The following is a 72,089-nucleotide window of genomic DNA, read 5'->3' as shown; positions in this document are numbered from 1 at the left end:
TTTCTTGTGCTGAAGCATTAATTAACTTTCTAACGGACTTTAAACTTGGTCCCATAAATTGAAAGATTGGGAAAAAAAAAAGTTCAAAATATTGAAAAAAGCAAAAAGGAAAAAGAATATTCTATTCCCTGAAGGGCAACCGGGCAAGTTTCATATCGTATCATAGACCAAAGACAATGACAAAACAGTTGCCTTATCAAGAATCTCCAAGGCATCCTTTTTCTTATCTTATCTTATCAGCCAAAACAAAAATTCTTCTATATTTTTTTGGTGAATCTTTTTCTTCAAGCAAAGTACATTCGCTATCTACACAACTTCGAGAATAGTTTTCCCTTTCATCTACCATTTCATAGTTATCCAGTCAGTAATCCACGAAAATCAATCTGAAACCTTCTTATTGAATCATCCTTTAGCCAACTACTCAGAGCAAAACTTTCTTTCTTCATCATTCATGTGTTCCTCGATTGTAGATTATGTAACATTCTGCGAAATATTTGATACTTTTTACTACTTGTACACTTGCAGAATCCCCTGTATATTGGTACCTGACAATGGATCTAATCCATTAAAAATCAGACAACATTCAAGATAAAAGGATAAAAAAAAAAAAAAATTAACCAAGCAATGTCCTAAAAATTAGACCTCAAGGACTAGGCTCCATAACAAGGCACATGATTTAAAAATCATGGAGACAAATTGGTTGAAAGACCAAGGTTAGCTGTCTTTCAACCAAAACTCAGCAGCCTCACAGCTCTGAAACATGGCACATAATCCTTTTGAGTCCACTGTTCTAAGACTAAAATTACCATCAATCTTTTCCTGGTGAACTCACATGTTATTAAGGCTACCATCTACTAGTAAGAGGCCAGAGCTCTTCAATTCCAACTTTCATGTTAGAGCCAGATAATTTCCTCCTTGAGCTACCCTCGTTGACCTCAACATCCACAGAAAACATTGCACACACAGGCCGGTGGTCTGAAAAACGGGACTCCCCACGTATGTAAGAAAGCTGTTGAATTCCAGTCCCATGCCACAGTATTCTATCACACCTGTAATTAATAACAGTTAAAACTTAATTCTATAACTTGTGCAGTTGAGAAATATATATAAGGTTTGAACTTTATGCATACCAAGCCGGAGTTCTCCTTTTGTTTTTAGTTTTTATACAGTCCCCAGCATAAGTATCTGAATTGTAAGAGTATTTGTATGTAGGTGCAAAGTAAATTTTTCCCTCTTGCCATCCCTTGAATACTCGACCAGCATCCTTTTCAATCTTGAGCTGTCATACAAGAAATCACATAACTTGATACGAATATATAACAAAATCAGAGTTAGAAAAGCCAATAAAATGCTCTTCCAAGAAAATGAACTTCAGACGTTTTCAATAAATAGAAATCACCATATCCATGAGAAACAGATAAAATGAACCAAGGATGCCACATCAAACCCAAATAACCAACAAAATATTTAACCATTTCTACGAGGAAGTTGAAGAAACCACACCTGATCTTTGTCAAACAGAGCATCCCAGTCATTCTGCTCTAGTAGCTTTCGGGTGTCCAAGTAGCTCAATGCTATCCGGTAGTTCAAATCCCCCAACCATATGACCCGACTGGGACCATTTTAACAGGAAAACACGTGGTGTATTAGTGAAATCAATAAAAAAGCTATTAATATATTACTGAAATAAGAATTTCACAGATACTTTTCAATCATCTTTTAATAAATTTAAATATGCTCACTCATGGTCAAGAATTTTCTCAGGCACACTACTGCCAGGCGTTCTGCAGATCTTTGGGAATTGTGTGTTTTTAAGTATCTCAATGACATCTAAATTTCTCCTAAGCTCATCACCCTCTTTCTCTCCAGATGCTAAATGACTGCATACAAAACAAAAGCTTGTCCGATGGAAAGACATGCTAACAGAAATACAACCCTGCAACCAGACAACAAACAGGAAAATGACTTGATTGATGTGGTACTCAGAAGACAATTTCTTGTTTCTGTTTCTTAAAATTTGATGCATTTGTTGAACATAAAGTCAAGAATGCATGGCAAGATGAATGTATGTAAAAGAAAATGCATGATTGTATCAATGATATATCAAAACTACCTTGTTTCCAAGGTAGCCCATGATTCCACGACTGATACTAGTAATCCTCAAGTGGCCTACATGCTGCACTAACTCTTTCCTCATCCAAACTGTGACAAATATTCCCACCATTTGCTTACTTGCAACAAGGCTGAATTTCATCTGGGTGGTACTGGAGGGGGTGGAAATGCCTGTCATTTCTAAATTGCTGGGCCCATCTTCATCCTCTTCAGAAGAAAAATCATCTTCACTTACAGTTACATTATTTGATTGTTGGCAAGGAAAACAAAATTCTTTATTGTACTTCCTTTCAAGTTCAAGTTCAGGGGTGCAGTTGCACATCTTCAGCCTCCTTTTACTCTCAGTCCGGAAATTTTTACTGATCTTTTTAAGAGAAGGTTTTTGGAAGAAGAGTGAGTTACTGAAAGATGGAGCAGATCTTATTCTTCTAGAAGACACACTATGTGATTTGTTCAATGATTTGTTAATTAATGTTAACCATCTCCCAGCGGGTTCATTATCCTCTATAACTAGCACATTACCAGCATTCAATGGGACAATTTCCTGAAAACTGAAAAATCCAAACAACAATCAAAATAGAGAAGAAATCTGTATGCATATTCAAATTTCATAACTAACATGATAAAAATGAAAATATGCAAAAATATGATGGTGATTTTGAAGCAGATTTTCCCTGATTGGGACAAAAATAAAATTTCAAAATTTTTTTTGCGTATAACCAACATGTGCTTAGAAACAAGTTAAAACCCAAGGCATGGATTAGCAACTATAATTACAACACTTTGATCACAAATTAATAATGTTGATCACTTCATACGATTCATATTCCATGCTATGGTTGAGAATACAAATATGAACATGAGAATTCAGCTATAGAAACCATTTGAACCAGAAATTCAACTTCTGTAGAACACTAGAACTTCTTCATTTAGCGAAAAGAAAATCATTTTGAGGAAGTAACGAGAGAGAGAGAGAGAGAGAGAGAGGGCATACCCTAAAATATATATATCTGACTGACCGTCAACCTGAAGAAAATCATCTAGATTGAGGCCACTGTGAGGAGTTTTTCCTCCAACATTCCATGTTGCTACAAAAACTCTTAACACAGAAACAAACAAGAAGATTAGTTCCTATACTCTAATAGAAATACTTAAACAAATGTAATTGAATGGTCCAAACTGAGTAGAAAATAGAACTGCTATGTTTACCGGAAGGACTGGACATTACAACCACTTGTCATTGGTACACTGTTGAAGAACAAAGACTCAACTGCTGAATTAGGCTGTGCTTCTGCAAGTAGAAACAAGCAGAAAATTTTCCGAAAGAAAAACTAGTAAATTAACAAAACACTCTTGGAATTTATGCCAGGGACATCATGCCAGTGAAAATTTCTTAACACTTCTCAACTCAACCATCTAGTTTCCATTGATATCAAGAATCTATTCTCGCGTAAGAAACAGAAGGGAAAGAGAAGTTATACCATTCTTGCTTCTTTTCTTACATAGATAAAAACATGAATATATTCTCAATTTTTTATAACAAATTGCCAATATGCTCAAATCCATTTTCTCCTTGTCATTATCTGTCACCTTTTTATCCCCTGAAATGCTTTTCGACAAATTATTATCTTTGAATTCAACTAACCAAAGAATGGGAAAGAGAGAGAGAGAGAGAGCATTCTTCCAATCAATAAGCTGAATGGAATGGTATTTAGACAACAAGATGGAAAAATAATATTGTATGAATCTCCTCTCACAAACGGATTCTTTTCACACTGAATAGGAAACCAAAAGAATGTTGATATCCGTAAGCAGTCTTATCAAAGCGCAGAATCTAAAAGCACTCACCAGCAATATCATCAAATGTACCTCTTCTATCCATTTGGCTTCCATTGTTTTCCCCCATTGAGAATACTTTCTTGAATATGGACTGAAATCACAGCAATTTGATCAGAACAGTAAACATAAGATCACTTTAAAAAGATCAAAATTAACACACAAGTTTTATTCATTGAGCCTTTTTCTTTCTCTCTTGATTACTACTACCTATAGTCATATCTGAGACCAGAGCAATTTCATCAATAGTGTTAACCATCAATCACCAACCTTAAGAAACACAGTCACATTCATCAAAATCCCAATTTTTTTTTCCTTCAAATTAAATAAAGATTCAAGCAAAATGACAGACAATGAACGTAACAAACACTCAAAGGTAATTAAAAATAATAACCATACCAAAAAAGAAAAAGAAAAAGAAAAGGCAAAGAATCCTACATTCATGAAGCAGAAGATCTAATAACATAAATAGAAGTGGCAGGCCATGAATACAATTTGACAACCCATATGGGTATTTATTTCTCATGAAAGTCAACTATTTACCAATAACATTCATTAAGAAAAAAAAAAAAAAAACCTGAGTAATGAATATTCGAAGTTCTAGAACTGAGGAAACTGAGTGTGTGTGGTCACAACTCAACAAACTTTTGCTTTTCCGAGAAACTGTAAGTGATTATTGGACTTGACAATGAGTTTATTTGTGCTCTCTCTTTGGGAATGCCCAGAAAGAATGAAAGAATTAACCAATAGACAGTATAAATTTTGACGTGCAAAAGGGTAAATGAAAAAATAAATAAATAAATGTGTGTTTTTTATTTTATTTTATGTTTGTTTTATTATTGTTTTATTGAGAAACTAAAAAAGGGTCAAAAGTGGGCATCAAATCTAAAATGTCCCTTCAAACACTTTCCCCCTGTTGTTTCCTTGTCATAGGGAATGGTGGTGACTTTTGATTTGGGGTTCGTCAGATTGATTTTGTTGTTTTTTCTTTTTTTTCTTTTTTTTCTTTTTTAATTTTCATTTTTAGAAATTTAGTTTTGGGTTTTTTTAATATTATTTTGGAGAATTTTCATTGGGGGACGAGAAGTTTGAATGGGAAAAAGTGTGGAAGAGAAGAAAGTGGATGCCCACGTGTGGCTGGCCTGCAAAAAGTTGAAGCCAAAATCGTGGAAATTAGTACTTGTTTAATCGTGGTTTCCTGTCAGTGTGGCAAAGTCCATTTGTCAAAAGCCATTCATTAATTCATTATCCATTGTTAAATGTTTGGATAACATTTTACATCTTGTTTCATAATTTTGTTTGATAGTTTGGAGACCATCAAATGATCAGAACGGTACATAAATTGTGGGATACAAATAAGAGCATCAAATCTTTACTTTTATAACAAGGAAGAATATCCACCGTCCACCTATTTTTTACACATTTTTTAAAAATACACAATTCTTTCATTTTTTGGTTGGAATCCACCTAAAGTTACATTTTTTTTCACTTTTTCACTTCCGTTTGAAATCCGTTAAGAAAACTAACAGAAACTTAAAAAAATGACAATTTTACCCCCAAAATGAAAATTACAATTTCACCTTAAAAATTACAAAAAATAATTAGATTAAATCTAATTATTTTCCCTATCGGTCAATAAATAAATTAATTCCACAACCATCAAATGCAGGTTTTTTTTAAATATGTCTGTAATTAGAATGCTAAATTATAACAGTAGTATTAAAAATAGCACAATCTCACAAATCATCAATTGAATTTAAGATAAGTAGAGTTTTATTATTAATTGAGTTATAATCTCTAGTAATTAAGATTTTTTTGTACTTCATTAAAGTACCAATAATGATATTCATCATTAAATCTTATTATTTTTTATATTTCTTAAGGTGAAATTGTAATTTTCGTTTTAGGGGTAAAATGGTCATTTTTTTAAGTTTCCGTTAGTTTTTTTAACGGATTCCAAACGGAAGTGGAAAAGTGAAAAAAAATATAACTTTAGGTGGATTCCAGCCAAAAAATGAAGGAATTGTGTATTTTTTAAAAAGTTGTAAAAAATAGGTGGACGGTGGATATTTTCCCTTATAATAATGACATGATGAAAGAAGAAGTTGGGGCCAGGACATGAATTTATTAATTACATTTACATATTACAAAATTCCAGTATTTGTAGTCAAAGACTCAAAGAGCGTTAGACCCCCTGGCAATGAGCAAGAAATCAAGTACTCAAAACATCAAAGCAATTGATTGCTCACAGAAAGCAGCAAAATTGAAGGACTCAAAAGTCTTTTGAGTCTTGGGTTCTCAATAGACCAAAAAAGTCTGGTCCATACTATTCTTGGAAAGTGGATATTGCCTTAAAAGTTGGAAGACTGGCTGCTTTTTCCACAGCCAAAGCCCCAATGAAACTCAAAAACTCAAAAAAGAACAAAACATTTGGTCTCACAGACAACCTGTTTGGAATTTCTATTTTTGTGCTTCAAAGCCCCACTACTCTTTTTTGAGTTTTGTAAAAGCAAATTCCTCTTATGTGTTATTCTCTTGTCTCCAATCAGGACCACATTATGAGAGAGAAGAACCCACCTCTTAGAAACTTTTAAGCATTTTACAAATGGCAACCGATGCCTTATGGGTAGCAGGCAACTTTCGTCTTTAATCATTTCACAGTATCTGCAAGACTGCAAGAGCTTGTGTAGGACCTCATTTAAAAATTGTCAAGGGTTCGTGTAAGTGTCTCCACAATTATACTTTTGTGCAAAAGTGCTTTTCAATTGATATGCAAATAAGGGGTTCTGGGGATTTGCTTCATCCCTTGTGGTCTTTTGTTTCCAAAAGAGTATGCAGTATGCACACAGCAAAATATATTAAAAAATTTTCAGTTCAATCTTAAAAACTAACCCACTTTGTACAAAAGATTGAGCCTTGCAAAAGTTTGTTTACAACATCTACCAAAACTCTAAAAATGCCTGCTTCAAAAGTTGCTCTTAATTCGCCCATGAATATTGCGAGGAATTCCCGAAGTCACTATAAGGTTATAGTGATTCTTGTTTTTTACCAATGACAAGATCAATTGTTCAAGACTCATCTGATTATCTTTTACACTTGGATCTTTCAAAGTCAGTACAGTAACTTTAGTCCCGTGGCCCTAAATCATAGATCGAATTCATGTTCATTTTTGTTTTGATAATACTAACATCAGGCAGCACAAAAATCTAAACATAAGTGAATAATCTGCATCTAACATACAGAATTTTTGAAGTAAAATCTAAGCGGAGAAATAGAGATACAGGGATGGCAATTACAGGTGGTTTGTAGAAACATGGGGAAAGAACTTGCTCATCAGGACTGCATAGCCAACACGGAAACAGAATCAGGGTCACGACCATGCACCCTCAAGCGATATATGCAAGTATGGGAAGAACTTCCATGGTTGGATGTAAAGTCCAGCCTGACAGTGTCAACAACGCCGGAGCCTGGCAAGTCCAAGACATTGAAGGTCTGAGCATTGCTTTTATCGAGGTCGTAAGCAAACTCAGTCAACAGAAACATCTTTTCAGCACCAACTGCTAAATCACTGTCATCCCCCTGAAGCCATCCAGAGACTCGGCAGTCCTTGGGAGCACTAGATCTGTCGTAAGCAACGCTCTGGTCACATAACAAACAAAAGATTTAGTAACTTCAGTTAGTTTTATAATTTTTTTGCAACTGTTTTAGTTAGTTTTATAATTTTATTGCAAATGTAAAACTGAGAAAGACAGTACATTGGTCTTGGATTAGTACCAAAACTCACATGCAATACTAAAAATCTAGAAGGATGATGAATAATAAAGCTCATTCCAGGCTTCCAGCAGATGGAATAGCAAAAGCAGGCAATTGCTCCAATCCATGATTACCACAACTTAAATCCACAAATTTATAACATGAACAATACAAAGGAGATAAAAGCTTCTACAATGGCAGGCCAACCAAAGAAAGCAGCAAAATTAAAAGCATCTTCTCACCAAAACTGTGTTTGTCAAAATGTTAAAAAAGAAAATGTAAGTAGAAGCAATGGCACTGCCAAAGAATTAGGGGAAAAATAGGAGAAGAACCAGAAACTAGAGCAAGTATGGTGTCGATGGATCCTTTAGTCTTCACCAATTCCCTAATCCTTGTTCCAGGAAAGGCCAACAAGCATGCGCACAAACTGAAAAAATACTGGCAACGCAATCACAATTTCAATCCTACACACTTTTTGTCAACTATGTTAACCACAAACAAATATACCAACAGCAGCAATAGCAGAAGTGACTACTTGTGGCAGGAAAATGAGAAGAAAATCTAAAAATATACACTAGTGCACAAATGCAGTACCTAACAGTCTCCAAATTCATCTCTCACTCTCCAAACTTGAAGTGGGTTCGATTAAACCAACTTCAAATTTTGCCATCAGATGATAATTTTTCATTTTTTTTAACCCATAGAATTGCTTACTGAGCTATTCACTCCAAATTTCTTTCCCAGTTTCCCCATAAGAAACACATAGGAAAAGTAAAGTAAGAACCAAAAAACTAACAAAACATCCTTGATATCAGAACAATTATCTCTAAGCAAAACTGTAATTGTAAGATGAGGAGAACAACATAGTATACTCCAACTACAAGGCACTTGTTGACATGATTTGATCAACATATTACAACCGTGCAGAGGGAGAGGGTAAAAAAAAAAATTCTAAAATAGGGGGTAGAAGTCAAAATCCTGTCAACTTCCTGGCGGTGGTCTGCCAGTATTACCCCATTTATCTTTGGATTAATGTTTATAATAACTTAGATATGATACTTGAGGATTGCTCCCTACTTAACAAAATTTCAAAAAAATTACAACATTCAAAGAAGTAACTAAAATACAGATGAAATTATCTGGAGCTAAAGCTTAAGAAACAAAATCGTTAGCTTCTTAACAAGACCTACATGGTCCATATCCAATCCATCCCAATCTTCACCAACATATAATTATTATTTCAACTTCCTATATAGCATTCAGCCTCAACAATTTAGTTCGTTCAGCAAAAACTAATTTTATATGTGTGTGTGTGTGTAAAAGAAACTGTAAATTGTATTAATGATGAAAAATTGTTACAAGGAGTGGACCAGCTGTCCACTAAGAAAGCAAGACAATGAAAACTTTTCCGTGCTATAGAAAAATATACCAATCACCCCTATACAATACTAGACCTGCCTAGGCACCTATCTCAAAACACTATCCCAGCTTAGGTAAATGAAGAAAAACTAATTATATTAAATAATGGCATATAGCTTTTACTACTTCATAATAAGAAAATCAGAAGAGATGAAACCTGAACGTTTACCGAGGATAAACTATCTGTAAAACTAATGCTTTACATCACATTAAAAAGCACTAAACCACAGTTTCATAACTGGTATCAGAAATGAAGAGGACCATTTTACATACAACAAGCCATTGACTCACTAGCCACAAGTACGTAATATAGATTCCTGCTTGTAAATTGTAATACAACTAGGACTGACAAAATACCATTTCCACTATCACTTTGTCTAGCCCACAAATTGACCATTAAAACTACTAACTTCTTAGGGAGCATCTATTATCAGTTTACAAAACAGTCCATTGTTCTGCAACAGCAAAGCCAGCAAAATGTGTCGTCATTCCAACATACAAATTTTGGAATTCAAGAAATGTGTCTCTTCTGTAGATGTACTTATGAAACTGTCTGAAGCGAGTTTGCAGCATAACACAAGATAGTTTGGAAATCCATAGGTCAAACAAACAAATTATTATTTATTAGGCCTTCTAAATCCGCATGTTTGGCTTAAAAAAAAAACAAAATTCTGAATTCGCTAAGAGAGAAACTGAGACCTTAAAACAAAATATCCAATTTCTTATTGTCATTTTGCATAACATTACCATTTTACGAAACATCAATGAATGGGCTCCTTCAATGAATGAACTTTGAAGCACAGTTGAAAGTAGCAAAATATATATTTAAATCTAATATCATGCGGCTAGGTTCAGAAATACTACATAGAGAACAAACAGTAAGATTAAGATTGGCAAACAAATGCCCAAATCCAAAGGATCAAAAATATAAATAAGTGTCACTCTAGGGTATCCAACTTACATACATCAGTACTATAAGCTTGAAACACTCGTGACCTGCAAACCCATTACAAGCTCCCACAATGATCATTAACAATAGAGAAGCAAAAAAGTTAAGCGTAGCAGAAACCTTGGTTTTCAAGCTCGGCAGTAAAAATTTTCTTTTTAGTATGAAACTCAAAAGTGTAATAACGGAGAAAAATCAAAATAGAGAGTAGACCATTTGTCCACTAAGTAAGCGAAAAAGATAAGCCTTTAAAGCTATACAAAAAGTATACCTGACCACTCCTATACAATGGTATTCCAACTTAAAAATTTAAAACACAAGAACAAACAGCTAGAAATTCAGGCTTGAGCAAAAATCAAAAGAGGACTTAAAAGTAGCTTATGCTAGGTTGAATTGCCTATCAAGTACAGATCAAGCTTAAACTCCAACCAAATGACTATTTACTCCAATGGAGATTAACTGAGTTTTTCAACATATCAACTTCCATCAATACTAAATTTTCTATAGTGCTAGAAGTTTTGAAGTTTACGCCCACACCGGAAGCAACTGTATATAAACACACTAAATTGTTGAATCAGAACAATTATGCCATTACCGGCTCTTATGTACTATGCATCGAATGTTTGTCAAACTTTCTCCACATATACAAGCAACTTACACCCCAGGTTGTCAACAGAAAAAAGCAACTATTGAATTGATGCATGCTGTATTAACCAAGATTATCAAGATTCCTTCTGTAATGCATCACAAGATGAGTTTAAGAACCAAATACAGCTGCTAGAAAAGTCAGATTATCAATTTAAGTCTACATTAGAAAAGAAAATCCTTTCAATAAAAATCTGTTATTGTTGAAATACTACTATATTCAAACAGACAAATAACATACACACAAACATAAAGATACCAAGTTGGTCCAAAATCAACCCCCCCCCCCCCCCCCCCCCAAAAAAAAAAAAACTACTCACATACACATTATATTCCAAGTTCTATTCCAACACAGCTTTCATATAACGTATAACAATAAGTAAACACAGCTAGAAACCAATTGTTTGAACAGAAAGGAGTACTAACAGCAGTTTTCACATGCTGGTAGGTAAAAAAATTCCACATTCTTCTTCGAAGTCTTTATAACCCTAGCCTCTTTCTCTTCTTCGTACAAAAGTCATAATGGCACATAAAATTTGGTTGTTAGGCTATAACTGGCTTCAGGACATGAGAATGGAATTTGGGATGAGATAATGAATTCATAACTCTATTCCTTCAATGTTGCATTAAACTTATAAGGAAGAGTTAAATCCTTCATCCGAAGTCCAAACCAGTGATAAGTCACCAAAACTAGAGAGTGACAAGCTAACCTAGCAAGAATATTACACTCAAAGGATCTTAATTTTGAAGGAAGAACAAAAAATAAGCTACTTACTGATAAATCTAACCTGGAAAGAAAAATATCACTTAGATTAACCAGGAAAACTAGATTCTTTACATAACATAAACACATTATTTTTTTAAAAACCCTAAAAATAGCTTCAAATGCCCAATACACAGTACCTTTTAGTGTAAACCTTACATCCTCTAGGCCCAACTTAATATTTGAAAACAGATTGACTTTAATTGAGAACAAACCTAAATATACGGGAAGCAAAACTTATAACGGCTCTACTAAGACCATTTGCAGTAAGTCTGTATGTTGAAATTATTCACATGGGAAAACTTCAAATTCAGTATCTAATATCATTGCATTGATAAACACAGGCATCTAATAAACAATTTTTTATAATCAAAAAAGAAAATTATCAAACATATAGAAAATGAGAACACAAATTAAATAGACAGTGAAATCAATAACCTTGGAATGCAGATAAATAGATCATTTGGTTGTATGAATTACCTTTGCAACATGCTCCAAAGTGATAGCCTCCGGAATAATAGCCGTCCTCAGCTTAATCTGAACAAAGCCACTACTTCCTTTCAAAGGAAAACACTGGCCAGGCTCCCCAAAACTTGGTTTTAGCATCTTATCAGCATAACTATGTACCCCATTTCTACTACCGAGCGATAACCAATTAGACCCCTTCCCAGCCAAATAAGCATCTGAATGCTTGATAACGAAAGCCCCACTGGTCGCCAATGCATAGTCCACTCTCCCAAGTCCATCGGCCGCATGCTTCTCAATTTCCTTCTCGACAATCTCCCTCGCATAAACCCTTATATCATCCAAACTCACATCATTTTCACTCAATTCCCCACTCTTCTGTTTCTTAAACTCTTCAAAAAACTTTTCAAATTCCTCTTTCGACAACCAATCCACTGCTTTCAATTCACTCAACGTCCTCTCCAATCCTTCACTTTTCTCCTCCAATTTCTTCAACTCACGCTCCAAAATTACACTTTTATCATCAATGCTTTTACTCACTTCCCTTCTCAATCCTCCCATTTCACTCTCAACTTTTCTGTCAAGCACTTCAACTTGAAGCTGCATCATTTTCGTCGTAGTCTTCAAAAAATTCTCAACTTCCGTAATTCGCCTCTCAAACTCCGAAAACCCCAATTCTGCCCCAGCCGAATCCCCAGATTTCAAATACACTCTCCTAATCATCTGCCCTAACCCCAACACAGCCACCAAAAGCAAGAAATTCTTTGTAAAAATACTCACCACAGTCGCCCACCGCGGCTTCTCCGGCTTCGGCGAGGACTTCCGGCTCCGACGAGGCGACACCGTAGAATTAGCCAACCCGCTCTTCTTGACTTGCACCAAGGTGTCTTTATCAACGACCGCTTCGCCGCGAATCGAGTGGCGACTCAGATCTTTGCTTTGAGCGGCGGTGGGCTTGTCGTCGCCGACGCCATTGAGCTGAGGATCGACGGAGACCAACTCTATGTTGTTGTTGTTGGATTTCTTGTCGTTGATCACCACCGGCCGCCGACGAGCCGCGGTGTTGGCCGTGATCGAGACCGCGGAAGCGGACATTCTTTAATTGGAGGAATCTTGAAACCCAAAAATTTCAATTGGAAATGAGAATTGGAGGGAATAATATTAAATTTGTTTACGAACAAAATGGGGGTTAAAAAAAAAGATTGCAGATCTCGAAAACTGACAAAAAAAAAAAAGTAAAAAGAGTGATTCTCAACCGACACGACGTTTGCGTTTTGAGAGCGCTTATGTGATTTTGAATCTCGTTTAATTTTTATTTTTTTTTGGGTTGTCCTTTTCAGCCGCGTGAATTACCTTCCACGCGACACATGGAACACTATGACACTCATGATTTGGGCCTAATAAATTTTCTATTTGTTGTTGAGGCTTTCATAAACTTTGGAGTTCTTAGGTTGCGTTGGCGTGCGGCATCGTCTTGGGTTAGATTATAATGTATTGTATTGAAAGGGCAATAAATTTAATATTATTTCAACTCATCGTTTGAAAAATAAAACAACTACAATAGCACCAAGGAAATCCTCGTCATGGACTTTACAGAACTGTATTAATATCTGCAGTTACAAAGCAACTGAAAAACTACAATAGCTGCCCACTAGCCACCAACGATAGTTTGCTAAAGTATGATGTATTAATTGGTAATTGGAATGGGTCGGGATAGAAATGAACTGGAATCGAACTGGATTAAAATTGAAATAGAGAATATAAATTAGAATAAATTATTTACTTTAATGGTAGGAATCAGAATTGCAATGAATATTGCTATTAATGTGTTCATTTTATTATAGAATCGGAATAAATTGTTTTAATTTATTACAATAACCTTAGTGTATCATTACCATTATTTTTATTTTTTATTATAATTATTATGATTGTTATTATTATTCAAGAAAATTATTCCCCGTCTATTCTTCATCTTCAAATCCACAAGTGAAAGACACTAACAACGTATGCGATGATTGAGGACGCGATCCAACATACTATCTTACGAAATCTAGGTCTTGATTGTTGTGATTGTCAATTATTTTTTGTATTTTGTGTCTTTGATTATCTAAAAAGAGGATAAAGTTGCAATAAAGCAATTTAAGTGGCATATTTTAGGGAGTTCCAGGAATGGGAGTCTATTCCCAATTCCTTTGGGAGTCAAAGTCCCATTCTCAATTTGGTGGGGAGGGTTTGCCAAAATGGATCTCGTTCCTTTCTTTATTTTAGCAAGGAAATATGGGTTTGATTCTGACTACGAATTCTGATTCCTAATTTAATAAATAAACACACCATAAGTCGTCAGCCGTAATTTAAGCATTTATATATTATAAATAACAAAAGTAATTAAATAATTGAATAAAAATTAAAAATTAAAAAAATATTGCAAGATCAGCCTAAACCCAAGAGGAGTTGGTGGGTCTCTAAAATTTACCTAAATCTAGTAAATTGATGAGTCTTATGCAGATCCTTATATGCACTAACCATGATGCAAATAAATTTATACAATCCATAGCCCCTCATGCTTAGTTTATTCGCTAGAGTGAGAGTGGAGGGTATTGATTTCTTCTACTTCAGTGTTTATTTGTTGGAGTAAAAGTGAGAAGTATAAATTCTTTCCACTTCAATATTTAATTACTCATTTAAAGAGGAGAATGGGAGTCCACTCCATAAGTTCTACTCATTTTATGGGTTAGGAGTGAGATTCTCAATCTTATGGGGGGAGGTGGGAGTAGAAATTCACTCTCACCTCTTTCTTTTCTACCATTGCTTTACTAAATGAAATATAATTATATTTATTAAAATAATATTATTGTATTCATAGAGGATTAATAATATTACTATATACTATCTTTTTTTTTTCAAAATATAATATTATTATATTTATTTAATTTTAATAGTATATATTTATTTAATAATAATTAATAATAAGCGGAGTGCATATTTTGCGTATATTAGGTTAGCATAAAAGTATTATTTTTTTAGATTAAATTATTATTTTTTGTTTTTTAATTATAATTCACTGAAAAAATTGAAAATTCAACACCAATTAAAGAGTAAAATTATCTAAATAAATAAAATCTGCTCCCTTAGAACTTTATATCTAATCATGCAGTAGAATTGGATTCTACTTTTATTTTTTTATTTCTTTCTTCCTCCTTCCTCTCGTATTCCCTTGTTTCTTCCCTTCAAGCACCGCCTAAAAAAGCGGGCATATGTGATGAGTTGGAGTGCGACCAAGTTAAAGGTGATGTGATCCGTTGACAATGACTGTGTAAATGCAATTCACTGCAATTGTAATAAATGTGGGCTCCAAAGATTTTGAGTTAGGAGATAAGTAGGGGTCCAAGATAAGACAAGACAAGACAGAAAAATGGTAACAATCTCAAGAGAGAGAAAATTCATAAACAAACGTCGTTTATCGCTCTTGTTCGTAGGGTTTTATAAGAAATTTTCTAAAAATTTAAAATAATAATTATGTTTTATTTGGGCCAAGACGAAAATAAGTAAGATCAAAGTATAGCAAAAAAAAAAGTGCTAAATAAACATATTATATGGAGAATATATGTGGTGCAACTGTAGTACCATGTCATAGTTGTATTCAGTTATTGAATAATAGTGAACCCCACTCATTCAAGTGCATCCAATGATTGAATACAACTGTGTCACAGTACCACAGTTGTACCATAATCGGACCCTAATACATGTGCTATGATGATTAATAAAATACTGTAATAGTATTTTAGAAATTGATTTTTTTTAAATATTGACATATTACAATTAAAACTCTACTGATATTTATAACTAAATAATAATTAGGACTCTCTTTTATAATTCTAATACGACACAACTCGAACAATGATTTTTTTATTAAATATTAATATATTACAATAAGAACTCTACTAATATTTACAATCAGTATTTTTTTTTATAATTCTAATAAGGTACAATCTGAATAATGACCCTCACTTAATATTAGAAAAAAATCTACTCTACTCTTAAAATAAGGAGCTAAATAAATCTCTATTAAAAGGAGAATCGAGTCCCAACAATGCTATGAACCCATTGACATCGATCCTAATGTTTTAGAATGTATTTATCAAAAAAATAATCATCACGTGCTAAGAAATTAATCTCTATAATTTTCAAGCAACTGCTAAGTTACATTATGTAACAGTTAAATCATACAAAAAAAAATCATTTTAAATTTTCGTAATGTGCAGTTAGTTGTGTTACTTGTTCGTCAAGGTATTTTGAAATTTTCGCGTCAAAAAGGTGTGTTTGAAAAAAATAATTTTGGACTAAGTGAGTCAAAAGTAGATATAAAATTACCCGAAACAGTTTTTTGGGGCGTGCGGGGGACAAATCCTTGATGTTGACTAATTGCAGATAAGAAGAGACATGGTCGCTCAACTCATCGAGTGCACGATTTTCAAAACATACAGTTAGAAGATCAACTACATCAGGGGAGGGAGCAATAGAAATTAATTTCCCTTCTTAATTTTTACTTTTTAACCTCTGTTTGGGGTTTTTTTTTGGGTTATTTTTCGCCTGACCCAATATGTTTCAACAAATTTTGGCTCTAACCCTAATATTTTAACAACTATCACCGCACACCCTAATTAGTAAATTTTGCCGTTAACTTTGACAGAATTATCAGTTATTTAAGTAAAAGACTTGTTTGCCCTTATTTACAATGATGTTACTGAAATATGAAGGTGTGGCTGAGAAGTATGTGTCCGCTACAAGTTTTTCTTCTTTACTTGAAGCAAGTGAAAAGAAAATTTCGTTGGATTATTTGATTGGATTTGGGCAAGTGTCCGTTGCAGTTATTGCACTTCCCCAAAGGACTGTGCAGCACTTGAAGGAGATGGAATTTTTGGTTATTTCAGTAATTTTAAAAAAAAAATTCCTTACTCATTTGTAGTCAACCCCACAAAGCCCACCAATAAATAGTCAATGCAATTTTAAATTTTAAAAGAGTAATCCGCTGAAAAAGGTATCTCTCTCTAGTATACTTATATCCTCATGCTCATCAATAAATAGTCATAAATTAAGAATAAAATTATACATCCTAAATTTTTTATTCTAAAAATTATCATGACATTTATTAATTATTTGGTGAGATAATACAATCAATTCATTTGAATCTTGTAAACAATTACTCAATAAATATCATATTATTTAAGATGAAATTCAAGTTAAAAAAAATTAAGATATCTATTATTACTTATAAGTTATTGATTTTATCGATGGTATATTATAATAAATTATTGTGAATCGGTCATTGATTCCTATTAGAAATGTTTACCACTGCCTCACTATTAAAAAATAAAGAGTTGTGAATAACCAACCAGGTGAAAAATGGTTAAAAATGTGATTTGATTCATATGAAGAGGCAGTAGCAACAGAATGAGAAACATATGCAGAAGAGATGGACAAATGAGAGAGACAGAGACAAATGGAAATTGAAGAAACGTCTAGAGAAATGGGAAAATGACAAAAGAATTGTCAGGTAGGATTACTAGAGTTTTGGCCATTTGGGGTCCATGACAAAGGCCCTCGTCCTCCCCCGGCCTGCCTCCCACACAAGCTCTCAACTTATTCTATTGCTTTTATTTTTTATTATTTTAAATTAATTTTTTTTATACGTTTGTCAACTTTATAAAATCACATAAACCTATAAATAGAAAAATAGCAGTCATATCCTAACATTTAGGGAAATGATTATGAAGACCCAAAGTTTTACTAAGAAAATAGAAATACCAAGACCTTTTTTTTGCTGTAGTGTCTTAACTAAAAAAATTGACTATAATGTTTTATAATAAATAGAAATATAATATTAAAATAAATATAATAATTTATTTTAATGTTTTACAATTTATTAACATATTTTATTATATTTGAAGTAAATTTTACAATAAAAAAAAATGTAATATGAAAATAAAAATGATTTTGAATATTATACAAAATGATTTTAATTTTATTAGTACGTGAGATATATTTGATTGATTGTAAAATCTATTTTACTCAAAGATTTATTTAAAATCTATATAATAAATACAAATATATTATTGAAATAAATATACAGTTTCAAAATAATTTTAGATACTAAAAATATTTTATTATTATTTTTTACTAATAGATTAAATTATTTATATTATATTTGTATTTATCAAAAAAATTTAAGTCAATTGTTGTTTTACTTACTAAATTCGAAAAGTATTATGGTAAAAAATGAGTCTTTATATCCCTTGTTTAAAACTTAAGTGCATATGATAATTTCTACAGATAGGTATATGATAATACTAATACGATTATAAAATATGTACAATTGTTGATTTGCTATTTTTTTTTCTAAATTACTCTCACAGCAAACATTGTCTGTCAAGAAAGTCGCAAGTGGGATCAATGCGCTGTACGCCATATAGTTATTGGTTGCTGTTATTATTATTATTATAGTATACTCATTTAGTATGAAATAGCCAATATTATTAGAGAATTTAAGACTTTTCCTTTTAATTTTTATTCAGAGGTTATATTGACATTATCAAGTTGGGATTTTTTCATCTAAAAATTTTAAAATATACTCTTTCATGCGTATTTATATTTGTAATAATATATTTATAATTGATCTTGATTGTGGATGTCTATATTTAAAGAGAAATTAAGTTGTTTTAAGGAAACAAAAATGAATAATTGTTTTCCTTTTTGATCTTATAGAGTATATTAAAGTTCGTATTTCTTAATTTTATTTTCTAGTGATGTCTCCATTTCGAAATTATGAGTATGGATGGGTATGATTATGTTTGATTCTTTTTTTTTTTTTTGTTGCTGAATTGAGTTGAGTCGAATCAAATTTATTAATGGGTTTGCTTTATTTTTTTTAAATATTTGAGCCTTCAATTTTTTAATTTTCAATTTGGTTTTTTATTTAATTCACTAAATCGATTGTTCCTTTTTCTTGATTTTCAAACTTGAACCAAACGGACTCATTCAATTCTTGGTTTTTTGCTTATTCCTAGTTATGTGAACGTAGGCTAATCGAATTTACTCATACTTGAAAATAACATTAGTATTTTCTTTTAAAGAATAATTTTTTCCCAAAGTACTTGAATTAAAATGTTTCTTACAGAACCAAAATTCATTTTCTATTAAAATATTTGAAAACCCTCTATCCATAAAATATGTATTTAGTACTTTGGAAAACCTTTTATCTAAAAAATACATATTTAGATTTAAAATATTTTTTTAAAATCATAATTCGTTTGAAAATCTAAAAATATTATTAAGCATTTACACACTTTATATTAAATACTATAAATTTTTTAAAAAATACTATGTTAGATGTATATTAAACATCTTAAATTATGAATCTTAAACAGCAAAATTTCTTCAACTAATGATATAGATTTTATTTTTATATGGATCCCTACTATTAGAATCCGTTAACAAATTCAATAATTTGATTAGTGAGTTTTTGAAAAATTTGATATTATTTAAATGTGTGTAATAGTTTGATTATGGATTTTGCTAATTATTTCTAATCGAATAATAGTCACAGTATGTACTCAAATAAAATTATGAATGCTATATAACAAAGTTGGTAAAATCTATTATGTGAAAACAATAGATTTGGGTTCGAATTCCACTCAAATAGATAGGAACAAAATTAAATTGCCGTTCGACTATAATAAAGATGATAATAAAAATGTGCTCATAAAAAAATTACATTGGAGATTATGATTTTGTAAAACACTAAGGGGGACGGATGATATTGCCCCTTATTTAAAATGAAACGGAAGCGTGGGGCCAGAAAATTAAGAAAGAGGTCTTATGACAATGAAATGAGCACATCCACATTCGATCAATTTCGTTTATTTAAAAAAGAAAATAAAAATTGGCCAATTAAACACTTTCTTTATATATAAATAAATTATTAAAAAATTGGGCACATTGTTTTTTCGGTACTTGCTCTCTGTTCTCTCTGTTTCTCTCTCACTTGTCTTCTGCAGATACCCAAAAAGGGAAAAAAATAAATTAAAAAGCAAAAAAAAAACAAATTGGTGACAAATTTCATCTCAATACATTCTTTCATCCCAAAAATCTTAACTTTATTTGTTTATTTATTTATTTATATTCTAGTTTCTCACCTGACTCTCAACTCACCAAGTAAGTAAATTTTTTGTTTTGGTTCTTATTTATTGTTTAAACTTTTATTTTGTTTTCCTCATCTTGTATAGCTCACTCGTTTTATTTATTGTTATCATCATTATTATTACTCTTAAATAGTTTTTTTACTCATCAGATACATTTGGGAAAGTTTTAATTTTGATCGGTTGTGGGTTTTGATTTTGATTTGGTGGGTAATTTTCTTTTGCTTACATTTTAAGCATTGATTTGGTTTCATGCAAAATAGAAAGTAAGTTCATTATTTGATCTTAATGTTGTGTTTGTGTGATCTTTTTGCATTTGGGTTTTGAGTTTTGAGACTTTTGATCAATGGAGGCTCTACTTTCACCGTCTGCTTTTGCATGCAGGAGATTACAACTTTCTAGCTCTTATTCACATTTTGTTTTCATCGTTCTCTTTGCTAATTATTTCATTCATGTAGTCTGCTTCTGCTCAAGTTACATTTTTTCTGGTTAAATTTTAGATTTATTGAATTTTTGTTTCTGGCTCTGATTTGTTTGCTGGGTTCCTCAGGTTAAGGTCCAGTTTCTTGTCGTGCCTAGAATATTTTATTTTTTCCCCTTTTTTTTAGGTCCAAAAATAATAATAACAATATTAATTCACATTGAACGAATGTATTTTAAGCTGTGTACTTTTACGAGGTTGTTTCGAGTTCTTGTTTTAAAATTTTTGTTTAATTTCTTTTTAGTTTTGTTTTGAGTTCTGTGTTTAGATTTTGATGAAATTTAATATCTGGTATTATGAACTGCATGTTTCTGATGGCCTGACTTTGAGATGGTTATTCCAGGTTCCGAATTTGGGGCTGAGTTTGAAGATTTGGTTTAGTGAATTTAGGGCCAAATTTGGTCCTATAGATGTCATTCTAGGGGCTGGAGTTTGAGATTTTGTAATGAGCGCTTTAGATGAATGTTGATGAGGGGGATGCAGATGATGGGGTCTCAAGCTGATGGTAGTAGTAATGGTAAACAGTCTCAGTTTCAGCCATTGGCACGGCAAAATTCTATGTATAGTCTCACACTCGATGAGGTTCAAAATCAGCTGGGTGACTTGGGGAAGCCACTTAGCAGCATGAACCTTGATGAGCTTTTAAAGAATGTTTGGACGGCAGAGGTGGAAATGGAGGGCACAACATTGGCCGAGCAAACTTCCTTGCAACGTCAAGCTAGCCTGTCATTAACTAGTGCCCTGAGCAAGAAGACAGTTGACGAAGTTTGGAGAGATATTCAGCAAAGCAAGAGTAGTGGGGAAAAGAAGCCCCGGGATCGGCAAGCTACACTTGGAGAGATGACTTTGGAGGATTTCTTGGTGAAAGCGGGGGTTGTAGCTGAGGCATCTTCTGATAAAAAAATTGATGGTCCTGTTGTTGGTGTCGATCAAAATGTTGTACCACATTTTCCGCAACAAGGTCCGTGGATGCCGTACCCACATCCACAATATCAGCATTCACAACAAAGTATGATGGGAGTTTATATGCCAGGCCAGCCAATACCGCAGCCAATGAACATGGTGACTGGTGCAGTAATGGATGTTTCATTCCCGGAGAATCAGGTGGCCTTAACTTCACCCTCAATGGGAACACTATCAGATCCACAATCACTTGGAAGGAAAAGAGGCGCCTCAGAATATATGATTGAGAAGACTGTTGAGAGGAGGCAGAAGAGAATGATAAAGAACCGGGAATCTGCTGCTCGTTCACGAGCAAGGAAGCAGGTTGGCTTTGAGTTATTTTAGTTGTTAAGATACACTATTACATTTTGTTTTACTTTTAGCTGTTGGTGCATTCATTTTGTCTCATTCTCTTCTAACCTCAAAGGCTACTTTGATCAGGCTTACACAAATGAACTAGAGAACAAAGTTTCTCGTCTGGAAGAGGAAAATGAAAGGCTAAGGAAGCAGAAGGTAGGATTTCTCATTCTCTTCATGTTGTTTTGCATTGCTGTTGCAGATCTGGTGGTTTTATTATTTAAGTAAAAGCGAGAGCTGTGATTATTGCCTTTGCAATAAATGTCTCATTGATCTGTTTAATTTGTATGATTGTATCAAGTATCAAACACCCATGTGGTGAGGGTAGGATGATTCTGAAGATTGTCTATATCGTTTGTTTGGTAGAGAATTATAATATGAATGAAGCTGAAGATAATTTTTTTACACAAATTTAAAAGGCATGTTCTCTCTGTTTAGGAGGGATTGCGTAGACTGGGAATGATTGCCTGTTGTTTCTTGATCTTTCATGTTAATAGCTTCCATGGCCTGTTACTCTATTATACTTTCACTGATAGAGAAAATTGGTATTTATTTTCTCTTACCTTAGTCTTAATTTTTCTAATGTTTCTTTTCTATGCCCTTCAATTTCTCCACATCTCTAAAATAAACAGAAAGTCACTGTGTCCTTGTGAGATGATTCTTGTGAAAGAGCTTATTATGTTCATTTTCATAGTTTTCATATTGTTACACTCCTGACTTTGATACAAAATTAAATTTGTATTGATGTATGTGTGTGCTGTCAAAACTGCTACTATGCATAATTTATTTTCGTGGTTCTCAATTGAAATTTCTTAAAGTTATTATTGTACATGAAAAAAGTGGACATTCATTGTTTCTTGAAATCTGCAATTTGTTTGATAATGACTATTGTAAATTGAATTTGGCATGAATTTTCTGTCAGAATTTAGGTATGTGTATTTTGTAGCATGATAAATTATTTTAATTTCTTTGGTTTCTCATGATTAAATCAATAAGTTTAAGTGTCATATAAAAATGATTTGGGTCATCCTTCAATTCTGCTAACCTCAGTAGCTGGCTTACCTTTCTAATCCTACTCAACATATCTCACATGGGTAAGTGACTAACAGCTTCCTGCATAAAAAGATAATCACTTCCATTTGATGCTATGTTGCCTTGGTGGTTGTTTAATTTATTTTCATTTGATGTTTATCTTTGTAAATCAGTATTGTTGGAGATAAGTATTGAGCAGCCATTCGGCTTTAATTTTGCAGGACTAAGTCTATTCTCCTTTTCTTCTAAGAGTCAATGCTTGAAAAGATTATTGTTTTCGCTATTGTAACAGCTGTATTATGACCTCAACCTTGTATTTTCGTCCCAAACCTGCTCTCCTTTTGTACCTTGATCCTTCCTTTTATCTAAGCAGGATTCTGATTTTCCTGGATACTTGTTGTTGTACAAAAAGATGAAAACCAGACTGAGCAAAGAAAGTCAACCCAGTAGGAAATTCAGGGTTAGGCTCAGAATAAATAAAAAATAGATGAATAGCAATTGAGATGTGTCACATGGCCATTGCATCACACATTCTTGGTTCTTACACTCTCATTCTATGTCCCTAAGGAAGGGGCCTTTATGAGGTCTATGCAATGGGGCACGTTGGGGGGTTGGGGGTGGAATTAAGATTCTGTGTCTGTATTTGGAGCTGGTGGCTGTGGAAAGCTTGAATAACAAAATAAAAAATTGGTTGAGTGTGGCATCATGTGAGAAGTGGACCAAATTGAATAAAAATTGCATTAAATTAGTTATCTTTTCATGCTTCTTTGTACAGTGTTTGTTACATCTGCACAAGCCTTGGTTTTGGAAACTTGTGTTTTTATAGCCACCAGAAATAATGCCTATGGTGTCTTATGATTTATGTGCGATGTAGTTCTTTTTAAGTGTAGTATGTCTCTAAGTAGTATTTACACTGTCTTAAAATTAAACATGCTACCACCAGCAACTTATTAAGTATAATGATCGTTGTAGATGGAAGCTAACAAAACAAACTGGTATTATCAAATATCTTATTGTAATGAGGTAAAGTGTGGAAAAAGAAGTTTGTAGAATGGAGGGAGAGAGAGAGCCACAGCCAGTGAGTTTAACTTTGACAAACTTAGTCTTTAATACCTTGCTCATTGGTGATTGATGCAACGTCTGGGTATGGAAGTAAAAGATATTGCCCTCTAAAAAGAGTTTGTGGACCTCCGGTTCACTTTTGTAATATTTATTCCTTTTTAATTTTCTATAAAAGTTTCTCAGCTGACTATCAAAAAAAAAAAAGAAAAATTCTTCTAAAGAATTTCCATTGTGTCCCGTCGTGGCTTTCCTTGATTTGCTATCTTTTAGATGCCTTATAAATCTACCCCAAAGTTTGTTAATGTTGAAATAAGCGTATCCCATTTCTTCGTCAAAATGCATTCTCTAGAAGTGCCTCAAAACTGTGTTTTAATTTGTTTTCTCCTTAATCCATTTTTCCATTTCTGTAAGCTTCTTTATGATTATAGAACACTAATTTACAGTCCGTTAACCCATCTATGGTTTACCGATCTTCTCCATTGTTAGTTGGGTTCGACCTACTCTGTACACCAAAACTGGTTTCTTCAGAGGATTGGAGTTTAATACTCTTTTTTTCCTTTTTCGCACTTCTACCTAGGCAGCTTTAGCTTTTCTCTTTCATTTAACAATTACTTGCACAAATTCTTTGAATAATGATCCATTTGATTAAATTTTCTATTTCTACAAAATAGTCTCGCTGGCGTACATAATTAGTGTGGGTATCTACACCAACTTTTTATTACTCTCAACAAGTTTGCCGTACATTGAGTGAAACTTACTTTCCTCCTAGGTTTATTGCAAAGCCCCCAATATACCTGGACTTTAGGCAAGACCTGTTATCGCGTACATCTGTACTTCCCATAATAACTGACTCTTGCACCATCTGTGACCCATCGGAGCAGTCTGTGACTGTTTTTAGTGCATTTATACTCTATTAGTGTGATCCACACTCATCATCGATTCAAAAATCATTTCCACTGGCTTTACGTACTCATTGTGTTTTGTAAAGGGGAAATTCCTTCATGAAGTCTGTTCTGTTGGTTCAGACTTAAGAATTGTCTTTTGCTTTGCATCTCTAACTCATGGTAGCATCACTCATTTTTCTTATAAATCTTCAGTATGGACTGTGTAATGTATGATATAGTGTGTTTAATTTCACGGCTTTGGCTTGTAACCGGACATAAATATGCTGTTTGTTGTTAGCCTGGTCTGACATGTGGATTTGAATCAGTGTTTGTCATGGTAATACCATTTACTAAATTTATAAATTTAGGGTGCCTTCAGTTCCGTCAGACTTGAGAGATTTGGTGCAATTTTTATAATTTTTTGTAGCTCTTCTAGAATCCCATCTCCTTTCGGTAGTTGTTACAGTCAGTTCATTCTTTTGTGCTTCTCTTTTCCCTTTTGACAGAATTTTGCTCTTGTTCATATGAATAAAATAGCCATTATTAACATAACGTAATCTGAAGGCCGGATTTATTGTCAGCTGCTCTTTATTCTAATGTTAATGCCCCTTTGAATTTCCTCCCTTTATAAATGTAAGAAATTTTGTGTGCTTAATAATTTCATTCGTCGATTTGATACTCTTTTACATAGTCAACCATGTTATGACATGGCCATGACTAAATTGATTGATATTATTTAGTATCATATGGACTCTATAAATCAAAAGCTATATCATGGCTTGAGATATGTCTTGATTTTGGCAATCAAGAGTAGAAAATTGAAGTGTTTGATACACGTAAATTTTGTATATCCTTTCCCCTTTCGATTATTCAGTATTGAATGTTATATTTTTAACTTTTGATTCTTGTCTGCCTTGCAGGAGCTGGAGAAGATGTTCAGTGCTCCACCACCTCAGCCAAAGTATCAGCTTCGGAGAACATCATCATCCCCATTCTGACACAGTCTCTGTATCTGAAAGTTTTGTAGATATGACGATGTTTCCTTTAGTTTACTTTGAGGGTGAAAGTTAAACATGTCCTATATGAATGGATCTTTTAGAAGCAGCTGTCTATTGCTTCTGCTAATAGACTGCTTCTTGTTCCTGTGATTACTTCTCTGTGATATCAGTTGCATTAGAACTTTCATGGTACTTGTCACCATTGTCTCCTAAGATTTGCCGAAAAAACTGTGTAGTTGAGTTCTTACAAAATGTTCAGTATATAGTTTCTTTCTATCGTAATCACCAATATTACAAGTTCAATGATACAGGCTTCTTTGATGTCCAATTTTCTAAGATTCAAGTCTTAATACTTTCTGCATTTTGAACAATTTCTCGCAGAATAAACAAGAAAGAATTCTTGGAAGTTACAAATATACTGTTAATGAGAAATCCAAATCCATCCAGATTTGTAGGTCCCTCATAATTTGTTTATTTTAAACGAGGAAATAGACATAATCACATTAAAACATCAAAGTTCATTCATTAAGCAAAAGGGACCGCAAGAGTCATTCCATCAGCACAATGTTCAAATCAGTCTAGTGCAACAGCAGCTAAAATCTTTGCTGTTCAAAATTTTAACTTAAGACATTACTCTGAAGTGCTTATAAGAACATAAAAGAACAATAAGCCAAAAGACCAGGGTCAGGTATTTTTTCAAGTTTAGGATATTTCTATCTATGTCTTTACGGTATGTCTGTGATGTCCATCTCTATATCTTTCTCGCTGCAGATTTTAAAGCCATGCCTTTAGCAGAAGAACATAGAATTGCACACTCTTTCATGCAGTACAGGCAGTTCAGGAACAGGGATGCTACCAGCAGATGTCATTGCATTGTGACTGGAAGATGTGTCTGACATTTCATCGAACTTGATGAATTGCGACATCTGAGCGGCAGCCAGGTGGGCGTAGCAGATTGGTGTAACTACAAGATCATACAAAATAAAACATTCAAGAGTTTTAGGAAAATCAAGAGAAATAAATTTAATGAAGACATGCAAACAATAAGAACAAAATGAAAGGAAATCTGAATTGAATTACAATAATAACTTTTAGGAAAAGAACTCTAGTAAGAAATAGTATCTATCGTTTTCTTTTTCCTATCATTATTAGAAAGAATAAAAAAGAATAGAAAAATAAGATAGATCAGAACACCCAATTTGCAAAAGGAGATTGCCAGCCTACTGTATGCCAAACACCATAATACAGCCATAATACAGGTGCAGTGTTTATAGGGAACTTCATAAGCGAGCATCGTGCTTCTTATCCAGCGTTCTACTGCTGCAAGATCATGAGCTTGCAGCAATATTGCTGCCACTTCCTTAGAACTAAAACAAATGAAAGAAAGTAAATATACTACCTACAGATACGGCTGTGGTGCTTCTTTGGTACCTGCATAATTTAGACACCAAAAATGATTATTGAACAGAAAAACACAGTAGGTGGCAAAAAATGCACCCTTTATGGCATTGATGAAGCAAAAGAAAAGAACTATATACACTTACACATAAGATAAGGAATGAACAAGCTCCTGCAAATCATCTGCTGAAAAACCAATCTCATCGTGTAGAACATGATAGTGTGTAGGCCGCGATGTGCCCTAATTGTAAACAATAGAACGTTAATTGTAAAAGACTAAAATCCAACCGAAAATATCTACATTATTTTGTCCTACTAGTACATCATCTGGTCACAGCAGTAAGAAGTAAGCCTATAGCCTTCCAGATAGTTCTGAAAATCATGTATCCTCCTTATAATATTAGTTTTCCATTTTTCTAACCATTTATTGTTTAAATTATAGCAGAGGTTGAGAGAATGCAATACTCACAATCATCCCTGCATGAGCACACAAGTAGAAGTCATTGTTTCTTGGATGACAGACTCCTTTGTCAACAACAGTACCTGCACAAAAATAACAAAAAGGAGAAATGCCTTATGTTCAGTAAATCATTGAGAGGATATTTAACAAACAAGTTTTTTTCTAGAGTCGGCAAAGAAATTTACCAGGTGGAACATTTTCAGGACGTCCGCTCTGGAAGAACTTAGTGTGATGATTCTTTTGAGCAACAATCACAGTGAACTTAGGAGACCATTTCTCATCAAGGAATTTGGAGGCCTGAACTCATTAAAACTCTCATGATCACATATAGCAAGTATCTCTTAGAAATTAAAGCAATGAGTTTTTGTGATTACCTCAATGATTTGGTCCAATTCTATGTTCAAGACCTGGTTAAACTGCGACTCACTTACTCCATCACTGAAATAAATAGACTCAACAAATAAGCGATGAAGTACATGAACATGTTCAAGGTTAGAGTGCTGTTGTAAGATGACAAGTACTTTATATCTATATTTTTTCAGTCAATTAATGTATTCAATGAATTTTATGTCATTAATTCAAGCAAGTTTCTTAACAGCAAAAGGTATGCAAATAGAGATTAGGAATCAGCTGCTGCTATGTGGCGATCAAAACAACATATCGAGAACTTCAAATTCACAAAATCACATAATTATCTTCATCACTAAGACTTGAAAAAACTTCAATTTGTAAAAAGGTACAGCTTAATGTGTTCAATCTACACGAATGAAATTCTCTTATTTAATATAATGATTCTACCACCCTAATAATCCAATCATTAGTCAAAGGAAACCATAACTGAGCAACAGAAGTATTGGAAAGCTACCGGAAAATGATGATATTTTCAGGCTTCCTTTTCCCTGAAGTTGAATAAAAGTCAACAAATAACTCCCTGCAATCAGAAAACGCAAAAATGTATTCTGGATAAGTTGCGAAACAGAATGGAAGATGGTTATTATATTCATGATCTACGAGAAGACACAGGAAATCGAATAAACTTGAAAGCAGGTGCACGTGCAAAGATGGAAATCAGCATGTTAAATTTGTTTCTTCACCTGATGATGCCGTAGTCCTCAGTTTCAGATCCTGGCTTAAAGAGATTAGCGATCATTTCAACTTTTGGTGATTGAGTCCGTACTGAAGCTCTATAACGAGAAATTGATGGCCACTGCCTGGAACTAACCACCTTGAAAATTTCAAATGTCAAAAAAAAAAAAAAAAAATCAGATAGAAATCTAGAATTGTGGATTAGTCTCTACCCAAAGATAGTTAAGCTTTCAGAAAGGAAACCCATCATTTGAAACAGAACCAAAATAAACAATGTTCAAAGGAAATAGATTTACTGCAGCAATAGATGGCAAGTCCGAACGACCAGGAGAGCCATGTGAGACATCCATCCCTAGAATCATGGTTACTGGCTTAGAGACTAAGGGAATTGAACGAGAATGCTCGAGTGTCAACAAGGAATTCATTCCTCCAAGCTATAGAAACGGGGAAAAAATTCAACTAATGGTAAGTTCAAGGCATGAAAAAACAAATATGGAGGAAGAAAACTAGAAGTGTTCACAAAATTTAGAGGAGTTCACCTTGGCATTTATCTTCAGGAGGACATTTGTTATGTATTGGTCATTCACTTTTGTGGGTGCAATGCATTGTGTTACAATGCCAGCCTCTGAAAGATTTTTCCTTTTCCATGGACCTTAAATTTGAACAAGTTATTACAAATTAAGATATGAGGACTACCAGAATAGCAGAGAAGAAACTTAAACAAGAAGAAGGAACCCAAGTAGCCAACCATAAATGTCAGAGTTCTTCCTCTCAGGAAGAATACACAATAGCAATTGAGGTGGCCCTGGTAGCTTTTTCTTGATAATTTCGAACATTCTCTCAACTCTAATTGGTGCTGCCTCCCGTCTAAATTGATTACTCTCCTCAAAAACTTCATGTGGATTATTTATGTGCTACAAGCCAAAGAAATAAGAAATAAGCATCAAGTGAGTGTTGACAGGATTTCACAATGTAGTTTGTCAAAACACTCACCATTCCTTTCATTTCTCCGCATCTGATCAGATTATTACACAAAGAGCGTATATCACAACGAGCAGAGAAGTTTACAATAGCCCACCATTTGATCTGCATCGGTTCTACTAATTTCTGTGGAAATATGTTAAATTGGCGTTAGAAAAGGCTTGTGTCATCAATACCAAATACAGTCAAAAGAACATAGAAAAATCAATACCTTGTTGTTGAAATTCCATCTTCCACCACGAGGAAAGAAGTCTTCTCCATTTCCGACTTTCAACTGCAGCATAACATCAACAAACAGGCATATTAGGAACAACATAAATCTTTACAGTAATCGATTTCAGACATTGATAATGATGACAGAGGTAAAAGACATGGAAAAAAAGGACTTTGTACTTACTCTAGGGGCTGGTAAAGTTCGACCTTCAACTTGTGTAAATTGACTACCAATTGAAATACCGAAAGAACGAAGCATTTGGTCAGCACCATAATTGTTTCTCTTCATGGCCTGTAAGAAGAAACATGTTAAAATCAGAGAAAATAGCAGAAATGCATGAATTACCTCAATATATAGGAATGAAACCTACTTCAGTCAAAGCCCCCATCCTTTCTTGGGGCTTTTGCCTTGATTTCTCCACAAGTGAAGCCCTCTGCTGGTTGGACAATGCCTTTGTATAGCGTTGCAGTGATACCAATGTGCAAAGCTACATGGCAGAAACAGGATATAAAAATATGATACAGTCACGTCCTCATAAACAAAAAGAACCTTTAAGAACTAAATTATCACCTCAAGCGGTATATAAGATGCACGTTTTGGTTTCCCAACATTGATACATGGGAAATCAGCTGAATACTCCAACTTTATATGGCGATTATTAACAAAGTATTCATAGACAGTTATCTCAATAGCATCGCTATCCCCATTATGTCCACTCTTTTGTTTCAAAGAAAACCTGAGAGATTAGAAGTCACATTTTCAGTTGGCGAATAACAAGAGTGATTTCTTATGTAATGCAACAAACCATGGAGTGAAAGACAAGATACAGAACAGAAAAGAGAACTAACGTTTGCTGATTGCAAGGTAAGTCACTGAGTCCAGTGATTTTGTATTCAGTGTTAGAGTGATTAGTATTTATCCTCAGATTTTTCAGCACCCTCTTAGCCTGGTGTCAAATTCAAGCAAGGGTCTAAATGAAGACAAATTTTCTTGAAATATATATAAACATGGATACTGAACTATCAACTATACCTTGTTCCAATCAATCTGATGAGGCTCTCTAACATTTTGATTTGCAAGAAGGAAGTTCACCACTGGGCCAGGTTTAACTATCATTGTAGTGGATACATCTGCATACAACAAAGACAATTATCAACACAAAGACAATTGATTAATTGAACCACAGGTAAATAACATAAGTGGATTGCAAAAGCAACTAACCCATGTTTAAAGATAGACCACTCTGTGTAGCGCGGAAGCTTGAATGGAAACCCCTGCATCCCATTACCCCACCTCCTAGGTCTGCGAAATTTCTCGGATTATTGTGGAAAAAAGACTGCCGGACTAGAAGACAACCCCTGAACATGAGAAGAAAACAATAACATAATCCTGTGTTGAGTTGAGCAACATTGTTTCTTAAGCCTAGGCAATTCACAACACCAAACTAATCACTCACTGGTTCGCTGCATTCTGCCTCAGTATGATGTCCAAAACTCTCATAGCCTCTTGAAAATGCTCTGTTTCCTGACCCCGCAGTGCATTTGCAATTGCCTGCATGGGGATTTTTGCAGCATAACTAATTTCAACCCTGATTACTTTCGACCTGGATGGACGCCTCATCCTCTTCCTATCACCCTCACCAGGGCTGCCATCACCTCCCGGGCTGTCATTCCGTGCAGTTCTGCATATAACAAACCTCCGAGTCAGTAACTGGTAATTGAATAAGTCTAAAGCATATCAATGCACACATATATACCTATTCGAAGAGAGGTCTTCCACCACAATCGTGAACTCAAGCTTCTTACGTTGAAAAGAGCCAAGAGTGAACAAGCTCTTCTCCCCATCATAAGCAAAGTGTTTACCTTCAAGCTCATGACTATAGGTCTCCTGAACTTTGTCTAGAATTTTTCTCCCGATACCTTTCCCATCAACAGGATGACCATCTTCATAAAATAGAGCAACCTGTAACAATAAATCAATAACAAAACCATGTACAAGATCAATGTGTTGGCAACAGAAGCGGATGGTAAAAACCAATGACTAACTCTTGATAATGAGCACAAAGAGATTACACTGTAATGGCAGAAGTAACCCTCTGTCTGGCGCATTCTGACTTCGAAATGATTCGTTAGAAGAGTCATAGGCGTCCCTTTAGTCCCGTGATTTCGCCTTGCCATTGGAAGGCGTTTCGGGGCCGGAGCTGCCACCTTTCCGGACTGAAGAGGCACAACATTCGGAGGGATAATGGGCGGCGGCGGCGGCAAGTATTCGGATCCCTTATGACTTGGAGATCCCATTTTCAGAAAACCTGTACGGACATGACAGAATTGAAAAACACAATTAGTCATGGAAGTTTATTATCTCTTTGACAAGGAACAAAAAGCACAAAGAACCAAAGAACTTGAGATACACTCAATGGACTTGACTAAAAACGCTTTTAGAATAAAGGATACAACTTTAGCCAGAAAAACAGAATACAAAACGAGGAAAACAAGAATTTTGAAAACTCTAGTAGAAAACCAGAAACACTGAATACAAATACTTGTTTTCAGACAATACTTGGACGTAAAAATAACGAAATTAAAAAATTACAAGGACCAGAAAAACAGATCAAAATATCACACGAGACATGAAAAGTTAAAAAAAAAAGATCTAAATACTCAGCAACACATGAACAAAACAATAGCAGCAGTTTCCAAAAACAAGCGAAAACAGAGGAAAACACATGCAACGTTTCGTTCACAAACTGGCAGCACTTTTTTGGAAAAGCTCAAGAAGATATGAACGAAAACAGAGGAAACAATGGCAACCATTCTAATAAGCACTTAAAAGAAAACGCGTACAGCCACCATGGAACTTCTACTTAAAACAAGTTTTCTGAAACCACGGAGAGCGAGAGAGACTATCAGAACACAACGAGCAAGCAGGCGAAGAAAACAAAAACACACACAGAGACGAAACCGAGAACAAAAAAAAAATTACATGTAGAAAACACTCAACAACAACCAAAAACAGTGGAAAACACATGCAACGCTTTCGGTAAACACTTTGGAAAAGAAAGAAAGAAAGAAAAAAAAAACCAACAATCAAAATCCAAAAAAGAAATAAAACCCCTGGAAAGAAAAGGCAGGAAAACGCTGGTAACAGTGAATACTCTGAAAACGCTATGCGAAAACACTGGCAACAGATAAAACAGAAAGAAAGTTTGGAAAAAAAAGAAACATGTGAAAACAACATCAAGCTCATGAAAGAAAAGGAAAAAAAAAAAAAAAAACACTCAAGCGTACAAACTAACATGAGAAAGCAGCACCAAACTCTCAAAAAACAGAGAAACAAAACCCACATTGTCACTACTCACTAACAGAACAAAAAAAAAAAAAAAAGACAAAAGAAAATAGAAAAAGAGAATGCAAGTGAACGAACAAATATACCCCTTAAGATTTTCAGGTCAGATCAAAACCAAAGTGTTTTTTTTTTAATTGTTCTTTCTTTTCTTTTCTTCTTGAAGAGAGAGAGAGAGAAACAGAGAGGAAAGCGAAAGCTAAAGCCTAAAGGGAGACGAGTGGAGACGACGACTCTGACCCTTCTCTTCTTCTAATATTAGTAATGCAATTGCACGCAAACGTACGGAATTAGAGGGGTTTTATTATTTATGATTTCGCCCCTTCAATTTCTCATTATTTGCACTTTTTACGCTAATCCCGATTTTGTCTCCTTTTGTTTTTGTTTTGTGCGTCATATTCATTTGTTTAATAATTGTTATAAAATACTCTCATTACTACTAATACAAATTAATTTTTACTACCTACTTGTTAACTAACTAATACATAATTATTAACCCACTTAACAAGTAGGATTCTTGTTGTTGGTTTCATTATTTCGTGTTCAATAACGTGGGTTATCATGTTGCACTTAATTTAGATATGATTTCTTTCTAGGTTTTATAAAATTGTGTATATATATATAATCGTTGTCAGGCACAAAGCCGGTTCCAAAATATTGGGGTTTTAGGTAAAATTTTTTTATGAGACCTTCTTACTTTCACTAGCCTCAACACTCAAAGAAACATAAAATAACTAAAAATTCAATCAATTTTTAACGATATATCAACAATTAATAAGACATGAGAAATTTAAAAAAATAAAACCAGTCAATAAGATATCTTTTTTACTTCTTTTAGAACTATTATTTCAAGAAACTATTTTTTTTTTACTTCAAAAGTGAACCAATAATAATAATAATTTTCTTTATAGAGAAGAGCGCAAGAAATTTTATAATATTAAAAAACTAAATTTTTAAATAAATAAATAATTTAATCATTTTTTTAGAAAAACTAATAATAAATTAATGGTTAGACAATATTATTAATCACAATTATTTAACATTAAGATTATTAAGTATAGAATTTCTATAAAACTTCTTAATTATAAGATAATTATCAATCAAAAAGAGCCTAAAGATAGGCTTTCATCTTATAAGTAACTTAAGTAATTTAAAAAATCTATTAATTTGAGTATGCTAATGAACTAAAAACATAGTCTTCTTAATTTATGGGGGGTCTAGGTGATCACAATAGGGCCTTCCTAACATATTACATACATGACCTTAGTTGACCACCTAGTTCGCTATACTTAAAGCCATCTCTAGTCAAATGCGAGTGCCTGCACTTTTTAAAATATTGATTTGTGGTTTTACAACATTATTGAAGGCTTTTAATATATTAAAAATTAAAAGAAAAATCAATTGACAATGTTGTGAAGCCTAAATCCACATTTTCTAAAATGCAGACATTCGAAATTTAAAAATTGTTGACATCTCACTAAAGAAGAACCATATATATATTGAAATGTTCCAATGAGGATTCAAATCTATAAATATAGATAGGATATTCTTATGAGTTTGGAGATCTTGAGTTGGTAATATTAGATCAAAGGCTTCTAGTTTTTGTTTTTTCTTTTTTGCTTTGATTAAATCTATGTCATTTTTTTGTCATATTCTTTATATTCTTTAAGAGTTTGCACTTTCTATAGTTAATTAACGCTTTACTTTAAGTGGTTTGTATATTCTTGGCTTATTTATTGAGGTTGAGAGTGCAAGTCTCCCTGTATGTTAGGAGCGTGAGAGTTTTTGCTTCCCTAACTTTGGGAGCTATCTTGGGTTGGATTTTTAGACTAGGCTTCAAATATATGAAAGAAATTTAGATCTATTGAAAATGGATGTAGGCAATTAAAACCCTAAATTAATAGTTTAATTAATTTTTTAAAAACACTATTCATCGTTACTGTTTATGATTACTATTCACAGTTATTGTTTATCCGCATAAAAAATATTAATTTCTAAAAACACAATAAATTGTAGAAATTAAATGACACGGAGATTTTTACGTGGTTTGAATTAATCAATCCTATATCCACGAGGCCACGCTCAGATGAAAAATAATTCACTAAGTTGAGATGTTACAACCTATGGATTTACCAAACTTTACTTTTACTTACAGTTTATCACCATATAGTTTACTCAACCTTAAACTAAATCTGCTTCTCTTGAATAATTGCTATCCCTCTTGATCCACAAGTGATCAATAACAATTCTTCAATTCTTCAATGTCTAATAATCCAAAATCCACATAAACTCTCAACAGAGATGAAAAGAAGATAAGTAAATAAATCAATACAACATTATGCGCCAAATCTAGACTCTCTAGTGAGGAGGTCGAATTTTGCTTCTCCGTTTTATGCGCTTTGTTGTGCACGTTCAATTGTGAAATACCTCTATTTATATAGACACTAGGGTTTGATAAAAATAGCAAGTCTTAAAAGACTTGGATTCTTTTCAAATAAGAGTTTCATTCCTCTTAAAATTATGATGATTCTGAATAGGAATAAATATGATTTTCTTACCTTTCTTATCTCCCAAGAAATATCTAGAGCATTTAATAAACTTTCTGTCGAACCAACTTATTGCTCTAAATAGATCTCATGCACCAATTATAGAATCTCATCATTAATTGACTTACTAAATTAGACATCTAATTAAATTAGGAAATAAATATTTATAATAAATTGAAATCTCACTAAAAAAAGGAATTAATAAATTAATCCCTATTACAAGATATGTAATAAATAATATTTCAATTTAAGCAGACTTGCCATAAAATGTCAACTCTATAAATAATGGACTTAACATAATACATTGACACAAATCTCAACAAATTTCTGATGCATTTATCAAACTCAATTTTTAATGTATTTGGTAATATAATAACTAAACAAAAGTAGTTTTTGAGTGACATCATGATACATGGTTTACTAGAAAAGAAAAGAATATTTATTAATACTTTGTTTATTGTAATACCAACATATTGATACAAGGATGAAGATGGTGCAAACAAAAATTTCGACTTGATAGGAGAAGATTTCTATTCTCTCCTTCCGCGTCAATGAACAATTCACAAATTGAGTTAGTTAAAGTAAGAAACGGACGCTTGACTTTGTCGATTCCTCCAACATATTTTTCTAATACTAGATATAACATTAAAATTGTGAATTATAAATTTCACTTGTTTGCAATGTAAAATTTCCCATCTTTAATCCAGAGGGGCCAAAAAAAAAAATCTCATCATAATATTGAACTCAATTACAGATGACCAACGGGCCGTGCCGTGCTGGCCCAGGCCCATCAAAGGAAGCCCACGCGTGCTCGTGCTCATGCTCGTGTCGTGCCGTGCTCACTATTCATTTCGTGCCGTGCCAATCCGGCACACGTGCCGTGCCCGCACGTGCTCGTGCTTAGGAAAAATAGCCCACTAAGCTTCTTCTTTTTTTAAGAGCGTATGCCAAGTTGTCTTTTTTTTTTTCAAGCTTATGTATTTTTTTTTGGATCCATATGCCTTTATTTAAATTTAATAGAATAAAAAATTCAAAACTCAAGTTCATATTCAATAATAATAAATTAATAATAATAAGAGAATGTAATATTAGTTTCTAGGTTTGACTTTATGGTATTAGAATTCTTTTTTAGCACTTAACATAATAATAATAATATTTTTTTAAGGGTTAAATTAATTGTTAACTTGGAATTACGTAGAGTCATATATCATAGTTTATAATAATATTAATACATATTTATAAAATCATTATATGTATTATTTATTTAATAAATTATAAATATAAATCAATTATAATTTTTTTGAAACTAAGAATTAAATAAATTTAAAAAATTGAGCCAATAAAAGATATTAAAAGATTCAATTTTAAATTATTTATAAAATCATAAAATTTGACGTTTACTTTCATTAAAAAATGAAACGTGCTTATTACGCTTTCGGTAAACACTTTGGAAAAGAAAGAAAGAAAAAGAAACCAACAATCAAAATCCAAAAAAGAAATAAAACTCCTGGAAAGAAAAGGCAAGAAAACGCTGGTAACAGTGAATACTCTGAAAACGCTATGCGAAAACACTGGCAACAGATAAAACAGAAAGAAAGTTTGGAAAAAACAGAAACATGTGAAAACAACATCAAGCTCATGAAAGAAAAAGAAAAAAACAACAACACTCAAGTGTACAAACTAACGTGAGAAAGCAGCACCAAACTCTCAAAAAATAGAGAAACAAAACCCACATTGTCACTACTCACTAACAGAACAAAAAAAAAAAAGACAAAAGAAAATAGAAAAAGAGAATGCAAGTGAACGAACAAATATACCCCTTAAGATTTTCAGGTCAGATCAAAACCAAAGTTTTTATTTTTATTTTTATTGTTCTTTCTTTTCTTTTCTTCTTGAAGAGAGAGAGAGAGAGAGAAACAAAGAGGAAAGCAAAAGCTAAAACCTAAAGGGAGACGAGTGGAGACGACGACTCTGACCCTTCTCTTCTTCTAATATTAGTAATGCAATTGCAAGCAAATGTACATTAGAGACGTGCTCATGCCATGCCGTGCCGCGTGGTCTACCGAGACGTGCTCGTGCTATGCCGTGCTGTACGGACATGTGCCGTGCTAGTGCCGTGCCTCGTGCCGTCCGGCCCATTGGCCACCTTTAAACTCAAAAGAGCATTCAAAATATGGGTTTGTTCAATGTAGGCCAAGTCCATGAAAGAGAAATATGAAAAGAACAAAGGAGAAAAAATGGAAAGCATATTTGCTACTTTGGGACAATTTTTTGAAACCGTAATGACTACTGTTAACTCCAAGTTCAGAAAGGCGGTGCGGTCGTTTTCTTTCCATTTAATCTCCAATTTTCCTCTTGAAATATGAGTAAAATTAGTGGGATTGCCTCAGTTTGGAAGGGGTTAAAATCAAAGGGATGCAATAAGCCAATAACACAATTTTCCCATATAGTGAAAGGCAAGCAATAGACAATTACAAAGACCGCTTTTCTTTCTTTTCTCTTCTTTTCTTTTCTTTTTCCCCCTTTTTTTTGTCATGAAGGTAAGTTCCTCCACATTTACACATAGGTAGCGTTTACTTTTTGGATTGGATTGGGAATCCTAGGATTGGGAGTGTGGAGTGGGAGTGGGAGTAGGTTATTTACTTACACTGAAATGAAAGCATAGAATAGAGATCAGAATCCAATTTATGTGTTTACTTTGTCTTTGATTGGGAGTAAATAGTTTCAAATTACAATTTTATCCTTATTTAAAGAATTATAGTTTTTAATACAAAACTAATAAAAAATATATTTAATGAGTAATATTTATTTTATTATATTTGTAAATTTATTATAATTATTAATATTCTTAATTATGAACAATAAATTATTAATTTTAATATAAAATGAAACCTTATTTTATTTTATTTAATATAATTATATTAAATTTATTATTATATAAAATAATAATATAATATTATTTAGTACAAAATTAATATTTTCTTAGAATAAACTATTTATTATTATTAATATTAAATAAATATAGTACTATTATTTTTAAAATAAATATAATAATATTATATTTATTAATTCTCTATTAATATAATAATATTATTTTAAAATAATTTTAACTTAGAATCAATGCAAATTATTATTTAGTTAAATATAATATTATTATTCAAATAAATATAACATAATATTATTTATTTTATTTTATTAATTATAAAATATTAAATTAAATTAAAAATAAAAGGGTAAAAAAGGGAGAGGTGGGAGTGGGAGTGGGACTAGGAGAGGTGGGAGTGGGAATGGAGTCCCACTCCCACTCCTCACTCCAAAAATGAGTGGGGCCCATGGAGTGAGATTCCCAATCTCTTCCCATTTTGAGGAAGTAAACGCTGGAGTCGGAGGAATCCACACTCCTCACTCCTCACTCCCACTCCAGCAAGTAAACACAGCCTTAATCGAGTTATCTTCAAATAGTTTTCTTCAATTGATTATTTGTATTTGGATCTCGGACATGGTGGAGAACTTAAAAAAAGAAAAAAAATCAATTTGGACTTTGAATTTTTTTTTTCTAAAAAATAAAATATAACAAAGGTTCCAAATTTAACCATGCTTAATTATAAAATTGGGGATTATCATTTATCATCATCAATAGAGCTATTGAGTTGGCAGCTAAAAAGAAAAATTATATTTAAGAAAGTAAAGCCAAAAATGGACACAAGGAAGGACAGGTGCTATGAGCTGAGAAAAAGGAATTCCAAATTTCTGTTAGTTGTCATTGTCGGATGCTCGACCCAAGCGAGATAGCCGAAAATTGCAAAAACCTGCGACAAGTCGTACGTTGAATCCTGCAGCGGCTTTTCAGCTACGCCTATGCATCTGCAGCGTTTCAGAATTCAGAGAGGTCACAGTTTTTGCTCTTGATTGGTTTCGTTTTGTTTTGTCTTGTATCACAGCTTTGTCTTATGAACTGAACCCCTTCTGTTACTGGAAAAATAAGACTTATTTTTTTATTTTTTCTGTTGTTATTATAAGATTTTAACTCAAAACATATAAATATAACCTTGACATTGGTGACTAATGATACAACAGTTTGATGAATCTCTTTGTTAGGGATATAGAGCAATTACGTGCTATTGCTTATCAATGTAGCATCAATGTTATAATTATTATTTTTTTAATTATATGAGATTAATGCTTAGATTACAACTCATATTATATGAGATTTACAACTGATATTTACAATCAGACAATTAGTGAAACTAGTTTACATTAATTCTTAAATAATACTGCTAAGATTTTACCCTCTCAAATATTAGAGGGATATCTATTCCACTCACATTTCGAAAGGGAGAATATTGTCTTCACTTAATTATATATCATAATTAAGTAAGCAAATAAGCACATCAACCCTCACAATTGTGAGTGTAGGGTCCTGTCATTATAATTATTTATCATTTCAACTCTTTGATTTTGTTAGGATTTTATTGCTGTATTATGGTGAATTAATCATCATGAAAGAAAGTATTTGCGATGTTTTTGTTTTAGCTAGCCTGCGTGATTAACGAAGTATCAAGAGTTCTAATTTAAGGTGATTACTTCATAGCGAGTAAAACCAAGTAATTATGGAATCTCGGACTCTTTATAGAAGGAATCATAGAAGCAGTAGAAGTCGGAAACCCTAGCCCTGGCAGTGGTCTCATCTTAGTCTATATATTCTTAGACATCATTTGATGATTGATCTCGTCAGGATTAAGAGGTTGTTTGCTTTGTTGAAATCTTAGTCTATTCTGAGAAATTAATTGATGAGTGATCTTGTTGAGACCAAAAGGTAGGTTGTTGTGCTAAATGGATTTTAAGGAAACAATAAATATTAAAGACAAGCGGCGCTCCTTGAGTAAAGTCGTTTAATTTAATTCAATAAGATTGCTACATAAGGTGAACTAAGTTGATTCAGCAAGATGATTCATGAAACAAGAGTTTTAAGTTCAATACATTCAAAAAAAAAAAAAAGCCTTTTTGTACACTACTTTCTGTAATTTATTACTATGAATAACATAATATAAATTAACTTAGTATAAATAGGTGATGTAAATAATATTAGGATAATCTTCAGCGAACTAACAATATTTTCATTATTCATGAGTGCTAGTCGGTTCTACTTATAAACTTTACCATTGCGATACAAACATTTTGGATTCGAATCTAACTCAAGATAATGGTATGAGATTTCATTATTATTCACTCTTATATTTGTATGTTTCAAAAACAAGATGTTAAAACTTTCTCGTTAACATCTCCTAATGTTTGTTTTGGATCTATTTGTCTTAATCTATGAGCAGTCAATTATTACAATTTTTATTATCTCCAACATACTCCTTGCATTCAAAGGTTTGAGTGTATGAGTTCGAGTTTCCCCTCCCAATAAAATTAGGTAAAGATAGAATTCTCTCTCCATAATTTAGGGTAGAATAGATATCCTTCAGTATTATGTTGAAGAGTAAAACTTTTGACTGTGCTATAACAAAATTATCTAAGAGAGTCCTGATCGATTTTTTATTATAAATATTAGTAAAGTTTTATCAGTTATTTAAAACATACACACACACCCTGCAGCTTTATGATCAACCATCTCAATTCATCATTTCAAAAAAAAAAAAAAGCTATCTTAATTTACTTACCACCTGCTTTTCATTTATGATTATCAAAACTGTGGGAAGGAGACATTTCTAAATTAACTTAAAATAAACTTTTTGTGGGGAACATTTAAAAAGTGAAGAAACTCAATCATCCTTTCATTTTCATGTTGTGTTTTCACATGTAAAAAAATTCAGCACAGGTTGAACATTTTACATTATTGAAGTACAAGAATAAGAATGCAGTTGAAAAAAAAAAAGTTCAAATCTGCATCATTGCTCCATAGTAATCTGCATTTTTTAACTCCTTGATAATGCTTAATCTGCATATAATTTTTGTTACAATAAAAACAATACTTTATCATGCAGTGTCCAATTACAACATGTTAAAGGGTATTATATCCTACAACCGGGGTAGTTTAAGGTGTTCCGGTTTGATTGACTTTCTGACCAACTAAATGTGCCAAAACTATGTCGCATGTAAATGACTTGATCAATAACATTCATATAAATTTTACATTCATATCAAATATCATTTTCATTTCATCAATTAAACAAATTTATATTTTCCATCTAAATCATACAAGGAACAAGAAATAATTTCCAGGCGATACAACAATGAATTTCACAAGCTATAGCAACTAATGAAACCTGAACTAACAACTTCCTTTCACTATAAAATTGCTCATATACAAAGATCTAAGATTTGACTGCAAATAGAACACCCTTCAAAATTGATTACACTCAAAGACAATACTATTGGACACAAGAAACTTTAGTTATTCGTAACGACTACTATGTGAAATAAATAGGATGTGTAAGTAATATTTTATCTGAATCAACAATCACTAGCTGTACATTTAGTATAATTAATGAGTTGGGGACTTCTTGGGAGAGGCAAGATCTTTAACATGAATGGAAAGTTGAACCTTGTGCCTTTTTCTTGAAAGGGAGAACTGACCATTGATTTGAATGGTGGGACATGATGGAAGGAATTATACCTTGATACTGAATTTTTCAGCAATGATGGGACGTACATCATCGGCAGCAGCCAAGGTCTCTAAAAAGGGAAGTAACGAGATTAGAGCACAGTCTGATGGATCATCAAACCAACTCTCGATAGGAATACCATTATCCAGTTGCAACCGAAACACCTGAAAATTAAAAATAAATAAATAAAGGTGATTAATATTTCAGTATATATATCACAGTTGCGATGATGACTGAGTCCCAAATAGTACTGCTCTCCCCCGCCCCCCCGCCCCCCCAACAACACAAAAGAAATTTATGGAAGTGAAAGGCCAAATCCACCATGTGAAAAATGAAAATAATAAGTCCAAAATAAAAACCAAAATATGTCATCAATGGCTAACTATGGAAAACTTCTCCAAGGTCCTTGTTTATCTTGAGGTTGATTAATTCACGCAAAATGTAAAGGTAGAACCTATCCTGAACATAACTCCCTAAAACATTCAGGAAAAATTAGAGTTTGGGAGTGACCTAAAATGACAACAATGGCTGACAATACAGTCATTTCAAATAAAGATTCGTTCGATCTGATTTTTTAGAGATAATCTACAAATTATCAATCCTAGGTCTTTCTTGAAAGTAAACGACAGAGTGCAAAACTTTGAAATAAAACATGGAAAACCAAAAAAACCAACCCCCCAAAAAAAAAAAGGTAGACAGATACCTGTGGGGAATTGTCAATTATAGCTATTCTTGCCAGGTCAACTCCCAAAATAGTCAGATCCTTGGCGTAGCTACCATCAGAAAATATGCATGATTCCCGGTATGCACGTCGAGCAATAAGCATTCTATCAGGATCCAGAATATCCAGCAGCTTTTCTGCGTAAACGCTTTCACTGGCCGTAAAAACAATGATTTCAAACATCTCTGCCACTCTCTCCAAAAATGTCCGAAGGAAGGGTCTTTGCCTTACATATACAGTATGTTCTTTCATGTTGAAGAAAACTTGGAAGGTAAAGTCCGCATCATCACAGGGTTCCGTGCTTGAGTGGACAAGTGTTTCTGCAAAAATTTCAGCCAGGTATGAACAACTACGCAAGGATTTATAATGAACACACTTTTGCTACATGCTTAAAAAAATAATTATAATAAATAAATAAATATATCAAGCTTCTCACATTGGAACCAATATTCAGTAAGATTGAACTGACATCCAAATAATAAGGCTTCACTCCAACCTAATTGGCTTTAGGATTCTTTCACACAAATGTTCATCTTAACTAACAGAGATTGTTTTAGGAAAGCTGCCAAAACATAGAAGGAAAATTTAAATTACTTATTGCAACATTTTAGTTAGGCAACTGAAGTGAAGTTGCAAATTACTTGGTTGCTAAAAACCTTAAGAATAAGCAATCAACTGCATTTAATGATATGATAAGACACTTGATCAAAAGATCATCAAGCCATAAGGCCATTTTACTCATTGTGAGGTCTTACAATTAGATTCACTCAAGTGGTTCGATTGATTTAACATAATAGAAAAAGGTATCAACAGAATTCATTATCATGGCACTGAAAGATTGTCAACAAACTCCAACACTGTGAAGTAAATAATCCTATTAAAATAACATAAGTGAAAATCAATATGCCCTTAAATCTTGGATGAAATAACAAACAAGCAATCCTCTTCTTACCATCCAGATCAAGAACTAAGGTGACACGCTTCCTTTCAGTTTCCTTGGGCACTAATGCCGGCAACAGATCGGGATCCATGTCGGATAGGTCCAAAAAATTTCTAATGAACAACTGCGGATCAAAATCTACTTCATCTAAATCAACATTGCCAGAGTTAACATCAACTTCCTGATCATAGTGGCTCACTAGAAAAGACTCTGAATAATCAGAATTTTTGGTAAGCTCTTGACATAATCCAGCAGAATTCATATCCACCATCTCTGCTTTTTCCTTAAGGGCAGGCAACTTCATAGATTCCTCAGTCATATCAAGCATCAGATTTTGCCCAACATAACCTGAGTTAACGAAAAGATTATCATTCAGAATATCATCAAGTCCTCTAATCCCATTGAGTACAGAAACATTCATGTCCGAGATATAGTAATCCAGAACATCAGAGGTGTGACAACCAGATGACTCACTGATCCAATTATCATAGTCATCAGCTTTCATATCTGGAACAGCAGGACCACCCTCATATCCTAACACAATATGAGATGAAAGAAACCATAAGCAATATTAGGGAAAAAGCACAATGTCATGAACTACTTTATGCGTCAAAAACCAAAACGGAAAGACCAAAGAAAAGATCTATGAAAAATGCATCCTGTTCCCTGATATTTATGATGAGACCACAAAATGGGTTTCAAATTTAAAACTACTCAATGGTGAGCCACTTAACATTTCATCAGATTAACTCATTTCAGCAGTTGCAGTATAACTATAATAGAACTTTTTTTAGCCTGAGTAATAATAGCAAACTTGAACAGTAAACAATTGTTTTTTGGATTAAGAATGCTGGATAAAATGAAGTTCAGAAACTCTCTAAATCAGATGAAACAGCCACTATCCTAAATAAAAGCCATGAAAAGACTATGGCATTTGCTTAATATAATTCTAAATGGTACCTTCATCATCTTGAGCAATTGATTCGAAATGAATGCCATTGCCATCTGTGACATGAGAAGTTATTGCTTCAAAATTTGTGGGACATGCAGGAGGTGGAGAATCCTACAGAATAAATCGTTTAAACAGAATTAAATAGCTGAAGGACTATAGTTGCAAATGCTTCAACTAACTAGATCAATAAAATGGATCTATGAACAAACTAATTTATGGATAGGATTTCAACTCAAAGAAAAAGAGAAAAATTAAAATAAAAAAGAAGAATTATTGTAGAAGAATATGATGCCAAAAATTTCACTGAAAACCTAAATCTCACTGCTCATCAGAATTGAGAGAGTCATCATCCATTGGGCTTAAGGTTGACACTACTGGGCATGATCATCCATGTAAATTTTACTTTGGTAGGGCAGCAATGGAATCAATGGAGCCAATTATCAACATTAGTTGAAAAGAATTAAGCAAGGAAAAATGTGATCACTTATTCACATTTTTTGCTAAGAAACAAAGATCATTTATTCACATTTTATGATCCTTCCACTAGCACAACCAAAAAAAGAAAGGAGAATATTACTTGATCAGAATAGAATGTAGATGTAATTCAATCTGGTGTCCTCCACTTAAAGTTACGCAACTGTCACATCTTTGACAGTCCATAAAATCTTTATTACAGGATTCGAGGACAAAACAGATTCAAACTGGAAATTTCTCATTGTTGGGAATCTTCAAGGTATATTAAATCTGTATGTTTAGGCAACTTTACTTTTCACCCAAACAATATTTCATTGCAAGTTTAGAACTTTTTCTAGAAGGAAACATAAATGTTTGAGCTGGTTTGTTTAAATCAGTAATAATAACTCTACTATGCTTTCATCATGCATCGGTTAAATCCTATACTTGCCTGTTTACGATTTAATCAGCTACAGATATTGTTTGATTGAAAAAGAGCATTAAATAGAGGGATGGAAGTGAGAATGAAAGGCAATAATTATCAAAATTTTGTAGTAGGGGCGAGTGCAACATACAGGTGTATAACAATACAGTCCTTACCATTTTTCTAACAAGTACAGGATCTTCAGCAGATGAAAACCATTTTTGAAATGCAGGATATTCTCCATCATACCATGTTTTACAGTGACTGGCTTCATTATGTCCATTTTCTGTTGCAGACAATACAACTTTGCTAGAGTCTGTAATATGCAGATTAAATGAAATAGTCAGAAATTCAGTTGAAACTACTACGGCCTAACCTCAATGACGTTGCAATATGATTCTTATCTTATTCTAGCTAATGCATTGACATATATCAGATCTTTAAGCTTACCATTATTACAATTCTGAACTGATGTATCCAATTCTGCTGTTTCACAACACAACCGCACAAGGGAACATGAATCCTTTGATATCTTCCTTGACTTCTGAGTAACATGCAGACAACTTACTTCCCTAATGCAAGTCGCACTTGCTTTAGCTTTCATTTTAAGGGCTGGCATTGGATCTATGATGTTCGAAGAATACTTCAAATACAGTTTAAAATAAAATGCCTAACACAGTCCCTGTTCGGATCCAAATCACAGGAATAAAGCACATGAGTTGAAATTTTTTTGAATATTCACAAGACACAAATTAAAAAAAAAAAAAAAAGAGTTACTTATGCATTCTTAAATACGTTTTTACATAGGGAAGTAACTGCTATTGATGGTTCAGCATGATAAGGAGGAAACTCTAAACATGTACGGCCAAAAAAAAAAAAAAAATCCCTGGTGTACCAAACAATTGAATCTTAAATCTCTATCCCTTTTCAAAGTCTAACAATAGTCCAACAGTAGACTGAGGTTTCAAATTTCTATTATTATCAAAGACCAAGTATGCATATGCTGGAACCTAGCATCAAGCAAAGGTATCATAGACAGCAGATTTTTTCTTCAGTTTTTATTTCTTTTCTTCAGGTTTTCTTATAGAAAAAGAAATAAAAATTAAACAAGCAAAGCTAACAAAGCATCTATTATATATATTACATTAAGTCCACAATATGAGTTTTTTTTTTTTTTTAATCCCATATTAACCGTCCTAAAAGTTCACGGAAACAAAATGCAATCTTAAAGATCTGAAATCCTACAATTAGTTTTCGACTCGAAAGCTTGTACCCAAATGCATAAATTTGGTCACAATTCAGGTATTAAAAAGGCTTGATTTGCCTAAATACTTAAGAACAGTAGTAACCAAGACTACACTGAATTCGATACGACAGCGTATTAAAAAAAGACAGATTCTTGAAAAAAAGAGAACCACAGGTAAGAAATGTAAGTAATATCAAATCACCGTAACTTCAATCAAAAATTAAAATTAGCTCGAAAATAAAAAATAAAAAAATTCGCAAAAAGAATATTGAGATACCTGTACCGTACGGATAGCTTCAGCTGAGAGACCTCCTCTGTCTCTATCTCAATCTCAATCTCAGTGACGAGACAGAAGAGGGAGAAAGGTTGGTACCAGCGGATTTAGAACTTTGATCGCTGGATTCAACTTTTATATTTCAGAGGAAGGAGAAAGTGGACGTCAATGAAGCGGGATCCAACGGTCACTGTTACTTTACGGCGTCAGTTGTGTCCGGGTGATTTCGTGACACGTGTACGATTAAGATCCACCTCAGCATATGTTTTTATTTAACCCTGGGTAAGTAATGCTTCTTCTGGCTGTACTCCCCACGTGGCATTCGCGTATCGGATGGACGTTTTTTGGCGCTTGTGTTTGGATTACGCTTACGAAAGGAGGGAAAGAGCTCTATTCTTGTAACCAAACACCGACTATAATTTTGACACCCTCGCTACGAATGTTCAGAATTCAATCCGATCAGTAAAAATTTGATTCGTAAATTAGATTATATTAGATTAAAAATTTAAAAATCTACAGTTGGTGGATTGAATATGAATTTACTTCTGTATAAAACAATGGAAAAGATTTCTTTTTTGATAGTAGAATAATTTCTCTGGCAATCATTCCAATGTGCAGAAACATATTGTACTATATGTTCCTTATCATTTTCTTTTTGCTTTAATATGCCTCCATAACCTAAATCAGATGCATCAGTTTCAACAATTTTAGGTAATGTAGGATTAGCAAGATATAAACATGGGATGCTTTTCACAGAATTCTTTATAAGCTTTACAATCTTGGTATGTTCATCTGTCCAAGGAACATGTTTTTTCTTTAATCTATCATGCAAGGGTTTAGACATCCTATTAATATTAGGACAGAAATCAAGAACATAATTTAAACTTCCAAGAAATCTTTGTAATTGGGTTTTGTCAAGAATTTTATCAGGAAATTTATCAGCAAACAAAAGAGATCTCTCGATTGGAGTGATTGTTCCTTTAGAAATATGATGACCAAGGAATCTGACTTTTGTTTGAAATAAAGAAACTTTAGAACTGGAAATTGCCAATCCAGCCTTTCTGGTGGCAAAATAAAAAGTCTTTAAATGTTTGAAATGTTGATCGATAGAATTTGAAAATATCAATACATCGTCAATGTAAACAATGCAAAAATCAGAATAAGGATTATAAATATCATTCATAATTCTTTAAAATTCTGAGGGTGCATTCTTTAAACCAAAGGGCATAACAGTCCACTCATACTGTCCAAATGGAACAGTAAAAGCAGTTTTGTAACGGTCATTAGGATGAATTTGAATTTACCAAAAACCAGATTTCATGTCGAATTTTGAAAAAATAAGAGCAGAACATAGTTTTTGGAGTAAATCCTTTTTATTAGGTATTGGATACCTAATCCATTTTAGAGCGTTATTAAGAGGTTTGTAGTTTATAACTAATCTAGGAGTGCCTCTTTCAATTTCAGAATTTTTATTAACATAAAAAGCGGCACAAGACCATGGGGACCTTGACTTAACAATGAGTCCTTTTGACTCTAAATCTTTGATTTCATTTTTGCAATGTTGTTCCAATTCCATGTTCATCTGGATTGGACGTGCTTTAGTAGGGATTTGTCTTTCATTAAAAGAAATTTCATAAGGTAGATCTACCATGTGTTGTTTTCTGTCCCAAAAAGCAGAAGGTAGATCAGCACAAATTTCTTTTTCAATGAGAGTTTTGAAATCAGAAATCTTTCTTTTAATGAAATCACTTTGTAGTTGGCTTTCAATTCTTTGTAAGTTTAAATCCTTTTGTAAAAACATTAGATCACACTGTTTTGATTTAAGTAGGTTATTTATTCTGTTTTGATAAACAGAACAGGCTTTAACAATATTCAAATTCCTTGTTTTAGGTTTTTCAATAAAAGGGAAAACAAGTTTCTTGTTTTTTGCTTTGAATGATATACTATCATAATTGACAGTATATGGAGTTATGAGATTTATAAAAGGAGTTCCCAAAATGATGGCATGATGAATATCATTTGTGAGGACAAAAGAAGTTTTAAAATCAAAACTATTATTATGGATTGAGGCTTCAACTTTGGAACTGACATTCAGTTTTGAATTATTAGCGGCAGAAAGTCTTTCTTTTGTTTTTTCATGAAATCTTTTGGGGACGATGTCTTCTCTAATGCAATTTAAATCAGCGCCAGTATCAAAAAAGGCAATGGCGTCCATTGCAAAATCATCAGAAAAGATTAAAGTGACTTTAATCAAATACTTTCTTGTAGTGATTTGCTTTAAGACAAATAGAAAATCATTGGGCACTGACTCAATGTTTTCTACTTTAATATCATCACCATTATCAGGATTAGATTCATTGTCTGAATTATCCTGTAATTGTTTTTGTAAAAGAAGTTGGATAGTATCAGAATCACTTTTTTGTTTTTCTTTTAAATCTCTGATTTCACATTTGATTTCTTTTATCTCTTTCTGAAGATCTTGGATATTAGGAACCGTCTTTTTTGTTTTCTTTTTATCCAAAATTTGAGTAAGATCATAAGAATTCTTTTTAACAATTGGGACTTTAGAAGTCTCGGCGTATCCAATACCTAATAAAAAGGATTTACTCCAAAAACTATGTTCTGCTCTTATTTTTTCAAAATTCGACATGAAATCTGGTTTTTGGCAAATTCAAATTCATCCTAATGACCGTTACAAAACTGCTTTTACTGTTCCATTTGGACAGTATGAGTGGACTGTTATGCCCTTTGGTTTAAAGAATGCACCCTCAGAATTTCAAAGAATTATGAATGATATTTATAATCCTTATTCTGATTTTTGCATTGTTTACATTGACGATGTATTGATATTTTCAAATTCTATCGATCAACATTTCAAACATTTAGATCGAAGGATGGATGGATGTGCTTTCAAAAATAATTCTTTAAGTAAATTAACACTGAGGGTGTTAATTCTTTAAGCAATATTAACAATAATTCTTTAAATTCCTATTCACTTTGATAAAGCTTCATGAACTTGACCTCAAAAATAATTCTTTAAGCAATTTCAATATGGCTAAATGTTACATAAAAATAAATTGCAGAAATTTAAAGTGCGGAAATGAAATTGCTTTAAATAAAATTACAAATGCTTTAAAGGAGAAAAAATTCCAAAACAATCATCTTCATTTTCGTCTCCAAGAGAAATGAATGGTTCTTCATCTTCATCTTCATCTTCGTCTTCAGAGGTGTCAGCCATTGATGCCTTTGACCGGGAGGCGAGGAGCTGTTCCATGGCTTTGAAGTATTCTTCTTCTGTTTTGGCACCTGCCAATAGTGATTGGGCTTTGGACTTTTGGGTTAAAAATGTTTGTTGGGCTTTTGAATGTGTTATGGTGGGTTGAAGAAGGCCTTTGGCAGAGAGCCAATCTCGGACCAAATTTTCAGTCAATTTTGACTGTTCGTCAAATTTGGACCACCATTTTACTTTAAAGGTTCTTTGAAGGATGAGTTGGGAATCTTGGGTATGAAGCCGAAGGTTCCACATCCATACCCATGGAAGGAAGAAATTTGTACAGAAACAGAGAAATGGGGGTAACCTTTTCTCGGATTCAGAAGGAGTATATTGGGCTTTGAAGAGATTTAAACAATGGGTGGCATTCGGGGTTAAAATTTGTGGTATTGGGCCAAAAGTATTCCACCAATGATGGAACCAGTTTGGAAGTAAATCCATAAAAATCTGTAAATCTGTAAAAAATTAAAAATACATATTTATTTAATTAAAAATAAAACTTATAAATGTAGTGTTACTACTTACTAATAAATAAATAAATAAGTTAAAATGTAGTTATATTAAAACTATATATATCTTATCCGATAATAATATATAATAAACATTATTAAATAATTAAATAACTAAATAAAGAAATATAGCTTTCTAAACAGTTAATTTTTATAATTTTAATTAATTCTTATGTATTGATTTAAACAAATGAGATTTTTTCTTTTCACTATATTATATTTTGAGACTTTGAATGTATTATTCTATCTTTATTTAAATCTTATTTAATTTTGAATTTGATCAGTAATAAAATTACTTTTATATAAGATTTTTTTATTTAAAAAGTTCGTACAATGAACATAATTAAAAAATTTTAATCCGCAAAATAATGGGTTGGATATGGATTGGGTCAAATCCGCATCTGATCCGCAGACATATGGATTGGATTTGGATTGAATTTGTCAATTCGTGGATTGGATTTGATTAAAAATTTACAATCCGTAAAATCATAGATCAAATATGGATTAATGTCCAATCCGTAAAATCCGATCCGCGAACACCCCTACTCGCCCCTAACATTTTTTAATTTTTTGTAATTACAATTACACCCTTCAGATAACATGCTTTGTTTTCTTTATATATTTTAATTTTTTTTTCAGACTTTTTCCTTTTTGTAGACCCTTTATTTTTCAAATCAACAACACAAAAGAAAAAAAGATGTTAAAATTTTTTTTTTCCAACCGCACAATAAAAAATAGGCTACAAAAGTGAAACAAACTAAAGCATTTTCTACTGGTATTCAGTGATAAAACCTTAAAAATGAGTAGTATGGCAGCAAATTAAATTATTAAATTATAGTTACAAGCAAAACTGAACAATCTAAATTTATCTGTGAGCTAGTATTTTAATAAGAGTTGCATATTTGTGAGTCGGTACTTTAGTGCCAGCCGTATACTTTTTTTCATGATGAGTTAATCATGGAAGTCGGTTGCTTGCATTTTAGTTCTCTTGTGTGCTTGACTTCCTTTTAGAACTTGAAAGCAAGCTTATGGCTGTGGAAAACAAAACTAATTATTGCAAGGGTAAATTGGTAATAAAGGGGGATTATTCATAAAATAAATAGAGATTGTATGATTATGTAACAGTCAACGGTTGTGGAAATATAAAATAATAAAATCATGTTATTTCTATAACTGTTGAATTTTCATCCAACTACTGTTATATAATCATGTATGTTATATCATTATATAACTTAACAAAAGACAAAATAATATCATGATATGATAAGTAATTTTGTGGGGGTAATTACAAATGGGTTGCTAATATAAAACAAATGGGGGGAATATTCCACCCTAAAATAAATGGATAGAGAATATGGTGAATTATCACGGAACCCCCTAATTGTTGGAAAAATACATATAGTATTACTAGATTTGGTTTTAGGACAAATATCTGTTGAGTACTAGAATATATCATTTTTTTTAACTTTTTGCTTGAAGTTCATATAGTATATCACTTCTCCATTTGTTCACTTTTTCACTAACAGTATCAAAGGATTTAATGAAATATTTAAAAAAATATTTGCATGAATGTAAAAAGATTACATAATCCTAACTAAATGAAACAAAAAAGATTTTATTTGATAGTTTTTGGGAACAATAACAACTGCAAAATTAATTATATAAATTCATCAAGACCTGCTAATTTAAAGATATAGAATCAACAAAATAAACACTCTATCTAATTTCTAGTTCATTTACAACATAAATCAAGAATCTCTACTCGTATAATTCACCCCCAATAACATACCTTAGACAATAATAGCAAATCTTTAACAACAAAAAATGACAACAACTTTAACAACAAAAAATGACAACAAAAATAGTCATACTCATCCAAAATGCATTCAAAATAACCATAAAACCAGTTATGAAAAAATTTTGAACATTATAGTTTGTTACCATTAATAAAAGATAATAATATAAAACTAGTTATAGGGAACTTAAAATTTACAGTTTGTTTCCATTAATTCAATATAACAACACATTCTTAAAGTATTCAAAATAACGGTCAATAAATAATCTTTTACATTTAGGGGCAAAATACTTTTTTTATTATTAGTATTCTTGTCTTGTGTGATTGACTTCCTTTTATAACTTGAAAGCAAGCTCATGGTCATGGAGACCAAAAGGATTGAAGAAAACTAGTTATTGCGAGGTTAAATTGGTAACAAGAGGGGCTTATTCATAAAATAATATGATGCCAAATATTTTTGTGGGGGGTGTGATTACAGGTGGGTTGCTATTACAAAACAAATAGGGGGAATATCCCACCCTAAAATAAATGGATAGGGATTTTTAGGATGGGGAATAAGCAGGGCTGGCCAAAGTTAGGCGCAAGCCCATTAGATGGGAAGTGTAAGTGGCAGGCTTGGGTAGGGCTTGTGCTGTTATTTATTTTTAATTTTTTAAATTGTTGAATAAGTTAATAGTCAACAAGTTGTTATAATTAAAAATGAATTAAAGAAAATAAATATTTCAAAATAAATAATAAATAAAAAAAATGAGGTAAATGAAAAGTTTAGAGATTTAAATTTTTAATATTAAATTCTCTAATTCAAATACCCTCTTAATTAACTAACACTTAAAAGAGAATTTAATATTATAATTTTAGGTTTTTTATTCATTATTGGTACATAAATTAGGTATTTAAGTTTTTAATTTTCTATTATTTTTAAATTTTAATTTATTATTTTAGGTGGCGTTTGTTTTTTTGTCTAAAATCTGAATAGACCTGAATTAATCTGAATTTTGAATAGATCTGAATGTCTGAATCTGAATAATATGTTTATTTTTTCGTCTAAATATCAAAAAATAAGTATTAAGTTGTTTATTTTTTTTAGCTGAAAAAGCTGAAAATATGTACTTTTACATTTGTATCCTTATTAAATTTGAATGTCAAATAAATAATATATTAAATACCATAATATTTTAACATTTATAAGTAAAACTATATTCAAGTGAATACATAATTATTTTAGAATTTTAATATATAAAATACCATAAATTTTAAATTTTATCGTATATAATATAAGAAAGAAAAAACAGTGATATTTTTATGTGGGATAAATGTCTATGGGTGAGTTTTGGGATAGACATGAAAAATAAATTAAAAACATGGATATTTTTGACATTAGTAAGTAATTGACTTAATTTAAATTTCTCCATTAAGTAAAAAGTTAAAAAAATTAGCTTATTTTATTAAGTCAAAATTATTTAAAAAGTCTCATTAAGTTATAAAAACAAAACCTCTAATTAACTTAATTAATTAAGTTAAGTCACTTTAAGTCATTAAGTTAAAAAATAAACGTCACCTTAATTTATAATTTATGTTTTTAAATAGAGAGCTTGGGCTTGAGACATACTAGGGTTGGCAAATTGTGGGCTTGGACCAGACTTTTCCAAGCTCAAGCCTAGGCCCATATTATTATTAACAAGCCTAGGCTCTTTAAAAGTTCGTTCAAGCTGCTTGGGCCAGGCCTAAGCTTTCCATTAATTATGAAATAAGTTTTTAATAAAGTAAAAAAATAGTAATTGAAGATATTTTTCTAGTACATAATAGAATAATAGTCTACTATTCACAACATAATAAATCATAAATACTAATATAAAAAATATATTAATTTAATATTTTGATTTTTTTATTTGATTTTTTTTTATGAATTAGAAAGCCTGGGCATTTTTCCTAGGCCCTTAACTAGGCTCAATCTATATAAGTGTTATTTTTTTTTTCAACTCATATTTAGGCACAATCTATAAGGGCCAGGCTTCAAGGCCCTAGGCCTTAACCGGTCTGGCATGCGCTTTTTTCCTTTCCCTAGCCCCAGTTTTTTTCCCTTAAGCTCTTGTCTAAGTTCTTCATGTGAAGACTTGGGTCAAAATCCATGGGAATAGGCGTGGCTAGCCGAGGCTTGGGCTAGGTTGGACCTTTTTGCCATCCCTAGGAGTAGGATAAATTATCACAGAATCCCCTTACTTGTACTTGTAGTTAGGGATGACAATGGGCATCGCCCGCAGCGAGTTTGCTATTACCAAATCCAAACCCGCATAAAATTTAAATTACCAAACCCACCCGCAACCTGCAGCGGGTTTTAATTTTTTTACAAAAACCCACCCACAACGGGTTTTAACAATTACCAAACCCGCAATGGTATCCGGCGGATTTTTTGCGAGTTTCCGTATTTAAAATCACAAATGTTTATTATATAAATTTATAATAATAACCTTAAATTCCATATAACATACTCAATTTTATATTTAAATAATGTAAATGAAAAATTAAAATTTCCACATAAATTCAACACAAATTCTCAAATTTAAGTATAAATTACACAAATCCATTTAAAAAACACAAACTAGTATCTAAAAATAATAATTACATTTCATATTATCATTTAAAACAAGCTCCAAGAGAAGATATTCATTTCATTCACCACCATAAGCACCCATCCAACACAATGCCTATAATAATAATTAAGATTAATATTTTCAAATACTAATTCGAAGGAAAATGCCTTTAGTTTTCTTTAGATTATAACTTTAGAATAGGATATAGGCCACATACACACATACACAACTTTGAGCCTTTGGCTATTTGGTAATTTAATTAATGACATTATTTTCTTTATACATTTTTAGATTAAAATTAAATTAAAAATATTTGAAAAAAATATTGCGGGTTTGGTGGATATCCATGCGGGTATCCACCGGATTTAAGGTTAATACCAAACCCACCCGCATCCATGTGCGGGTTTTAATTTATAATACTAAACCCGCCCGCAACGGGTAAAATTACCCGCAACGGGCGGGTTTTGGCGGGTGGGTTTGGGCGGGTTTGCGGGTACAATTGCCAGTTATATTTTAGGACAAATATCTGTTGACTACCAAATGCTTTGTACTTTGTCAAAAATATATCATTTTTTTTTAACTTTTCACCTAAAGTTTACTTATTTTGCCCTGAATGTAAGAAGATTACATAATCCTAACTAAATGAAGAATATATATTTTATTAGGGGTGGGCATAAACCCACAACCCATGAGTTTATCCAAAGTCAAACCAAATTAAATGGTTTGGGTTGGGTAAATCATGAAAATGAGTTAGATGTGGGTTTTATGTAGAAAACCATTTCATTATGGTTTGGGTATGGTTTACCCATGGGTTATGGACAAAACCCCAACACTCAAATTTTTCAAATGCAATAAATGAAAACAAAATAAATGAACACAAATAAGTGAAAGACCACCATTAAATTTTTTACAGCGTGATCAATTGTCAACAGTTAGAAAATGAAAATAACAGTAAAAATAAATTTAAATTAAATAAATATTGTTGTAAATAACATAAATTTTTTTTCTTATTTACAAAAATTTTTTCTTGTAATTATTTATTTTGTGAACATTTTCTTATAATAAATATTTTGTAATATTTTAAAATTAAATGTAAAAAGTATAGGTAAAATATTTTATTATTTATCTTATAATAAATTTTTATTTGTTATTCAAGTTTCTTATAATAATTTTTTTATCATTTGACTAATAATTTTCTTATATATTTATTATAAGAAAATTTTCACAAAATAAATAAGTATAAAAAATTATTATTATTAATTTTTTTGTTCATATCAAAACATATATTTCTTATTTTTAATGCTTTATTTTTTATTTAGTTTCTATTCATGTGATTTATTTAATTTAGAATAAATATAAATAAAAGAGTAGTTGAAAATAAGGGTAATATTGTAAACTTATACTATTATGGGGGTTTTTGGCCATTATAAAAGCAGAAGGGGGAAAAATAATATATGTTGATTACTGTAGGGGAGAAACTGGCAATCTCCCTAAAATTAAACATATAAGTAGACAACATAACGCAAAACTACCAAAACGATAAATAAAAACAAATATTGCATAATTAAATAAATAACAAGTGGCAAAATTTATTATTAGATTGTTAATGTCATGTTTGTGAAAGTTTATTATTAAAGTGTACGTTCTTATTTATTGAGAAATAATAATTTTTGTGATTAAACTTTATTTTGATTTTCTAGTATTCTTTAATTTAAGGATTAAGTTATTGTAAAATTTATAATTTTTATCCACTATATTTTTTTATATTTTAATATCAATTTAATAATTAATAACAATTAATAATTATTATAATTTTGATATAATTAAATTTTATTAAAATAAAAATTATTTTGATAATAAAATTCAAACTAAACCCAAATGGTTTGGTTTGGTTTGGGTTAAAAATATTTGGGTTGGTTTGGGTTGGATCCAAATTTTTATGGTTTGGTTTGGGTTGACTTAAAATCCAATCCAAACCAACCCATGCACACCCCTAGATTTTATGTTGTAGCTATTGGGAATGATAACAAAATTACTTATATAAATTCATCAAAACTTGTTAATTTAAAGATATAAATCAAAATAAACACGCTAGCTAATTTATAGTTCATTTACAATATAAATCAAGAATCTCTGCTCTTATAATCCATCCTAGATAACATACATTTGATAACAATAACAAATCTTCAACAACAAAAAATCACTGACAAAAATAATCATACTTATCTAAAATATAAAACATTGGTTAGTCACTAGATATTTTCCCTTCATTTTATTCTAAAAAATGACCTCAATGAGACCACTAGTCTATGACAGCAATTCTCATATCTGTGTTCCACCCAATTTGAGACCTCGTCAAAATTAATGCAAATAAAAATACTCAGTTAACTAAATGTTGATAAAAATAATGTATAATTTGAAGTGAGGTTTTATTGTTTACAAATTGAGTAAACCTCTGGGCGGAGCCATCGTGGGCCTGGGAGGAGCTTCAACCACTTCTAAGATCAAAAATCTGTTTGAACGCATTAGTCATTACAACATATGGCATCTTTAAAATATTTGAAGCCCCTCAGGCTTATAAATTTTGCTTTCAAATGAACTGGAGTCTGGGACTATTCACACCCGTCTAAATAACTCTTCAAACTCCTTTACTTCATCACCTTGATAAGATATTTTAAAATATTATAAAATGCTTTTAACACCTTCGTTGATGACAAATATAACTTCAATTGAAACTTATTCTCGTAAACCTCATTGTTCAATTTTATTTTTTCAAAATTAATTGTTAAACTCCACTTCAGAGGGGTTTTTTGTTTCCTTTTATTCACATTTTTTTAACTCTCACTTTTAGTTAAAAAGAAAAAATAAACTTTTTTATTCTTGCACTTATGTTGGATTTTTATTTTAGGTACTATTCTCTTGCTTTCTTGAATCTTTAATCAAAAGTATTAATTATGGTATGGATTTGTTTGAGTTTGATGTTGTAACTATGAAAATTAATTTTTAATTTTGTATCCTGAACCAATGCAACTGCTTCTTGGGCAAAATAAATACATATCATATAGGGAAAAATGTCAACTTGATGAAGAAGATAAAGTGGGTGATGAAGGAAATGGTTACAAGAAAATTGGGCCTTCGAAAGCTTCTTTTGTCCAGACATATTTATTTCATATGATACAGGGGTTTAATTAGAAAATTTTCTTCTATGTAATTTTAATAAAGTTAAAAATAGTTCAAGGGGTTTTATAAGGTATTCGGAGAGTTGTCAACATTCCCACTCTTCAAATGTGTTACATGGTTGGCCCATTTTTTAGTTTGTTATATGTATTCTGGACTTTTGAAAGTTAGCCCAAGTAGTGATTTAACTGATTGATAGAATTTTCCACCTTATAATTTTATTTTAAAAAATATCAAGCCCAAAGTCACCTTTTTAGCTTCTTGCTTGGACAACGGATTTCGGCACCCTTCCCAAAATAAATTTGATTTCTTTATCACGTTCAGATAAAAAAAAATAAAAAAAAATTAAAGAAACTATTAAAGTTTTTCTCATATGAATCAAATATTTTAAGTTAAGCTAAAGTTACTTAATCCACCAGATTTCTTCTCTATTTGCGATAAATTTATTTATTTTATTTTATCTAAAAATAAAAAAAATTTGAATATAAACAACTTAATTTAAATGAAACATGAAATTGAATTAGTTGTGGTTATGGATCCACTCTTAGTAGTAAATAAAATTTACTACATTCTTTTTATCTTTTTTTTAGATTTATTTCCCAAAAGATTAATTATATAAATTATTATTATTTTTCCATTAATTTTATTATGGATTAAGTATTTATTGTGGCAAAATTTAATTTGTCTACAATAAGTCAAAATATCATTTTACCATACCTTATATTAAGATATTAAGAATTTAGAAATTGTGCTAAACTCCCTTGTTTGCCTACAATAAATCAAAATTTTAAAATATAAAATAATTATAAAATTAAATAGAAATAATTTAATTTATATAAATAAAAATAGAATTTGATTAAATCATATTTATTTCCTAAGAGTTTCACCTTACCCTAACTATTATTATTTAGTTAAGCATAATTGAAATAAAAAAGAATTATTAAAATTTAATTACTTATAATTAAAAGTAATAAAACAACTAAAATTGAAAATAAAACTAAATTTATTATAAAAATAATTATATAAAATATAAAAAACACACTTGAAAAACAAAATTATAGAGGTGGGCATTTGGATCGGGTTGACCTGAACTGAACCTGAAATTTATTTTAGGTTTGGTTCGATTTGGATTGAAATTGGGTTAACCAAGAAAATTAAAAAAAGAAAAAAAGAAAAAAACAAATAACTTAAAAACATATTCCTAATCTTAACACATCACAACTCCCAATTCCCAAACATTCACTTCTCAGTTGCCACACTCCTCCACTTCTTTTTCTTTTTCTTCTTCTTCTTTTTCTTTTTTCTCTTTCTTCTCCTTCTCCTCCGTTTCTTCCGCCACTAACAACTATCATCTTCTTCTTTTCTTTTTCTTCATTTCTTCTTCTCTTTTTCTTCGTCTTCTTCCTTCTGTCTCTGTTGAACTATGCCTTCTTCAAGTCTTCCTCTCTTCTTCTTCTTCTTCTTCTTCTTCAAGTCTTCCTCTCTTCTTTTTCTTCTTCTTCTTTCATTCCTGCTGTGCAAATTTTATTATACTTGTAAGCACACAAATTTATTGTAGAATAGATTTTGTGGTGATGAGTGTCGATCCCACGATGAGGTAGATTTAATTATGCGTGAGGTTAATTTTCTAGGTGTATATGTGAGTAGGTTGGAAGTGAAAGATTTAAAATAAAATGGTGGGAATGAATTAAAGATGAAAAAAATGCAAATGAAACATTCAAGTCTCTGGATTCACACTCAACATTTACCATGAACTTTATATTTCCTTTTTAGTTCCAATTAATCCATGAGTGGATATTTCCACTCCTTATAATTTTCACTCTAATAAATATAGTTTCAAGCGCTCAGTGTGCCAGATGTAATGATCTTCTATTAAATGTGGTGTCAAGAAAACACTGTGCCAGATGATAATAATCCTTCTGTTGACAACGTGATAAGACCATCCACTAAATAATTTAGATACACTCTCTGTCGACACTAAGCCAAGACGACCCACAAAATGCTAGAGGAGAATTTTCTCTCTAATTAATATAGTGCTAAGTACTCATTATGCTAGATAGTAATGATCCTTTATTAGGGAGCCGGTATACCGTGCAAAATCTAGACATGATATATTGTCTGTTGATAATGAGTCAAAACAACCACATAAATATGAGAGAAAACGAAAAAAATTTATGTCATTAAGCCCATGGATCATGTCGAGACTTTACATTCAACCCAAGATTGAAACTAAACTAGTTACTTATAATTAAATTAGGGGTAAAATGGTAATTTTACTAAAATATGTATAAAATACAAGATGGAGAGAGAATTACAGAAAATGGAGCTAAAAAATGGATTTAGAAGTGTCAAATTAGGGGGGAGAGCCCTCTATTTATAAATACAATGGGTAAATAATTGCCATTGGATAAAAACAATTTGGATGCTCAGAATTGTGCCACGTGGCAAACTTTGATTGGTTAGAACACATCATCAATCAACACCATATCAATATTTTGGTTCAATAAGATGCTGCCATGTTACGTCAGTATTTTGGTCTAATAACATCATGTCACATCATCAGTCAACACTACGTCATCAGTTAATGCCACATAATTGGTCAATGCCACATCATCGTACTGTATATGTGAACAGTACTGTATTTATGAATGGTACTATAAATGTGAATGGTATTGTAAATGTGAACAATACCTAATACCATTTTATCCTCCTCCTAAGGTTTTCGATCGTTTTGGGTTAAAAAATGCCTTCCGTTTTGCTGTCTGACTTCTCTTTAGTCATGAAATGACCAAAATATACATAAAATACTTAAATTATAATAAAACACACATAATAAAAGCTTAGAGGATTTAAACATGTAAAAGTGAAAATGTTAGTGAGACTTGGAGCATAAAATGACAATTTTATCCTATATAAATATGCATTCTCCAATATTAACACTTCCGCTGCTGCCAAACATCTTCTTCTTCTTCTTCTTCTTCTTCTTTTCTTCCTCCACCACCAAATGTTTCTTCTTCTTTTTCTGATCTCCCATTAATTAATCGTTTAGTAATTTATTTTTTTAATTGTTAGTTGATTTCTTAATTTTCTTTTGTTAATTGTTAAATATAGAATTATTTATGTTAATTAGTTAATTTGTGAATAAGATTATGAGAAATTTGATTGATATTTAGTTAATTATTCTTTTTTGGATGGAGATAAAATTAGGATTTTTAATATAAACGAACCCGAATTTATAACTTGAACCAAACCGAACCAAATTTAATTCGGTTTGGTTTGGTTCGAGTTTATAGTTTCAACCCAATTGGGTTGAGTTTTCCAAACCTAACGGGTTGAAACCCAAACTAAAATCCGAACAACCCGAACCGAAATCCAATTTTGCCCACTCCTACTTTTACGTGATTGGCTCTCATGGCATAAGAATTAAAATGGCATGAGGTTTTAAATGAGTGAAGAAGATTCCATGAATGAGTATTGAATTAATTATGCGATTAAAACTCAAAACATTAAAAATAATAAGTCAGTGTCATATTTCATTCCTATGAAACACCACCATTAATAGGATCTTTGAGATGTTTTTTTCTTATTTTTTGGGGAGATTGTCAAATTTCCCCTATTGAAATTAATTAGTTATTTTCTTAAAGTTTTCATAATAGCCAAAATCCCTCTGATACAAAAAATTTAAAGGAAAAGAGAGATAAATGAGCCATTTGTTTGATAATTTAATAATAAAATATAAAATATACATTTATTATAAGAAAAAAAATTTAAAAATGTCATCATCAAAATGAATTTGGATTCTCTTCTATTCTAATTTTTTGTAGTGCTTAGAGGAGATTTTGACACATGATAATTAAATAGTTCTATTGACAATATTAAATCTACTCTTAATATTTCTTATCAAACATAAAAATTTATCATTTTGAACTTTTGGGCCTAAAACTAAATAATGCAAAATAACTGTTTTGTTTCTACTAATCTTCATAGCCCTTCTTCGCTTCATTAACCCCTGCATGGACAAATCTAAAAGATACTGGCAACTAGGGATGACAATAAAATCTAGATCTGGCCTGTGTTCGCAAGAATCTAAAAGATCCAGATCCACCTATTCAAAAAATGCGAATCCAAATGTAGAAACTTGAGATCTGTAAGGATTGGATCTAGATCTAGATGCAAGTGCATCTGAAAAATCGGATATCCAGAATTAGTTCAATTTTATTTTAAATTAAAAATTAATATAAAAATTAAATTAAAAATTAGAATTAAATTTTATTTGTGGATTTATGATGTTGTATGTTATTCATGTTGAATTAGTAATTGTTGAATTGTGATTGAATTTTATTTAATATTATTAGGTAAATTATTGAATTTTATTTTAAATTAAAAATTAAATTAAAAATATATATTAAAATTAAATTCCATTTGTGGATTTATGATGTTGTTGTATGTTATTCATGTTAAATTATTAATTGTTGACTATGATTGAATTTTATTTGATATTATTAGGTAAATTATTGAATTTTCAAATTGTATATTAAATTATTAAAATTTGATTTTTGTAGATTCGCATATTCAGAATATCCGCTCGCATCCGTTGTGGGTATTACCAACATCCGGATCCGCATATTTTTTTTTTGGATCCGGATGCGGATCTGGATATAAAAATATAAATGCGGAACATCCGGATCCGAATTCGGATTTTGCTAGCTCTACTGGCAATTGCAGGACAAGACTTCAACATTGTAAAAAAAAAAAATTGGGTATAGTGAACTTTTAGAAGTTAGATTTTGAATGATATTTGCAATTCTACTTCAATTTGGATTTTTTTTTTGGTAGTTTCATCTTTGGTAATTTGTATGTTCATTATTGACAGGGGACATGTAAAATAGTGATGGCAGTATTGTGTTCTATGCGTACTTATTTAATCAAAACGTTTAAAAAATGTCATCATCACATTGAATTTGAATCCTCTTCTAATCTAATCTTTTCTAATGCTTACAGGAGATTTTGACAAATGACAATTACATGGTAAATCTACTCTTAATATTTCTTATTAAACTAAAAACTTATGGTTTTGAACTTTTGGCTAGCTAAGATTCTAAAACTAGCTAACGCAAAATATCTGTTTTCTTTTTGCTCATCTTGATAGCCCTCCTTTGCTTCATTAATTCCACTCCCTAGCACAGCCAGCAACTGCAGGACAAGACTTTAACATTATGAGGAAAAGAAAAATGGGTAAAGTTAGTGAACTTTTAGAAGTGTGACCGTGATTCGTGAATGGTGTTTTTAGTTGTATTTCAAGTTGGATTTTTATTTTTATTTTTTCAGTTTCAGCCTCGGTAATTTGTATATTTGTTATTGACAGGGGACATGTAAAATAGTGATGGCAGTATTGTGTTCTATGTTACAATGAAATGCGGTCAAATCCTTTTTTCTTGAAATGCGGTCAAATCCTTTTTTAATCCCGTCCAAGATCTTGTAAGTAAAAATATCAAATAAATAATAAATAGAAAAATAAATAAAGAATAAACTAATCACATAAGACAAGATTTTACGTGGAAAACTCATATACTGGAGAGAAACCACGGCCGCCAAGGATTACGAGAGAAAAATCCACTATGTGAAAAATTATTACAATCAATCTAGTATTTTTCTTCATACCCAAAACCCCAATAACACCCAATCTTTCAATAAACCCACTATCTCTCTCACATTAGAAGCTATCTACTTGTAAAGAATTGATTGTTGTGTTATACAAATAAGTGATGAACTGAACCTCCCTATATGTAGTGATTATTTCTTGTAGGAGAAGTATTCCCTTTTTTATACTAGTGGTATTCCTCTTTGAATAAGTCAAGTCTCAATAGGGAAATCACTTATTCCTTAAATAGGAATCCTACTAAAGAGAAAAATATCCTAAGAAATCCTTATTGAAAAAAAGAGACATACTCCCTAACAATCTCCACCTTGACGAGTTTTTCAATTAGGTGATAAAAGCTGATCCATCGTATATCCACACAACCATGTCATCTCCACTTTCTTTACCCCACCAAAACTACATTCATATAGGCTTATAAGAATCATTCCATCATGGATAAAATCTTGTCCTTTATCCAACAGCCATAATTCTCTGCACCGAGAATCATCATACTCCACTTTATCCAGAGTACATTTATTTGGCACATGTCTATCACCTTGCCAAAAATACCCACTCTCATGTTTGGCTTCCTTGAAGGTCCTTAGCCATCGACACAAAAAAAAAAAAAAAAAAAATCCACCTCACACCTTACATAAAATGCCAAATCATGCCTTGTGTGCAAATCTTCTGAACCTTCTAGCAGTAAACATCCTCTTCCATGGCACTAGCAGCTTGCCATGAGGATATCTTTATCATCTATTACAACAGACCATCATCTCCCACAATAATGAGAGACGTTCTGCTAGCAATACTATTAGTATATATCTTCAAATACTAACTTGGAGCCACTTGTTGAGCTTGCTCCATTTACTTTCTGACAATCCCTTTTAAGGTGCCCTGATTGTCCACACACCCAGTAGACTCCTTGTTTGAGTTATTTTTCTTCCAATAATCAACTGTCAATGCCGAATCATTTGAAACTTCATTACTTCCACCATTTAGCCTTTTTTCTTCTAAAAGTGGAGTACTAGTAACTTCTTCAAGATCCATAGTCTCATTCCCATACATTAAAGTAGGCAACAAATGCTTATAGGAAGTTGGAAGAGACCATAATAGCCTAAGCGCCTTGTCTTTGTCTTCAATTTTAACTCCAATTGCTTCCAGTTCTGTCACGATGCTTTTGAGAACACTAAGATGATCAGAAAGTTTTGTACCTTCAATCATTCTCAACGTGTGAAACTGCTCCTTAAGGTACAAGCGATTAGAGATGCTCTTTTTTTAATAAAAATTTTCTAGCCTCTCCCAAATTTCTTTTGTCGAAGGAATCTTTCTGACATTAGTAAGAACATTCTTTGCTAGACATAATTGTATAGCACTTGCAGCAGCTCTTTCATCTAATTCTTCCCAATCTTCATTGCTCATAACAAATTTCCCAGAGTCACTGCTAGAAGTAGGGGATGGTTTGACCTTTAAAGCCTTGTGTAGCCTTGATTGAATTAATACATCCTTGACTTGAATTTGCCACAAGTCAAAATTTATTCTTCTACCAAACTTTTCAACCTCAATCCTCACAAGATTTGAAAATTTATTTGCTGACATAATTGCTTTACGGAATAATTTTTAGCTCTAATAACACTTGTTAGGGAATTTAAATTCCGCCCAAAGATCTTGTAATAAAAAATATCAAACAAATAATAAAAAGAAAAATAGATGGAGAATAAAAGCAATCACACAACACAAGAATTTTCGTGGAAAACTCCTATACTGGAGAAAAACTATGGCTGCCAGCCAAGGACGGCGAGAGAAAAATCTACTATGTGAAAAATTATTACAATCACTCTAGTATTTTTTCTCACACAGAAAACCTCAATAACACCTAATCTCTCAATAGTCCCACTGTCTTTCTCACACTAAAAATTGTCTACTTGCAGAGAATTGATTGTTGTCTTATATAAATAAGTGAACCCAATCTCCCTATATATAGTGATTAGTTCTTGTAGGAGAAGTAATCATTTTCTTGTACTAGTATTATTCCTCCTTGAATAAGTCAAGTCCCAAAGAGGAAATTACTTATTCCTTAAATATGAATCCTATTAAAGACGAAAATATTCTAGGAAATCCTTGTTGAAAAATAAGACGCATTCCCTAACAAAAGTTTTATGGTAATATTGTGTATATTGGTTTTACTTGAATATATATTTTGATCTTCAATTGATTTTTTTTTTAAATATATATATTTGTGCCTTAGGAAAGTACAAGTGATAGTGCTTCAGAGTGCATCCTTGGGTGATTGAGACCGAAAACGATATAATGAACTGAAGATTGTATCCTACAAACAAAGAAGAAATTTTGGCGGTGGGGAAAAATAAAATTCAATCCTATAAGCATGATGGTGGGGGTTAGGACGTGGGTTGGAGCAATCACCTCATCTATCCTGGTTGATTTATGTAAGAAAATGGAAAAAAAGAGATAATGTGGGTTTGTTTGTTAGTTTTAGAATTTTTGTAAGCCCAAAACGTAGAGTTTTTGTGGGGTTGGGTTGTTTGTACTTTATTAGTTTTTACATTTATGCAATAATTTTAAAACATCAGCTTCTACTTTGTACATTCTTAAAATTAAAAAAAAATCCTCATTCAAATTTATTTAAGTTAATTAACTTTATTTACTTAAAAAGACAATAAAATTATTTAGTACACTCAATTTTAAGAGATCTAATATGTATTTATAATAAAAAAATAAAAAATTTGTGAATAAAATATTTTACACACTTTTAGTTATTAATTTTTTTGTTTATTTAATATAAGATTAATTTTGCACCCAAAATAACTCGCGATGAGAACATAATAATAAAATGTATTCTATAAATACCACAAAAAAAAATGAAAAGGAAGGAGAAGAAGCATAAGAACACCGAGAAGAAGAAGGGTTAAAAGATAAAGTAATAAAGGCAGTTTCATAGTACTTTTATTTATTTTTTTTAAAAATAAAAGTATCATATATACTTTGTAGTCGAAAATTTTCTCAAATATTGATTTACTCATTGCTCATTTAAGTATTGATTAAGATTTTGGAAATAAATTTTTTAGAGTTTTAAGGCATGAGAACTATAAATTGAATCATACGTGTGCTATATGATGCTCAAAGTAATTAGGTAATATTAACTTATAACAAATTGTCTTTAATAGTAATTCACATGATAGGTAAAATTTTTATTAAAAATAAAGTGTTAAAAATAATTTTTAAGGTGCAAATAGTCCGTCCTGTTTTTGTCTTTAATAAGGAAAATCATAAGCCTCTTGATAAAAATTATTTAATACCATATCAAAATCTCTTACAAATATTAGAAAAGATTATATTAGGAGAGGATCCAAATATGCAAGAGGATTATGACGACAAAAGAAATTACTCTAAGGTGATGTTTGGTTGGGAGGAGAGAATGAGGGAGAGGAAATTAATTCAAATTCTACTTTTATTTCCATTGTTTGGTTACACAAAATATATAAGAAATTAATTTCCATTAGAATTTAATATCCCTTATAATATAGAATTTGAATTCCACACCAAAGAGTGAGGAATTTAAATTCCTCTTATATTGAAAACCCAAAGTTCCAAAATTACCCTTCAATATTTTAACTTGTTTATTGTTATTAATTATTAATATTTATAATTTTATTTTATCAATTTACTATTATAAATAATTTTATATTAATCAAATTGAATGAGTGATTTAAAAATTTAATAAAATAAATAAACTTATTTATTTATTTAATATGAAAATATATAAATATAAATTAACCACTGCCGGACTTTCGCCGGACCACTGCCGGAAATCGCTGGACCTCTGCCGGAATTTGGCCAGATCACCGCCGGCACACCGGAACTTCACCGGACTTCCGTTGAAAAGTCACTGGCCGCCGTTGACTTTCGTTGGTCGGCGTTGACTTATGTTGACCGACTTTTATTCATATTAAATTATATTAAATAGTTTAGCATATTAAATTATTTTATATTTTATATTAAATATAAATCATGAATTGTTTTAGAATTTTTTGAAATTAAAAAAATTTGGTAGTAATAGTAAATTATATTTTATTACTAATATAGGTAATTTAGTATTTAAGGTAAAGGATAAATTTATCCAAAGAAAAAAATTACAATTCCTTTCCCTATCAAATTTTATGTCAAACCAAACAATGAAATTTAATTTCACTACTCTCTTCCACTCCTCTCTTCTCCTTTCCCATCCATTCCACTCTTTTCCTCTCCTTCCCTTTCTTAAAACTAAACACCACCTAAAAGTATTATGGAAAAAAAAAATGATTTTTATATAAATTAACGCGTCACTCATTAATAGATACTAATAACAGCCTTGAGGATGGTACGAAAGGACTACAACTCTGTAATCAATTAGATATAATACTAAGATTTTTCCGTCAACGATGGGAGGATGAATTAGCATATTAAACTATTTGCTTAACCCTATCAACATATTTGTGCATGTCGCGTTCAATCGTATGTTTGTTCACACCTGGTAACGACAGTACAAATACTATCGATGTTTTGGCTTCTAGAGTCATGTCAATTGTTGCGTTCTAAAACAAGTCAAATGCGTCAATAATTGGAGTACATTAAATACTCCTTTAGCCCACTAAGTTATGATCACCCTTCAAGAAGCAAAACAATCCACGTCTCTCTTTCAATTATTTCCATAAAGTTTTGCCCGGTAGAGTGAGATTTAGCACTTCCAAAAAAATTATGTATTTGCTAAAATTCCAATTATATGATTAAAGGACTTTTCTTTCTTATCTTACCTCAAAACTGATACTGAAAGCTGAAAAGTTACAGGACTACCGTGCCTTACTTGCCTTGGTGGTGATGTTATGTCATCCGTGAATCTTCATGTGTCCCTAATAACGTATTACCAATTCATACTGTAATTACTTCCAAAGGCAAGGAGATAAACAAAGGTTTAGAGTCAATTCCAAGATTATGTGACAATGAAGCTCACAAATTGGCCAAATCTTCAGTTAGCAATTCGATCTGTGATTGTTGGCGGGAAGAAATTCCAGCTTATGTTTGATCTTTGCTCCCTTAACCGATGAAGTTGTTGGGAAAATATGCTCTTTAAAAGCATATGTGTTTATTTAATTGTAATAAACAATTTTTATGATTAATAAAATAAATGAGGTATTTTATTCAAATATCTTAATTGCATTAATATTTGTATTAAAGTCCATTTAATCATATTATATGTATTTATGTGATCACCATGTGGATTCACAGAAGACATAAATACAAGTTATCTTATGATTAAATAAATTTAGTTCGCAGTTGATAAATAAAGTTGGGCACTTTATTTAGGTATAGACTGTAATAAATTCATTGAATGATTTGTCTTAATCATGTATGAATTTATTGATGTAGTACGACTACATTGAACAGGATCACATATGAGATTTAATTAACTTTGTAATAACTGTCAGACTAATTAAATCTCATAGGCGTTGATTTTACTGTAATCTTAATCTTGAGTTAATTATGATTTCATGATTGTAATTGTTATTCCATTTGAGTTACCAACGGGCACGACACAGCCTTGTGGTCAAGATTACCCGGTATCTTGGTGGGAGCAATTATGAGTATTGGAGTTATGGATTAACAATATAGAATTTGTACAACACATCTCTTGATGGGTTTTCGGCACTTGATCATAGAATTCTCTGGCCAGAGTGTGTCAACATATTTAGTATGTTGAAAATGATCATTAGAGAAAACCAGTAAGGATCAAGGAATAAGATGTTATTAAATTGATTGGACAGTTGAGATATCAATTTAATTAACGATGTGGTACAAAGGATTGTGCAGTAAAGAAATCAATGTGGCTTGGGGCGAATTATTATTCGAGCATACAATTATGGAAGTCAGTTCCAATCTTTTAGTGGAGTAGATTTGGAATTAAATAATTGGGCTAGTTTAATTACAGGCCTAATTATTGTAGCCACTATTGTATGTTCCCAAATGATCCCCGGGTTAGCTCATTTAATTGACTGCACCACTACTGGACTAATAAGTAAGATAACTAGCTATTTGGGTCAAAAGCCTAAATATATCATTTAGTGGGAGGCTCCATTTAATTAGCTTTTGTATAAGGGGCCTTATGTTATTTTACAAGGTGGGTCCCCTATTGAAAAAGAAAATAACGTGAGTTTTATTTATGGCATTTTTTGGAGCCTAGGGTTTTCACTAAAGGAAGATATATAAGGCTTATTTTTCCCTAAAGAAAAAAGGTGAAGCCACTTTATACAAATCAGAGAATAAGATTTCTCTCTCCATTATTGAGAGAAAGATTTTCTCGTGCTAGTTGCTTTGGTAGTGATAAAGGCGCCCACACGTCAAGTGCAGATCGAACCTGAGTCATAACCTGGAAGATCATTGGTGACAGTTCGTGATCTAACAAGCGTGGTGGTGACGGATCGTGATCTAACAGGAGTGGTGGTGGCAGATCGTGATCTAGGAGCCTAAATCACTTCAGCGGAAAAAGCCAACTCGGATTTGCAAGGTACGATTTCTAGAATACGAATTCTTATATATTATATGAGAGCGATCTTCAAAAGGTTTTATAAAAATTTAAAAACCTGATTTTTCCCCAACAGAAGTTTCATTGGAGTGGTTAAAAAAGGTCAAAAAAAAAAAGGAATAAAGGGAAGATAAAGATGCTACCTCCCTTTATTTAGTGAGTTAAATTAAAAAGAAATGAATTAAATAAAAAGTGTGAATTGTTGACCTGAAACAACATTCATTAACTTATTATTGTACTGACAAAAGTTGATTATAATCTAAATCGATATTTAGCACACGTCTGACAGCCATGCATTCTATATTTTAAGGAAAGCAAAATATCATCCCTTTAAAAAAAGAGATTTTGGATTCAAATCCCGTTATATGGGTCATAGGGGAATTGAATTACCATTAAGTTAATTAATTAAAAAAAAAATACTTGTGTGAGATTGACCTACCATCTTACCACAATTATGTAAGATAGATTGTAACATCTTTCAAGTTTTTTTTGGTTTGATATTCTGGACGAAAACGGTTTGCCGTTTATTGAGAAAACGGCTAACCGTTTTACTCCAGAGAGCATGTTTTATGGTCTAGAGAAAACGGCTCACCGTTTGTGGAGAAAACGGCTAACCGCTTTACTCCAGAGAGCATGTTTTATGGTCTAGAGAAAACGGCTCACCGTTTGTGGAGAAAACGGTTAACCGTTTATGTACAGTGAGCAACGTATTTAACATTCTGGAATAAAACGGCTCACCGTTTATTAAGAAAACGGTTCACCGTTTATTTCCAGAAAGGCGTCAACTAGAAAACGGTTAGCAAGCTTGAAAATTTCAAGTGTCAAACGTTGCAAAATCAAACAAAAAAGAGTGTCTTTGAAGAAATACCATTTCGAATGGTTGTATTCTTTACTAAACATCTTCTTCATAATAAGAAAGATATACAATAAGATTAATATCAGATTTTTTGTAGGTTTCATATATGTTCTAGAAATACAATCTTATTTGCTAGA

At 31.9% G+C, this 72,089-nt stretch overlaps 5 protein-coding genes across 11 annotated transcripts; 1 reads left to right on the top strand and 4 right to left on the bottom strand.

The window, feature by feature from the left end:
* Window positions 1-89: 89 nt before the first annotated feature.
* On the bottom strand, window positions 90-4,719 carry LOC102629922 (type I inositol polyphosphate 5-phosphatase 10). Of its 5 annotated transcripts, none has more exons than XM_052442734.1 (11): window positions 4,526-4,719; window positions 4,156-4,218; window positions 3,961-4,042; window positions 3,322-3,403; window positions 3,107-3,211; window positions 2,114-2,663; window positions 1,743-1,936; window positions 1,504-1,612; window positions 1,131-1,279; window positions 833-1,049; window positions 90-545 (listed from the first exon to the last, which is right to left on the bottom strand). In XM_052442734.1, the coding sequence occupies exons 3-10, from the start codon at window positions 4,016-4,018 to the stop codon at window positions 845-847; spliced, it is 1,452 nt and encodes a 483-aa protein (XP_052298694.1). In that variant the 5' UTR covers window positions 4,019-4,042; window positions 4,156-4,218; window positions 4,526-4,719; the 3' UTR covers window positions 90-545; window positions 833-844. The 5 variants fall into 5 exon arrangements, with proteins under 5 accessions (XP_052298694.1, XP_024951577.2, XP_006471291.2 ...); XM_025095809.2 differs by having other exon boundaries at window positions 4,159-4,218; window positions 4,526-4,718; XM_006471228.4 differs by lacking the exon at window positions 4,156-4,218 and having other exon boundaries at window positions 4,526-4,716.
* A 2,293-nt stretch (window positions 4,720-7,012) lies between these two features.
* LOC102629639 (SUN domain-containing protein 1) lies at window positions 7,013-13,205 on the bottom strand. The gene is made up of 2 exons (XM_006471225.4): window positions 11,955-13,205; window positions 7,013-7,587 (listed from the first exon to the last, which is right to left on the bottom strand). The coding sequence occupies exons 1-2, from the start codon at window positions 13,032-13,034 to the stop codon at window positions 7,282-7,284; spliced, it is 1,386 nt and encodes a 461-aa protein (XP_006471288.2). The 5' UTR covers window positions 13,035-13,205; the 3' UTR covers window positions 7,013-7,281.
* A 6,733-nt stretch (window positions 13,206-19,938) lies between these two features.
* Window positions 19,939-26,172, top strand: LOC102629355 (ABSCISIC ACID-INSENSITIVE 5-like protein 2). 2 transcript variants are annotated; one of them, XM_006471224.4, is made up of 4 exons: window positions 19,939-20,150; window positions 20,959-21,881; window positions 21,999-22,070; window positions 25,813-26,172. In XM_006471224.4, the coding sequence occupies exons 2-4, from the start codon at window positions 21,078-21,080 to the stop codon at window positions 25,888-25,890; spliced, it is 954 nt and encodes a 317-aa protein (XP_006471287.2). In that variant the 5' UTR covers window positions 19,939-20,150; window positions 20,959-21,077; the 3' UTR covers window positions 25,891-26,172. The 2 variants fall into 2 exon arrangements, with proteins under 2 accessions (XP_006471287.2, XP_052297899.1); XM_052441939.1 differs by lacking the exon at window positions 19,939-20,150 and adding an exon at window positions 20,254-20,400.
* A 190-nt stretch (window positions 26,173-26,362) lies between these two features.
* LOC102615576 (protein argonaute 4B-like) lies at window positions 26,363-37,787 on the bottom strand. 2 transcript variants are annotated; one of them, XM_025096742.2, is made up of 23 exons: window positions 37,735-37,787; window positions 32,102-32,337; window positions 31,786-31,991; window positions 31,486-31,710; window positions 31,251-31,387; window positions 31,062-31,159; window positions 30,878-30,975; window positions 30,600-30,765; window positions 30,400-30,516; window positions 30,213-30,320; window positions 30,027-30,089; window positions 29,828-29,941; window positions 29,583-29,748; window positions 29,374-29,486; window positions 29,131-29,268; window positions 28,843-28,973; window positions 28,614-28,679; window positions 28,123-28,186; window positions 27,934-28,045; window positions 27,758-27,831; window positions 27,435-27,529; window positions 27,290-27,321; window positions 26,363-26,854 (listed from the first exon to the last, which is right to left on the bottom strand). In XM_025096742.2, exons 2-23 carry the CDS (start codon window positions 32,324-32,326, stop codon window positions 26,679-26,681), a joined length of 2,724 nt encoding a protein of 907 aa, XP_024952510.2. In that variant the 5' UTR covers window positions 32,327-32,337; window positions 37,735-37,787; the 3' UTR covers window positions 26,363-26,678. The 2 variants fall into 2 exon arrangements, with proteins under 2 accessions (XP_024952510.2, XP_015383607.2); XM_015528121.3 differs by lacking the exon at window positions 37,735-37,787 and adding an exon at window positions 33,461-33,611.
* Window positions 37,788-42,183: 4,396 nt separating this feature from the next.
* On the bottom strand, window positions 42,184-47,641 carry LOC102629071 (uncharacterized). The gene is made up of 8 exons (XM_025096764.2): window positions 47,542-47,641; window positions 47,368-47,417; window positions 46,469-46,642; window positions 46,195-46,334; window positions 45,150-45,252; window positions 44,202-44,723; window positions 43,232-43,569; window positions 42,184-42,692 (listed from the first exon to the last, which is right to left on the bottom strand). The coding sequence occupies exons 3-8, from the start codon at window positions 46,635-46,637 to the stop codon at window positions 42,534-42,536; spliced, it is 1,431 nt and encodes a 476-aa protein (XP_024952532.2). The 5' UTR covers window positions 46,638-46,642; window positions 47,368-47,417; window positions 47,542-47,641; the 3' UTR covers window positions 42,184-42,533.
* Window positions 47,642-72,089: the final 24,448 nt, after the last annotated feature.

This window comes from Citrus sinensis, chromosome 5 (assembly GCF_022201045.2).
Source record: "Citrus sinensis cultivar Valencia sweet orange chromosome 5, DVS_A1.0, whole genome shotgun sequence".
Classification (NCBI taxonomy): Eukaryota; Viridiplantae; Streptophyta; class Magnoliopsida; order Sapindales; family Rutaceae; genus Citrus; species Citrus sinensis.
Note: the sequence above shows the minus strand (reverse complement) of the source record. Positions and strands in the feature narration are given on the sequence as shown.

Coding starts and splice junctions, on each gene's coding strand:
- LOC102629922 (XM_052442733.1), bottom strand. Junction 2,664..3,106: donor TCAGATATATATATTTTAGG/GTATGCCCTCTC, acceptor TGGATTTTTCAG/TTTTCAGGAAATTGTCCCAT. Junction 1,050..1,130: donor AAAAGGAGAACTCCGGCTTG/GTATGCATAAAG, acceptor TATTAATTACAG/GTGTGATAGAATACTGTGGC.
- LOC102615576 (XM_025096742.2), bottom strand. CDS start 32,326: ATGGGATCTCCAAGTCATAAGGGATCCGAATACTTGCCGCCGCCGCCG. Junction 28,187..28,613: donor GAAAATATCATCATTTTCCG/GTAGCTTTCCAA, acceptor TATTTATTTCAG/TGATGGAGTAAGTGAGTCGC. Junction 27,832..27,933: donor TCCTGAAAATGTTCCACCTG/GTAAATTTCTTT, acceptor ATTTTTGTGCAG/GTACTGTTGTTGACAAAGGA.
- LOC102629639 (XM_006471225.4), bottom strand. CDS start 13,034: ATGTCCGCTTCCGCGGTCTCGATCACGGCCAACACCGCGGCTCGTCGG. Junction 7,588..11,954: donor CTTTGGAGCATGTTGCAAAG/GTAATTCATACA, acceptor TTATGTGACCAG/AGCGTTGCTTACGACAGATC.
- LOC102629355 (XM_006471224.4), top strand. CDS start 21,078: ATGTTGATGAGGGGGATGCAGATGATGGGGTCTCAAGCTGATGGTAGT. Junction 21,882..21,998: donor GTTCACGAGCAAGGAAGCAG/GTTGGCTTTGAG, acceptor TACTTTGATCAG/GCTTACACAAATGAACTAGA. Junction 22,071..25,812: donor AAAGGCTAAGGAAGCAGAAG/GTAGGATTTCTC, acceptor TCTGCCTTGCAG/GAGCTGGAGAAGATGTTCAG.
- LOC102629071 (XM_025096764.2), bottom strand. CDS start 46,637: ATGCCAGCCCTTAAAATGAAAGCTAAAGCAAGTGCGACTTGCATTAGG. Junction 46,335..46,468: donor AGTTCAGAATTGTAATAATG/GTAAGCTTAAAG, acceptor TGCATATTACAG/ACTCTAGCAAAGTTGTATTG. Junction 43,570..44,201: donor CTTAGTTCTTGATCTGGATG/GTAAGAAGAGGA, acceptor AAATTTTTGCAG/AAACACTTGTCCACTCAAGC.